Below are 72,089 nucleotides of genomic sequence, written 5' to 3'. Positions count from 1 at the left end.
ATTATAAGGCCACTGTACTCAAAACAGCATGGTACTGGCATAAGAACAGGCACATAGATCAATGGAACAGAACAGAGAACCCAGAAATAAACCCACAGTTCTATGGACAACTGATATTTGACAAAGGAGGTAAGGAAATACAATGGAGTAAAGACAGCCTCTTCAACAAATGGTGTTGGGAAAATTGGACAGCTACCTGCAAAAAAATAAAACTAGACCACCAACTTACACCACTCAAAAAAATAAACTCAAAAGGATAAAATACTTAAATGTAAGGTGTGAAACCATAAGCATCTTAGAAGAAAACATAGGCAGTAAGCTCTCTGACATCTGTCGCAGCAATATATTTGCTGATTTGTCTCCACAGGCAAGTGAAATAAAAGACAGGATAAACAAATGGGACTTTATCAAACTAAAAAACTTCTGCACAGCCAAAGACAATAAGAACAGAATAAAAAGAGAAACTACACAATGGGAGAATATATTTGACATTGCGTCTGATAAGGGGTTAATAACCAAAATTTATAAAGTACTTGTAAAACTTAATACTAGGAAGACAAACAATCCAATCAAAAAATGGGCAAAAGAAATGAATAGACACTTCTCCAAAGAGGACACACAGATGGCCAATAGGCATATGAAAAAATGTTCAACATCACTAATGATTAGAGAAATGGAAATTAAAACCACAATGAGATATCACCTCACACCAGTCAGAATGGCGCTCATCAATAAAACAACACAGAATAAGTGCTGGCGAGGATGTGGAGAAAAGGGAACCCTCCTGCACTGCTGGTGGGAATGCAGACTGGTGCAGCCACTGTGGAAAACAGTATGGAGATTCCTCAAGAAATTAAAAATTGAACTGCCTTTTGACCCAGCTATACCACTGTTAGGAATATACCCCAAGAACATCATAGCACTGTTTGAAAAGAAGAAATGCACCCCCATGTTTATGGCAGCATTGTTCACAATAACAAAGATCTGGAAACAGCCCAAGTGTCCATCAGAGGACGAGTGGATTAAAAAGCTTTGGTATATATATACTATGGAATACTACTCAGCCATAAGAAATGATGACATCGGATCTTTTACAACATGGATGGGACTTGATAACATTATACTGAGCGAAAGAAGTAAATCAGAAAAAACTAAGAACTATATGATTCCATACATAGATGGGACATAAAGATGAGACTCAGAGACATGGACAACAGTGTTGGGGGTACAGGGTGTGGGGAGGACAGGGAGGGGTTGGGGGAGGGGAGGGGCACAAAGAGCATGGCTTTTCAGCATTTGCCATATTCCCCCTTTAATCTATAGACAGACAGCAAATATTTACTTAAGGTGTTTCCACTATAAAGACTGCTGTCTTAGGGACAAATGCTGATGAACTATTTCAGCAGTTCCTCCTTCTTCAAAGACTTATATGTCAACATGGAGCTCCATGTTTCATAGGACATACTCAAGCTCACTCCATGCTCCCTGGAGCTTTAACACAAGGGAATGCCCTTTTTTTGGTTGTATTTTTTCTTTTATTTATTTATTTTTTTGTATTTTTCTGAGGATGGAAATGGGGAGGCAGTCAGACAGACTCCCGCATGTACCTGACCGGGATCCACCTGGCATGCCTACCGGGGGGGAATGCTCTGCCCATCTGGGGTGTTGCTCTGTTGCAACCAGAGCCATTCTAGTGACTGGGGCGGAGGCCATGAGGCCATCCTTAGTGCCTGGGGTGGCTTTGCTCCGGTGGAGCCTTGGCTGCAGGAGGGGAAGTGAGAGACGGAGAGGAGGGAGAGGGGGAGGGGTGGAGAGGTAGATGGGCGCTTCTCCTGTGTGCTCTGGCCAGGAATCGAACCCGGGAATCCTGCACACCAGGCCAATGACTCCTACGGTTCTACCATTTCATGCTTTTTACTTAAAAAAAAAAATTACATTTCTTTTGAAGGCTGATGAACAGGAGACACCAAATCTTTTTCACCTGCAAACTACTACCTTCTTTATTAGATCCAGCTAATAACACTGTTTTGTCTTTTTCCAAATAGCTCCAGATATATGGAAAAGATTTATATAGGCGGATGGGGATCCTCAAACCCCTCAACGAGATCTGCTGAGCATGGCTTTTAAGATACCTAGAGGCAGAAAAAGCCCAATAGAGATCAGGGGAATTACTAGCTTTTAGGATACACCCTTAAAGGCTCCAACGCCCCAAAGGGGTCTCATAAAATGCCATCTGGGTCCTGCTTCAATAGTGGAAAGGAAGGTCATTGAGCTAAAGCCTGCCAGGCTTACATGCCTCTGCTGTGAGGAAACAGGCAGACTGGAAGGTAGGCTTCCCCCTCGCTCCTCTAAGGGAGGATTCAGTCTCTTCCAGCCCTGATCCAGCCACCTATGACCTAACCTTGCCCAGAAAGCTGGGGTTTGCCACTGAAGGCTGAAGGTGCCCAGGGCCGTCGGCCCCATCTATGACACAGTGGACAAGCCTAGGGAATTTCTTCCAAGAAGCAGGTAAACTGATCTCATTTGCACAAGGGCCACTTAACTATGTTTTGCCTGAATAGTCAGGTTTTTTATTCTTTCCTCAAAGATCTCTGTTGTGGGTGTTGATAGTCCTATTTTCTGCTGCTTTGCTTAATATATAGTGTTTCCTTTATCCCTCCTACCTCAATGTCCCACTCATATTTCAGGCTGGGACCTACTCCTAATTTAGAGCTCTCTTTCCCCCTTTTGCCAACTTGTATTATGAATTTACCTTTGCCATCCAGCTTAGTGTATCCTAAGGTTCTCTTTACCATGCCACAGTCGCAGAGCTCCAGGGAAAAGCAACCTGGTCTCAACTCTCCAGGCAAAGAACAGAAGCTCCATATCCACGCATGCTGCAAATGGCTTTTCCAGTCTACCTGAATCATTACCAGCTAGAAGCAGCGGTCATTGGGACTTGGACATGAGCTGCAAAGTATAGAATGGTGACAACAATTCCAGTGCCATGCGGACTTTTCCTGTGTGGACTTTTCCTGGAATCCTGCTCCCTGTGACAGCTCCTAACAGACTGAACTGTGGTTGGGTGGCATTTTTCAGGGATTTGGCATGGTGATGGGGCCAATTTGAACTTGGTGAACATGTTAAGGACAGTACTCTTTTATGGATTCTTGCTGTATTGGCCAAGAGTTTGCTTAAAGGCTTTTAATCAGTGTAAAAAAAAATAGAAGACTGGATAAAGAATATGGGGCACAAATACACCATGGTATGCTATTCAACTAGAAGAAATGATGACATCGGATCACTTACAGCAGAATGGTGGAACCTTGATAACATTATGCGGAGTGAAATAAGCAAATCAGAAAAAAACAAGAACTGCAGGAGTCCATACATTGGTGGGAAATAAAAGTGAGACTAAGAGACATGGTCAGGAGTGTGGTGGTTACGGGGGATGGGGGGAGGGAAGGGGAGAGAGGGGGAAGGGCAGGGGGAGGGGTATAAAAAAATGGTTAGAGGGTAATGGAGGACGATCTCTCTTTGGGTGATGGGCATGCAACAGAACTAAATGACAAGATAACCTGGAAATGTTTTCTTTGAATATATGTACCCTGATTTATTGATGCCACCCGATTAAAATAAAAAATAATAATAATATAAAAAAATACTAATGGCATACTTCACAGATTTAGAACAAATAATACAAAATGAATATGGAACCAAAAAAGAACCTGAATGGGCTCAGAAATCTTGAAAATAAAGAACACGGTGGGGGGTATCACACTTCCTGATATCAGTTATACTTCAAGGATACTGTAATCAAAACAGCTTGGTGGGATGACATCAGAGTAATGGCGGGGTTGGAAGTGATACCGATAAATCTCCTTCAAAACTCAACAAGATCTTCAACCAGAAACAGAAAAACCTATCCTTGGAGCCTCCAGATGTTTTGCAATACACCGAAGGTATGGTCGAGCGAAAAATCGGCTAAATATATAATCAAACCCCAAAGGAAATAGGGAATAAGAAATGCTCCGCCTTCCTCACTAACCTAAACAGGGCGGCTTTCACTGGGAACTGAGACTATAGAAACTAAGGCGGGCAAAGGGGGTGAATAGATCCAGGCCGCGGCACAAACGGCCGAATCAGGCTGTGGCACGGAGATCCAAGCCGAGAAAAAATTGTTCCTGTGGCAACCTGGGCAATAAAGCTAACACTCGCGCCAAACCAAGACAAAGAAAGACAAGTGGGGCAGACATTTTCCCTGATCCCCTGGTCGGCGCACGCAGATAGTGGGAGATTCCTTCCAAAGCCCCAGGAGTGGGTGCCCGTGTTATCCCACAGAGAGGCAGAGCCAGAGGTCTTTGAGTGGGCAGAAGCCCTGCCTGATTATGCTAGCAGCTCTGACTGACTGAGCCTTACCCACAGCCCTGTGCTGAGTGGGAATAGAGTGGGGAGTTGCCAGCTCTTTGAGCCTCTTACTATCCAGGCAGAGGCAGCAGCAACCCCATAGCTGGATTATCAGGCTACTAATTGAGGAAGGAAAGACTAGGAGAAAGGCTCCAGGAACACGGACTCTCTCACTGGCGGAGCCTATAAATGCTAATGAGCCTCGACTGCCAACAAGACTAAAGCACAATACATGACATCGCCATAGAGACTTATCAACTGCAAACCTGTACCTGAGCATGCCAAAGGGGCAGAACCCAGGGTACAGAATCACCGACCAGGAAGAGGGAGAGAAAAGAAAAAGCAAGAAGATAACCTCTCAAAATCAAGAATAATCCGCAGACTTTACATCCTATCCCATTTTATTATATTTGTTCGTGTCTTTCTCTTATCTTCATTCTTGATATATATTTTTTTCCTCCTCCAATTTGGTCGATTAACTCTCTGCTGGTCTTACTCTCTCCTCTCTTTGAATTACACTACCCATAAGTGTTACATCTCCCATTATCTTTTCTTTCCTCTTCCTTTCTCTCTATGAGGGTTGCACCCCAAAACCCTTAACTTTTTTCTTCTTTTATTGGTTTCTTTTCTCTCTCTCTCTCTTCTCCCTCTATATTAGTTTCTTCCTTTCTCCTTTATGTCTCCTCTCATTCAAACCTCAATAACGAACAAATTTTCTTATCTGGGACTCAAACTTATGTTTGTGGCATTTTGGGGGATTTACTTCACTTTTATAACTCACTAGCAGTGCCCCCATCCCTGGCTCTCCATTTTATCTAGTTTTTGTTCCACTAAATACAATAGTAATTTTTTAATTTGTCCCCCATTTTCCTGTCTCCCTCTTACTCCTCTCCCATAACTCTTAGTCAACCAACACCTAAAATCAAATCATTTTATTCTTGACCCAAATTTTTTCCTTATTTGCTTTTTGAGGGTCCATACCCCCTTCTTTTTTCTTTTTTTTTTGTCCCTTTATTACTTTTCCCCAATTCAGGCCCTCCATTACAGGCATTGTTTGTTCTATTTAATACAATATAATTCACAGTACACCACAGGATTTTCTCAAGAAAGAGGGGAGAGGAGAGGAGGAAAAAAGGAGGGAGAGAATAATTTCTTTTTTTTTAATTTTTATTTTATTTTTCTTTATTTCATTACACATTTTTTTTAAAAAAAACTTTTTGATTTTTTATTTTAACTTTTTATTCTTTATTAAATCTCATTAATACTATCAACAAAACCACCCTCTGATGCCATTAAGGAAGAGAAAATTGAATATCATGGATACAAAAGACAGGTAACATAGCTAGATGAGGAAAAATCTATTGAGAAAAAATTTAATATATTGGAAACCTTGGAGCTGAAAGACAGAGAATTCAAGATAGAAATCCTAAAAATCCTCCGATATATACAAGAAAACACAGAAAGGCAATTTAGGGAGCTCAGAAAACTCGACAAACACAAAGAATGTATTTCAAAGGAAATTTGAAACTATAAAAACAAATCAAACAGAGATGAAAAACTCAATTCACGAGCTGAAAATTGAGGTAACAAGCTTAGCTAATATAACAGGCCAGATAGAAGAGAGGATTAGTGAACTAGAAGACAAGCAACTTCAGGCACAACATAGAGAAGAAGAAAGAGACTCAAAAATAAAAAAAAATGAGATAGCCCTACAAGAATGATCTGACTCCATCAAAAAGAATAACATAAGAATAATAGGTATATCAGAGGGAGAAGAGAGAGAAAATGGAATGGAGAACATACTCAAACAAATAATAGATGAGAACTTCCCAAGCCTGTGGAAAGAACTAAAGCCTCAAATTCAAGAAGCAAACAGAACTCCAAGTTTTCTTAACCCCAACAAACCTACTCCAAGGCACATCATAATGAAATTGGCACAAACCAGTGGCAAAGAAAAAATTCTCAAGGTAGCCAGGGAAAAGAATACAACATATAAAGGAAGGCCAATTAGATTATCATCAGATTTCTCAGCAAAAACTTTACAAGCTAGAAAGGAGTGGACCCCAATATTTAAAGTCCTGAAAGAGAGAAAATTTCAGCCACGAATACTATACGCATCAAAGCCATCCTTCAAATACGAAGGAGAAATAAAAACATTCACAGATACAGAAAAGATGAGGGAATTTATCATCAGAAAACCTCCACTCCAGGAATTACTTAAGGGGGTTCACCAATCAGATACAAAGAACAAGAACAACAAAAAAACAAAGCCACAAGTAAAAGCTCCAAGAAGAACACAATAAAACCAAATTTAAACTGTGATAACAACAAAAAGAAGGGGGGGGGGGAGAGGATGGAGATTAACAGTAGCAAAGGACGATGGAGTGCAAAAGTACTCACAAAATAGTGCGCTACAATGAACAGGGTAGGAACCATTTTCATTACTTAAAGGTAACCACCATTGAAAAAACCACCACAGAAGCACATGAGATAAAAAAGATAGCAACAGAGGAAAGATGTATGGAATACAACCAAATAAAAACAAAAGATAGAAAAACAAAAGAGAAGGATCAAACAAGACACAAAACTAACAGAAAGCAATACATAAAATGGCAATAGGGAACTCACAAGTGTCAATAATTATACTAAATGTAAACGGATTCAACTCACCAATAAAAAGGCACAGAGTAGCAGAATGGATTAAAAAAGAAAATCCAACTGTATGCTGTCTACAGGAAACTCATCTAAGTAACAGGGATAAAAACAAATTCAAAGTGAAAGGCTGGAAAACAATACTCCAAGCAAATAACATCCAAAAAAAAGCAGGCTTAGCAATACTCATATCTGATAATGCTGACTACAAGACAGCAAAAATACTCAGAGACAAAAATGGCCATTTCATAATGGCTAAGGGGACAATGAATCAAGAACACATAGCAATCCTTAATATATATACACCAAACCAAGGAGCAACAAAATATATAAGACAGCTACTTATTGACCTTAAAACAAAAACTGACAAAAATACAATCATACTTGGAGACCTCAATACACCGCTGACGGCTCTAGATCAGTCATCCAAACAGAGAATCAACAAAGATATAGTGGCTTTACGCAAAACACTAGAGCACCTGGATATGATAGACATGTACAGGACATTTCATCCCAAAGTGACTGAGTATACATTTTTCTCCAGTGTACATGGATCATTCTCAAGAATTGACCATATGTTGGGTCACAAACACAACATCAGCAAATTCAGAACAATCGAAGTTGTACCAAGCATATTTTCTTATCATAAAGCCGTGAAACTAGAATTCAACTGCAAAAAAGAGGAAAAACATCCCACAAAAATGTGGAAACTAAATAACATACTTTTAAAAAATGAATGGGTCAAAGAAGAAATAAGTGCAGAGATCAAAAGATATATACAGACTAATGAAAATGACAATATGACATCAGAATCTATGGGATGCAGCAAAAGCAGTGATAAGAGGAAAGTTCATATCACTTCAGGTAGGGGTCCCCAAACTACTGCCCGTGGGCCGCATGTGGCCCCCTGAGGCCATTTATCCGGCCCCCGCTGCACTTCTGGAAGGAGCACCTCTTTCATTGGTGGTCAGCGAGAGCATAGTTTCCATTGAAATACTGGTCAGTTTGTTGATTTAAATTTACTTGTTCTTTATTTTAAATATTGTATTTGTTCCCTTTTTGTTTTTTTACTTTAAAATAAGATATGTGCAGTGTGCATAGGGATTTGTTCATAGTTTTTTTTTATAGTACAGCCCTCCAACAGTCTGAGGGACAGTGAACTGGCCCCCTGTGTAAAAAGTTTGGGGACCCCTGACTTCAGGCATATATGAACAAACAAGAGAGAGCACAAGTGAAGCACTTAACTTCACACCTTAAGGAACTAGAAAAAGAAGAACAAAGACAACCCAAAACCAGATGAAGAAAGGAGATAATAAAAATCAGAGCAAAAATAAATGAAATAGAGAAGAGAAAAACTATAGAAAACACTAATAGAACAAGGAGCTGGTTCTTTGAAAAGATCAACCAGATTGACAAACCCTTGGCAACACTTACCAAGGAAAAAAGAGAAAGAACTCATATAAACAAAATCCAAAATGAAAGAGGAAAAATCACCATGGACACCGTAGATATACAAAAAATTATTGTAGAATACTATGAAAAAATTTATGCCACTAAATTCAACAAACTAGAAGAAATAGATAAATTCCTAAGAACAACACAACCTTCCTAGACTGAGTCAAGAAGAAGCAGAAAGCCTAAACAGACCTATTAGTAGAGAAGAAATAAAAAAAAACATTAAAAACCTCCCCAAAAATAAAAGTTCAAGCCCTTGATGGCTATACCAGCGAATTTTATCAAACATTCAAAGAAGACTTGGTTCCTATTCTACTGAAAGTCTTCCAAAAAATTGAAGAAGCAGCAATACTTCCAAACACATTTTATGAGGCCAACATAACCCTCATACCAAAACCAGGCAAGGATGGCACAAAAAAAGAAAACTACAGACCAATATCTCTAATGAATACAGATGCTAAAATACTAAACAAAATACTAGCAAATCGAATACAACAACATATTAAAAAAATAATACATCATGATCAAGTGGGATTCATCCCAGAATCTCAAGCATGGTTCAACATATGTAAAACGGTTAACGTAATACACCATATCAACAAAACAAAGAACAAAAACCACATGATCTTATCAATAGACGCAGGAAAGGCTTTCGATAAAATACAACACAATTTTTTGTTTAAGACTCTCAACAAAATGGGTATAGAAGGAAAATATCTCAACAAGATAAAGGCCATATATGATAAACCATCAGCTAACATCATATTAAATGGCACTAAACTGAAGGCTTTCCCCCTTAAATCAGGAACAAGACAGGGTTGTCCACTCTCTCCACTCTTATTTAATGTGATACTAGAGGTTCTAGCCAGAGAAATCAGACAAAACAAAGAAATAAAAGGCATCCATATCAGAAAAGAAGAAGTAAAGGTATCACTTTTTGCAGATGATATGATCCTATACATCGAAAACCCCAAAGAATCCACAAAAAGACTACTAGAAACAATAAGCCAATACAGTAAGGTCGCAGGATACAAAATTAACATACAGAAGTCAATAGCCTTTCTATATGCCAACAATGAAACAACTGAGAACGAACTCAAAAGAATAATCCCCTTCACGATTGCAACAACAACAACAAAAAAATACTTAGGAATAAACATAATAAAGAATGTAAAGGACTTATATAATGAAAACTATAAACCATTGTTAAGGGAATTCGGAAAAGATATAATGAGATGGAAGAATGTACCTTGTTCTTGGTTAGGAAGAATAGATATAATCAAGATGGCCATATTACCCAAAGCAATATACAAATTTAATGCAATTCCCATCAAAATTCCAATGACATTTTTTAAAGAAATAGAGCAAAAAATCATCAGATTTATATGGAACTATAAAAAACCCCGAATAGCCAAAGTAATCCTAAAGAAAAAGAATGAAGCTGGGGGCACTACAATACCTGACTTCAAACTATATTATAGGGCCATGACAATCAAAACAGCATGGTATTGGCCGAAATAATAGACACTCAGACCAATGGAACAGAATAGAAAGTCCAGAAATAAAACCACATATATATGGTCAAATAATTTTTGATAAAGGGCCCAACAACACACAATGGAGAAAAGAAAGCCTCTTCAATAAATGGTGCTGGGAAAACTGGAAAGCCACAGGCAAAAGAATGAAAGTGGACTACAGTTTGTCCCCCTGTACTAAAATTAACTCAAAATGGATCAAAGATCTAAACATAAGACCTGAAACAATTAAGTACATAGAAGAAGACATAGATACTCAGCTCATGTACCTGGGTTTTAAAGAGCATTTTATGAATTTGACTCCAAACGCAAGAGAAGTGAAGGCAAAAATTAATGAATGGGACTACATCAGACTAAGATGTTTTTGCTGAGCAAGAGAAACTGATAACAAAATAAACAGAAAGCCAACTAAATGGGAAATGATATTTTCAAACAACAGCTCAGATAAGGGCCTAATATCCAAAATATACAAAGAACTCATAAAACTCAACAACAAACAAACAAACAATCCAATAAAAAAATGGGAAGAGGACATGAACAGACACTTCTCCCAGGAGGAAGTACAAATGGCCAACAGATATATGAAAAGATGCTCATCTTCTTTAGTTATTAGAGAAATGCAAATCAAAACTGCAATGAGATACCACCTCACACCTGTTAGATTAGCTATTATTAACAAGACAGGTAATAGCAAATGTTGGAGAGGCTGTGGAGAAAAAGGAACCCTCATACACTGTTGGTGGGAATGTAAAGTAGTACAACCATTATGGAAGAAAGTATGGTGGTTCCTCAAAAAACTGAAAATAGAACTACCTTATGACCCAGCAATCCCTCTACTGGGTATATACCCCCAAAACTCAGAAACATTGATATGTAAAGACACATGCAGCCCCATGTTCATTGCAGCATTGTTCACAGTGGCCAGGACATGGAAACAACCAAAAAGCCCATCAATAGATGACTGGATAAAGACGATGTGGCACATATACACTATGAAATATTACTCAGCCATAAGAAATGATGACATCGGATCATTTACAGCAAAATGGTGGGATCTTGATAACATGATACGAAGTGAAATAAGTAAATCAGAAAAAACCAGGAACTGCATTATTCCATATGTAGGTGGGACATAAAAGTGAAACTAAGAGACATTGATAAGAGTGTGGTGGTTATGGGGGGAGGGGGGAAAGGAAGAGGGAAAGGGGGAGGGGGAGGGGCACAAAGAAAACTAGATAGAAGGTGACAGAGGACAATCTGACTTTGGGTGATGGGTATGGAACACAATTGAACGACAAGATAACCTGGACTTGTTATCTTTGAATATATGTATCCTGATTTATTGATGTCGCCCCATTAAAAAAATAAAATTATTTTAAAAACAAACAAACAAAAAAAACAGCTTGGTATTGGCAGAAGAGCAGGTATACAGATCAATGGAACAGAACAGAGAACCCAGAATTATACCTACACCCTACTGTCAATTGATATTTGACAGAAGAGGCAAGAGTATACAATGGAGTAAAGACAGTCTCTTTAATAAATAGTGTTGGGAATATTGGACAGGTACATGCAGAAAAATGAAACTAGATTACAAATTTATACCACTCACAAGAACAAATTCAAAATGAATAAAAGACTTAAATGTAAGTTGTGAAACTATAAAATCCTTGGAAGAAAACATGGGCAGTAAACTCTCCGATGTCTCTCGTAGCAATATTTTTGCCGATATATCTCTGTGGACAAGTGAAATAAAGGACAAAATAAACAAATGGGACTATATCAAACTAAAAAGCTTTTGCACAGCAAAAGACATCATTAACAAAATAAAAAGATAGTCCACACAATGGGAGAACATATTTGCTGATATGTCTGATAAGGAGTTAATAACCAAAACTTATAAAGAACTTCAAATGTCAACACCGGGAAGGTAAATAGTCCAATTAAAAAATGGGCAAAGGATCTGAAGAGACACTTCTCCAAAGAGGACATACAGATGATCAATAGATATATGAAAAAAATGTTTGTCACTAATCAGCAGAGAAATGCAAATTAAAACCACAATGAGATACTACCTCACACCTGTCAGAATGGCTCTCTTTAACAAATAAACACACAAGTGCTGGGGAGGATGTGGAGAAAAGGGAACCCTCCTGCACTGCTGGTGCAGCCACTGTGGAAAAACAGTATGGCGTTTCCTCAAACAATTAAAAATGGAACTGCCTTTTGACCAGCTATACTACTTTTAGGAATATATCCTAAGAATTCCAAAACACTAATTCAAAAGAAGATATGCACTCCCATGTTTATTGCAGCATTGTTTACAATAGCCAAGATCTGGAAACAGCCCAAGTGTCCATCAGTAGATGAATGGATAAAAAAGCAGTGGTACATAAACACAATGGAATACTATGTGGCTGTGAAGAAGAAAGAAACCTTACCTTTCGTCACGGCATGGATGGACCTAAAGATTATTATGTTAAGTTAAATAAGCCAGGCAGAGAAAGAAAAATATCATTTGATCTCACTTATATCTGCAATCTAATAAACACGGTGAACTGAGGAATGGAAGAGGCAGAAGCGGGGTCACGTGGAGTCAAGGGACAGCTGTCAGAGGGAAGGGGGATGGAGGGATGGGATCAGAGAAGGTGAAGGGATTATTGAAATTATATATACGTAACACATAGATACAGATAACAGGACAGCAATTCCCAGAGGGAAGGGGGGATGTGTCTTCCCTCAGCCAATTTTGCTACCACACCAATAAATACATTTAAAGAAAATAACTTTACAACTTCAACTATTTTAGTGCCACTTTATGCTACAGAGCTTTATTTATAGTTCAGAATGTATTTCACTTGTCCACCACTGTTCCAAACGTGAAATGATATCCAATAGGCTAGATTTATTACAAAGAGAAAACAATTCTATAATTTAATATATATGGTGCCATTAGTGGTTATTACTTTTACTTTTCTTTTGAAGATAATCCACTGAATTTTTCTACCAATGACATTTCAGAGTGAAGTTGTCATCAAGAGTAGATTTTCACAGAATCAAAAGTGGACAGTCCAATATATTTTACAGGTGATATTTGACAGTGTCTGAGTATCTGCAAATCATTTCTTTTCCCATTTCTTCCCAAAAGTCTTGGATGATGAAGAGGAATCATGACTTTCACCACTATTATAGTGCTCATATAAAGTCTGAAATTAAAAACACACATGCTTTATAATTTAAATTCATTGTGATAGTGATAACTACATATTTTAATATATAATAAATTTCTCTCTTGTTCTTATAGTTAGGAAGTTATTTAACAGTTGAAAATACTTAAGAACTTTTAACACCTAGCTTGACCTAAGAATCAGCTATCATCTTGTAGCTCAATTTTTTTATAAGAGAAATGTAACATGCTATTAATACACTGCTCACAAAAATTAGGGGATATTTTATAGCTTTGTATTCATTTTGGAATATCCCCTAATTTTTGTGAGCAGTGTATATACTTATTATATATGTGTCTTCAAGGCCTTCTTGATCTTCTTTACTTTTTCTCAAATAAAGCCAGTCTTAGATAAATTCCTAAGAATATACTCATCAGGAAATACACTTCCCATTGATATATAAACTAATGAACAGAAGACATCAAATTATCTTAGTAAATGTAATTGGCCATATTAAAATTTATATTTTAAAAAAGGTTTAAGACTAAGCCAACATCTACTTTATGAAGATGACATGTTTGCCATCAAGGAACACATAACCTTGGTACAATCCACCTCAATTTCATTTATAAAAAACTTTAAACAAAATGGTAGAAATTTAAAATAGGGACATGAAATATAGAGCAAAATTATTTAAAAATTTTTGTCCAATTTTAATTTCTAAAGCCATTGATTGATTTAGTCATCAACATTTGAGAAAATGTAAGCAAAAATTTACCTTTTATCATATAAATGAAAAATAGTGAATAGTTCATTCCTCCAGTAATGTGTCCGACTTATTGCCATCTTAGATTGGCTTTACTCATACTCAGAGAGGTAAAAGCTTCCATAATTTTATAATAATGTTATGACTGAAATATATAATTAGTAACTGCTTGGTAACTGAACTGGTCAATAACTAAGTTGGTCAGTAAGCATACATAAGGTTAGGTGTTTGATGGCAGTGAGATGCAAAAATTACAAGATAGATATAAATAGGCACCGGGAAGCTGAAAAGTTTGAGACATTTACTTTGAGAAATGTACTGATTGCTACATTCAGCTTCACAGAAGTCGCAGTACATGTCTAATACTGTGATTTCTCTAAGATGGTTTAAGAAAAAAGTTGGTTAGAATTCAAAAGCTTTGTTAAGAATGGTGTTGATTTGCCTGGCCTGTGGTGGTGCAGTGGATAAACCTTTGGCCTGGAATGCCAAGGTTGCCGGTTTGAGACCCTGGGCTTCCCCGGTCAGGGCACATACAGCAAGCAAGCAGTGAACAACTAACATGAAGCAACTATGAGTTGTTACTTCCCATTCCATGCTCCCATTTCTCTCCTGTCTGTAAAATCGATAAAGTATTTAAAAAAAAAAATTAAAAAAAAAAATGGTGCTGATTTAAAAGACAGATTCCTCTTTAAATTTATCCCAGTTGAGACTTAATAGCAATCATTTGAATGCCCTTTATATGACAATCCACTTTCAATTATGCTATCTGCACAATAAGAATGTAAACCAGGGTGATGGGTATGTAACATAAGTGAACAACAAGATAACCTGGAGTTGTTATCTTTGAATATATGTATCCTGATTTATTGATGTTGCCCCATTAAAAATAAAATTATTAAAAAAAAAACAACCCCCCCCAAAAAACAAAAAGAATGTAAATCAAATAAATTTATGTGCAAAAAGCATATGTTAAGTATCTAAATGTATATAAATACTGCATAGGTAATCTGATGATTGGACTAACTTTTCTTTGAAATACCCAGTTAAGTGTGTAACCCACTAATCTATATAAAACAATTAAAATAATGTAGATAGACAATAGAAATATTTACTTTAGCAGCTTTCAAAATAGAGTTAGGAGAATTCAGACCAACAAGTTGGCCCAGAACATGTTTCATTTCTTCAGATGTTCCCTTACGGCTACCTGTAAAAAAATATAAAAAACACACTGGTACAAATAAGAAAATTAGAACTTCATTCTTTTAATTTATCACTGATCACAGCCCCTTACTTAGGACATGTAGAAATATATGCTAGCAAGTAAATAAAGGTGGTTTCATTTATTTTAGTATTTAGCATAAAAAAGGAACTTGGTTAAAGGAGGAGGCAGTCTAGAAAAGAGAAACCAATTCAGATAGTTTTTTGTAATAGTTAAAAGTCTACTTATATTAGTAATCTGGTAATAAACTGATTTGTAAAGAAGTACCTAAGCCCTGGCCGGTTGGCAAAGTGGAAAGAGCATTGGCCAGGCGTAGGGACATCCCAGGTTTGATTCCCAGTTGGGGCACACAGAAGAAGCAACCATCTGTTTCTCTCCCCACCTTCCCCTCTTCCCCTCCCACAGCCAGTGGCTCGATTGGGAGCCTTGCCCCGCTGCTGAGGATAGCTTGGTTGATTTGAGCATTGGCCCAAGACGGCGGTTGCTGGGTGGATCCCAGTCCAGGTGCATGTGGAAAACTGTATCACTATCTCCCCTCCTCTTTCTTAAAGAAAAAAGTACCTGGATGAGTTTGGATATGAACATACGGATGCTCCAGAAGCTCAGCAATGGATATCCTCTCTTTAGGATCCCTTATTAAACAACACTACAAAAACAAAGGTTATTACTTTTTTAAAAACAAAACAAATTTTCTTACATAATATTGATAAAATATTTCTTCAGATTGCATCTTATTATAGCAGTTGTGTTCTAGATAGTCTACTCAGAAATGAGATTTCATGTTATATTCTGCAAAATTCCCAAGTGTTTACTGTAAAAGTGGTATCTGCACAGTGAACTTAACATGTTTTATAAAGCTAATTCGGTCAGCAATTTCTTTCAATAGACCAGTTATAGCTTAGCCATTTAGATAATGCCAATCATTTCAGCAAACAATTAAATATAGTTGACTCCTGAACACAGATTTAAACTGTGTGGTCTACTTTTTCAATAAAAACTATAAATGTATTTTCTATTCTTTATGATTTAATAACATTCTATTTTCTCTAATTTACTTTATTATAAGAATTTATTATATAGTGAATATAATATACAAAAGGTGTTAACTGACTGTTTATGTTATCATTAAGTGGCTATTATTGTTAATTTTGGAGGATTTTCAAAACTTATATGCAGATTTTCAACTAGGAGGGGGATAGGCACTCCTAATTTCCAGCTTGTTTAAGGGTCAACTATATATAATATATTGTTATTCTAGATCCATATATTATTAATATTACCTTTAATACATCTTGAAGATCTTTCTCTGGAATATCAGGAAATTCAATTTCATGATCAAGGTCAATTATTGCATGTAACTTAGAAATCTGATTAATTATATGCTGAAATGGTGTTTTCCCATAAGTCATGTAGTACAAAATGCATCCTAAGGACCAAACATCACTTTTGGGGCTTATCTAAGGAAAATAAACAAAAAAATTAGGAATAAATTATCATTATTTTAATGTAAAATTAAATGTAAGAATATTATACAAAAAAACATACACACACACATACCCTATTTAAAATCGTAATTAAACCGCAATTAATGTGTACATACTAATGTTTACATGACAAAATGTCTTTTTCTAGTTTTTACTATAATTGGTTATCTTACTGAATTGAGCTTCACTTTAAATCTTTCAACAAACTCAAAGTATTTCAACCTAAAACAAAATTATTACATTCTGGTCAGCTTAAGAAAATAGAAAACTGATAAATATTATCACAAAATTTAAATTACTGTTTTTCCCAGTTATTAGATTATAAATTTTTATATAATTTTTCAATATATAAGTATGTATAGATTTTTAAGATTAAAAGTACCTTGTTGGACATTAAATGATAAAACTATGAGGTATGAGTAAGAACAGAGAAGATTGTCTGCTTATCAGTATTCAGTAACTATTACTTATTAAATGTGCTTTGTATTAAATCTCATTAGAAATAATGTGATATAATAATATAATTATTCTTTTTACTTTAATAAAAAATACAAATAAGACCAAACATAGCAGTGGACATAATAAATGAAAATGGCTAAATTCCTGTTTTAAAATATATATTGATATATAATATATATATGATATATTCAAATATATGATACATTAAAATAAAATGTAATCACATGCCCTCCACAAAGGATTAATCCAGACCAAATGCCCCAGAAAGGTAAAAGAAGAAAATGAAATCGACATACATAACCAAACATAAAAAAAGGAGAAAATAAAGAAAGCAGACAGTAATGTTAATATTAGAAAAAGAAAAAAGACAAAATGCCTTTAACATAAGAAACACATTTAATAGTCCCAAAAGGTACAATCAACTAAGAAGAGAAGATAGTTATGAACTTCTATGCACTGATACTACATTTAGAACCAAATTAAGCAGAAACTATTAAATTATATTTTGAGGCGGGGTAGATTTTAAGATGCCTTTCAAAAGATGACAGATAAATCAGATCCTATTATCTGAACAAACATTCTGAAAACTAAAAATTAATTTACATTTAACCACTTGAAAATTAAGTCAATTTCTAATTAAGTCATGGATTAAAAAGGATATCAGATCATGGGGAAATGACGGTGCCTGTGGCAGCAGAGTTTTTCAATCTCGCCAAATCCCCAGATAAGATAAAGCAGCCTACTAGCGAAACCAAACATGTAAGATATTTATAACAAAACCAGGTGAAAAACTGTCTCCAGGAATGCCAGAGTACAGGTGAGAGGAGACAAAAACCAAGAGCACAGTAGAGGCATCTGAAGCAGAGGGCAGTAATCAATGCACGTGACAGACATCGGAACAAAAGCCCCCACACACCCAACAGATGTTTGCTGGAAAGCAGTGTGAGACAGAGCTAGATTGGGAAGAGTTTTGAGCTCTTCAATAGCAGGAATAAACTCACATATTGGGATAAAAAATTATCTTTTATATAGAATCACTAAGGTCGCTGGATAACAGCAGGCGATTCACCTGAATTGAGATTTATCAATATATTATATATTAAAGCACTGAGCTGACAACTGAAAAATTCTAAATTTTAAATGTAACTCAAAACAAATTTTATTCTGAAGTAAAAATAAGACAAATTGAAAACGGAAATGACAAATTTTGAGAATGAAAGTAAGAAACACTAAGTAAAACTCAGGAAAATTCAGTTTTAAATATTTTAATTATAAGAATAGTAAAATTAAATGAGCAATTATTTAAATCCAGAAGAAAAAAAAATAAACCTAAAAAGGCCCTGGCCGGTTGGCTCAGCGGTAGAGCGTCGGCCTGGCATGCGGGGGACCTGGGTTCGATTCCTGGCCAGGGCACATAGGAGAAGCGCCCATTTGCTTCTCCACCCTCCCCCCTCCTTCCTCTCTGTCTCTCTCTTCCCCTCCCGCAGCCAAGGCTCCGTTGGAGCAAAAATGGCTCGGGCACTGAGGATGGCTCCTTGGCCTCTGCCCCAGGCGCTAGAGTGGCTCTGGTTGCGACGGAGCGATGCCCTGGAGGAGCAGAGCGTCTCCCCTGGTGGGCGTGCCGGGTGGATCCCGGTCGGGTGCATGCGGGAGTCTGTCTGACTGTCTCTCCCCGTTTCCAGCTTCAGAAAAATACAAAAAAAACAAAAACAAACAAACAAAAAGACCTAAAGGGATACAAATAAAGATAAAAACAGAAATGAATTAGAGAGCACATGAAAACAGAATGAAATGAAGACCTGTTTATTTAAAAATAACAAAACCAGGGCAAGCTTACTCAGGAAAAAGAAGAAAGAGCCTGACCAGGTGGTGGCAGAGCATCAGACTGGGACGCAGAGGGCCCAGGTTCAAAACCCTGAGGTCACAGGCTTGAGCACGGGCTCATCTGGTTTGAGCACAGCTCACCAGCTTGAATCCAAGGTTGCTGGCTTGAGCAAGGCTCACTCGGTCTGCTGTAGCCCCGCGGTCAAGGCACATATGAGAAAGCAATCAATGAACAACTAAGGAACTGCAACAAAGAATTGATGCTTCTCATCTCTCTCCTTTCCTGTCTGTCCGTTATCTGTCTCTCTGACTTTGTCACAAAAAAGAAAAAGAAGAGAAAGACCACAAATCTGAGTAAAGAAAAAGAGAAGCTAAACAAATATAAGAAAGATTTTTATAAGACAGACTATTTGGCATAATTTTATGCCAGTTATTTAGAAACTACAATTTTCTAGGAAGGAAAATAAAAACACATTTATTAATTATTTTGAACTGGATAATGTACTAAGTAGTTTATATTCTTTTTCATTTAACCTTCAATTATTTTTAAAACAAGTACTGTGTGTAAGCCTACTTTACAGATGAAGAAACTCAGCAATTTAAATCTCAAAGACAGTTAATGAGGAGGCAGAGGTAAGACTTCAATGCAGTCCCTAGACAACGTGCACTTCCATTCATTTGGTTACACCATTACGGAGAAAGGATTAGCCTAGGAGCAGGAGGCATCATGGCACACAAAATGGGCCCAATAAGGGAACTAGTGAGGCTAACACAAAGCTCACCGAGGTGGTCGAATAAGTTAAGTGGGAAAGTAGGCAGTGGCAAATCAGGAAAAAAATGTATACTAGACTTGTATTTGAAACTGCAGAATTCACAACACTGGGGAACAATTTTTTTTTCATTTTCTGTTGCATGAGGTTTTAGAACTGTTTTTATATATTTCTGCATCGCTGATTCCAAATCTGAAACCTGTTTTTTTGGTGCACGCTCTAGTTTTTATGCAATTTTAATTCTTTTTGTTACAGTTAAGGACATGCATTGGTTTTTAAATTGGAGTTAAAGGGCAACGACACTTGGGTTGAACGTAACTACAAGGCAATTAATGTTTTACAAACATCACTTTTACAAAATTGTAGTTGTTTTTAAATGTAAAAAAATATTATCTGATAAAAACACCCTCTTGTTTTGTTTTAAGATTGAATCATGGCTTCTTGGAGTAGGCGTAAATGTAAGAATAGTCCTGACACCTTCTGTTATATATGTGGCTGTTACACACTTCAACGTCAAAGGTGCAATATTTCATCATTTGTGACACGTGCATATATTGCCTATTTTCAAGTTTCCCTTGGTGATCAAGACAAGAATTGGGCTCCTCATATTGTGTGTCATAATTGTGAGGAAATGCTTCGTGACTGGACAAAAGGAAAACGCAAAGAAATGCCTTTTGGTATTCCCATGGTTTGGCATGAACCTAAGGACCACAGCAGTGACTGTTATTTCTGTTTGATCCATACAAAGGGCATCAGCAAGAAAAAATGGCCTGTGATCACATATCTTAATATTCCTTCAGCAATACGACCTATCCCACACTCTGAGACAGTCCCGGGTCCAGTTTTCAATGGTTTTATTTCTTCTAAGGACAAAGAAAGTGAACATGGTGATCAAGTATATTTTGATAAGATGCATGAGGAAATGGTTGTAGAATCTGAAGGGTCTTCTTCTGATGCCAAGCAGTCATTAACCCCTCAGCAGTTTAGCCAACCCGAATTGAATGACTTAGTAAGAGATTTGGGCCTATCAAAGAAAGTAGCTGAATTATTAGCCTCCAGGCTTCAAGAAAAGAATGTACTTCACTAGTCAGCTAAAGTATCCCATTTCAGGAAGCATGAACAAATTTTTGTGGACTTTTTTTCCCAAAGACAAACACTTTGTTTACTGTCATGACATCAGTAGTCTTCTCAGCCAGCTAGGTGTTACCACTTACAGTCCAACAGAATGGCGGCTATTTCTTGAGAGCTCTAAACAGAGTCTGAAATGTGTTCTACACAACGGTCATGTTTATGCAGCAGTTCCAATTGGTTATTCAACTCATCTGTGAGAAGATTATAATGACATAAAAATTGTCTTTGACTTTCTGAAGTATGAGGAGCATAACAGGATCATTTGTGTGGATCTTAAAATGGTAAGTTTCCTGCTACGACAACAGAAAGGTTTCACAAAGTATCCTTGCTTTCTGTGTTTGTGGGACAGCCGAGCTTGGGAGAAACACTGGACACAGAAGGAGTGGCCTAAACGTGAAGCTCTGGAAGTAGGGATGCAAAATATTGTGAATGAACCTGTAGTTAATTGAGACAGGATCATTTTCCCCCCACTTCACATCAAACTTGGCTTAATGAAGCAGTTTGTTCAGGCTTTGAATAGAGAAAGTGAATGCCTTCAACATATTATTTCTGCTTTTCCTGCCTTGTCTTTCGAGAAGATAAAAGCAGGTATATTCGATGGACCTCAAATTTGAACCCTCTTACATGACGAAGAATTTGCCAGGAAGATGAATAAGGAGGAGAAAGCAGCATGCCAGTCTTTTGTGGCAGTTATAAAGAACTTCCTTGGCAACAAAAAAGCAGAAAACTATGAACTTCTGGTTAAAAGGATGCTGTTGGCTTTCTGCGACATTGGATGTAACATGAGCGTTAAGATTCACTTCCTGAACAGTCACCTTGATAAGTTTCCCAAAAATCTTGAAGCCGTTAGTGATGAGCAGACTACTGCTGGAGCATCAAACGAGATTGTCCTCAACAAATACACAAACACAAGAGCTACAAACGCAAATTTTTGCGTGAATAGAATTTAAATAACTTTTGCGCAAATTTTATGATTAAAATAAGTGTTTTAATATGTTCTATTTAGAAATTGTAGACAAATTGTGATGCAGTCATATCTTTTAGTGTATTTACTGCATTATATAAATTATTCTATTTTCACAAAGATGATGCCCAAGAAGACATTCTACTTCATTATGTTAAACTAAATGTTGAAAATTTTACAATAAGACGAAAACCTAAAATCTTGAATTGCAAAAAGCCTGTAGCTTACAGAGAAAAACTAATGTCAGATTTGTGATCAGCACACTCGAATTAGTTAAGAACATGTGTTTTTGTGGATGCAACAAAAATTTTGATCCCCAGTGACTGGTAAAAAATAAATTTAAGAATCAGAGAGGAAACAAGAAAGACTTCAAAGTTATCAATTCACTGGTATTTCTAAGTTGTCCAAACCAGAGTTAATTTACTTTTATTTTCTTTAATTTTAAAACTTAAAAACATCCTAGGTGCATTTCTTATAGAAGCACTGTGAGGCATCACCATATCAAAAGCACAATATTAAACAACAATCTCAAACCAGTAAAGAATGGTAAAATTAAATCCCACGACAATGTACTTAAGAAGGCAAGGTCACTGTAATGGCTTAAAAAGTTTTAGAACTTAAAGAAATAACTTTCAGTCATCTGTTAATTTAGAGAATAGATCATTCTTTATTAATGTCAGATAAAGGGCAGATAACCTTTACAACAGTACCTTAGATTTGGACTTCCCATTCTCTCTTGAGGAAGACATATCTTTGATTGCTTCTGGTGGCATATAATTAACTGTACCAACCTATTTGCAAAATCCCAGAAAACACAAATCAATGAAAATAGTACATTCTGCTTTAGATTTTTATAAACACAAATGCCAGATTCTTGGAAACTTGGGTCATTAAAAATTTCAGTAATATATAACATATCTGAACAACTCAAACAACTGACAACATTAAGACATAAATTTCTTCACAACTCCAGCAAAATAAATTGGGTTCATAACCAGCAAATTGACTATTTTCAGAATGCTGAGCTTTTTCCATGCTTATGGTGGGCAACTACCATAAAACTGCCCACACTAAAATTATATTAATGGCTATAATATTTTGAAGGAATTGATCAATCACTCATTTCTGTGCTGGAATAAACTCAAAACGCTTTTTTTCCCCTTAAAATCAACCAACCAAATAACCAAGAATCTAGCTTTTCTCCAAGTACTCCTGGGCCCACATCCAAATTGAGATGGAATGGGTATCTAGGTCATGCAAGAGTTTTCACGGTAAGATTGTGCCAACCTTACATGGCATTCATTTTATTCTAAAGTAAATGGTTCTGCTTTCAAATACCAACTATTGTATTTTAGGGCCATGGCACAGACAGTATCTTCAAGGTGATTTACAAAATTCAGTCATATTTTTAATATAAGGAGACATGATTTGTTACATAAAATTGTTTGAAGGGCACCTTCCTCATCTACTCTTCCTATAAAAATCTAGTTTTAGTCCTATAATTAAAGCAGATCCACATCAGAAATCTGTGCACATACACATCATGTTGGCTCCTAGCAGGACTGTTTCTAGTTCTTTGGTGTCATCAACTCAGTTTTTATGGGATGACTTTATTGTTTGCTACTGCATATCCTATTATAAAAATGCAGTTAAGTACAATATTTATGATGGTGTTTCCAATATAAAGGCCCTGCTAAGAATTTTTTTTCCAAATGTAAGTGGTAAGAAAAGCTTTACTTTTCTGGAAGAATGAAATTACCTTACAGACAATAATAAATGTGTTATTACAATCCCTCTTTGGTTGCTACCAGAAAATCTGAGACCAAGTTTAGGTGAATTTTAGATCATAACCAAGATGATTTCCAAGACAAGCATTATTGCCTCTCTCCCTCAACTATAGGAAAATCACTCAAAATTGATGAATATATTTCTAATAGATCTTGTCTTTCTATACAAAACTATATTAATCATGGTTTTGATTTGTTTTTTATTATTATAGTATCTATTCTTTAAAAAAGGCTTCAAATCTTTTGAAGCACGAGTTGGGTAAGAATAAAATCCCCATTAGCAAAAGAATATTTCACATGGGAATTGAACTCTACTGGGTGGTAACCAACCATTCGTTAAGTCTTACCTGAGAGTCTTTAACAATACTTGTTGTATCTGGCTGCATTTGGTTTGCAATCCCAAAATCAATTAGCTTTAGCATTCCGTCAACAATCAGAAAATTAGCGGGTTTCAGATCACTATGAACAATGCCTTCAAAATAAAAATCCTTTGTAATGTTAGACTAAGTAAAACAGTCTACGTACAAAAAAATTCACAATTTACTGGTGGAGTTGATTCCTTTAATTAGTTATAGGTGTTTATCTCTGAGATGACACTATTAATGGATATTTTAACTTTACATAATAAGAGATTTTAAAATACCATGTTGATGAATTGTGTGAACTGCCTCCAACATATTTTTCCAGTAACTCTTGCGTTCCCACGGATCAATGGACTTTTTCTTTTTAAGCCAACTATTAAGATCAATATTTCCACATTCCATTACCATGTAAATGTACTGGTCTGTGATTTCACTGCCATTAAAAACAAACAAAATAACAAAACAATAAATGGTTAGGTTATACTATTAAGATCTATTAGGTATTTATCTCAAGAATTATAACAAAAAAACTTTTCTTTTTAAATTAAAAAAATTCTTACTAATCATAAAGTCGAATGATCTTATCACTGTGTTGTTGTAGTTTATTCAAGTAAGCGATTTCATTCCGATAACTATCAACTGTTTGTTTATCTGCTTCTTCTAAGTTAACATACTTTATCGCATATATCTGTTTCTTTTCACTCAACACCTGAAATACCTATATAGTAGAACAAAGGAAAAAGTTTAGAATGCACTAACACAATACTAACTTTATTAAACAGGTTAAGGAATAACAATGTGAACAATTAAAATTGTCTAGGCTTATTCTGAGTTTAGAAGAAAAAAACCTGTCAGGAGAGGAATATAATAGTCCATTCTCAACGACATATGACAACGGGCATTCCGTGACTCAAAGGTGAACTCTTAGAAGTTTTTATATCAACATATAGGAAAGGTAATTTAAGTTTACTATGTCAAAACACTCTATTGAATGCCTTAACTAGAAAAATAACCTAAAAAAATAAAACATTCAGAAATCTTATGGAAGACTAAGGGCTATATTAAGAGTCAATTCATTTCACACATGGTATTTTTTCCATTGTGCCTGGAGTTGACAATTTCATTCATGTGGTAGAGAATATTTAAAAGTATGAGGAGAAAGAAAATATGTATGCATACAGAAAAAGAAATTAATATTGAACAATTGATACTTATGGTACTAATTGTAAGCTATCAGTGTATTCAGTTGTAAAAAGTACAATAGGTCTAATTTTCAAAGTCCAGTTTACAGACACAAGACCCTGTAAACATGTTTTCAGGATCACTGAGGTCCAGGTGCTCCAGCTATAATGACACTGAATTCTAAGCAATACTGACAGGGCACATGATACATTTTGAAAAGTAGAAATCATTGCTAACGTGTCTAAACTTCAGCAAACATGCAATAAGAATGGGGCTTCTAAAATGTAATAATTCAAATATAAAGTGCCAGTGTAAGCAAGGAAAACTATATTCATTTATCCTTTTTGACATGTAGAAGTAAACATTTATTAAAAGCCACTTAACCTTGAAAAAAATAAAATAAAAACCATTTAACCTTGACTATCCAGCACACACTGGCAAGAAATAAGAGCCAAAGTGTATCAGACTATCAGATACAGCTCAAAACTTAAAAATTTTACACACAAAATTCTAACAAAGTATATATTACTGGGTTTACTTGCACACAGAGCAAATTAGATAGAGAGGGGCAAAACAATGATAGGGCAAGAGGCAGCAAAAAATAGGAAGGAAAAAGATAAAAGAAAATTTAAAATATCATAAAGCTATCTTATATAAGGTAAACAGCCTTACAAATTTCAGAGAATTGAGTTTTCTACTGTTCTGTTTGTCCACAATAATTATGTTTTTAGTAGTACCTACCACACAGGGTGGAAGGATGTTTGCGATGATGTGTTTGGGGTGTACCAAATGTTAGCTACTATGATTAAATATATACAATTAGGACAGAATAAAGTGCATATTTTAAAACATTAAAGTTGTCAGGTATATTAGAAAAAAGATTTGCAGGATATTAAAACTATACAAGATCTCAAAAATTTTGAGCAAATGGCCTGACCAGGAGGTAGTACAATGGATAGAGCATCAGAGTGGGACATGGAGGACCCAGGTTCAAAACCCCGCAGTCGCCGGCTTGAGCACAAGCTCATCTGGTTTGAGCAAAGCTCACCAGCTTGAGCCCAAGGTCGCTGGCTTGAGCAAGGGATTACTCGGTCTGTTGTAGCCCCCCTTTTCCATCCCCCCCCCCATCAAGGCACATGAGAAAGCAATCAATGAACAACATAAGCACCGTAACAAAGAATTGATGCTTCTTATCTCTCTCCCTTCCTGTCTGTGCATCTCTCTCTCTCTCTCTCTCTTTCTGTCACAAAATAAAAAAAGGTGTTTTCCTTGAGCAAATTAAAACTTTTAAACCAAATCTGTGCTTGTCTATTCTTTCACTCCCCCTGTTGTCCCTGCTTTGGCAAAATTCTTGCCATACAGACGAGCTGTGCTAGATAGCCCTTATTCTCATTTCATAGAGACAGTGTCATAATTGTCAGTTTTATGGAAACCTAATAAAGAACTAAAAAGGCCAGTGTCTTGACCTTTCCTATTAGCCCCATGACTTTTCTAAATGTCTTTAATGCAATTTAGGTTAGTCACTGTCTAAATCTAGAATAAAAAGAGCATAAATGCTATTAGTGTCACAAAGTATGTTTTTTCCCTGAGGCATGTTGATTTAGCAAACTCCAACATAAAAATTAAATAACAATATTTAATTGCACTAAGAAAATATGGGTCAGTCATGGCTTTATCTTGCCTTTAACTTAAGTAAGCTTATATCTTCATTATACTCTAGGGAAAAACTGTTTAAACACTGAAGATTATTTTACATACTCTGAAAACATGCCACTAAATAAATACTTCACTTTGGCACTATTAAAATATAGCTTAGTAATAAATATTAACTACAGAATGTCTATTAAAGCAAGTAAATCAGGTAACTTAAATATATTGATAAAAGCCAACTGCATTATCCCTTTAGTACCATGCCTGAAATTTGAGGCAAGGGAAAGAACAAAGAAAATGTACAAAGAAAAAGAAACTAATACTACTGAACTGTTTGACAGACAAGAAAGGAGAGGGTGAGGGGAACCAACTCTGTAGTTGCTTTCACTGCAGTTATGCATTGATTGCTTCTCATTTGTGACTTGAGCAGGTGGAGTCAGTATCACCTTGCTTAAGCCAGTGACCTTGGGCTTTTCATACCAGAGGCTTCTGGGATCACGTGGATGACCCCACCACCCCAAAACAATGACCCCTATATGATGTGCCTGTGGTCAGAGCCCGTGACCTCAATGCTTCTAACTGGTGACCTCAGCATTCCAGGTCTATGCTTTATCCACTCTTCAGGTCAAGCTGAACAATTGCATTTTTTTTTTTTTTTTTTTGTATTTTTCTGAAGCTAGAAACCGGGAGAGACAGTCAGACAGACTCCCGCATGCGCCCGACTGGGGATCCACCCGGCACGCCCACCAGGGGCAATGCTCTGCACCTCCGGGGCGTCGCTCTGCCACGACCAGAGCTACTCTAGCACCTGGGGCAGAGGCCAAGGAGCCATCCCCAGCGCCCGGGCCATCTTTGCTCCAATGGAGCCTCGGCTGCGGGAGGGGAAGAGCGAGACAGAGAGGAAGGAGAGGGGGAGGGGTGGAGAAGCAAATGGGCGCTTCTCCTGTGTGCCCTGGCCGGGAATCTAACCTGGAACTTCTACACGGCAGGCCGACGCTCTACCACTGAGCCAACCGGCCAGGGCCTTGAACAATTGCTTTTTATGGTAATGTACTCACAGCCTTAAGCAAGACTAGTTAATATTAGCTGGTTTAGAAAATTAGAGTAAAGCTTAATTTAAAAAACCCAGGCTTTGTTTCACATATAATCCTTAACAACTTAGAACAGCAAAACAGCTGAGAGACAGTTCATTCAACAAATATATACTTCAGTCTCTGTTATATTCTGGGTAACAGAGAAAACATCACTGATACACAAACAAACAGCCCTATGTTGATGGAAGCCACAATCAAGTGATGGAGACACCAACAGCAAACCAAGTGAATCACAGAGCATGCTAGACAAGCTACAGAAAAAAATAAAGCACAAAAGAGGAACAGAGCTCACCAGTGATTAGAAGTGGTAACTGTTTTCAAGGGTATGACCAAGGGAAGTCCTGACTGAGAAGACACATGAGCAAAGACTTAAAAGTATCTGGAGGAAAACTGACTTTACATTAAAACAGACCAGGAGAGCCTGACCTGTGGTGGTGCAGTGGATAGAGCGTCAACTTGGAATGCTAAGGTTGCCGGTTCGAATACCTGGGCTTGCTGGGTCAAGGCACATATGAGAAGCAACTACTACGAGATGATACTTCCTGCTCCCTCCCCTTCCATGTCTCTCTCTCTCTAAAATCAATAAATAAAATCTTTAAAATAGACCAGGAGAGCAAGACTGAATCAATGAGACCAGTTAATCCAAGTCAAAAGGATCAAAGTTGCTTGGACCAAGGTGATAATAGTGGATGTAGTGAGAAATAGATTCTAGATATACTATGGGGAAAAGCCAAAAAGATTTGTGTTTTGTTTACAGAGACAGATAGAGAGAGTCAGAGAGAGGGACAGACAAACAGGAACGGAGAGAGATAAGAAGCATCAATTTTTCGTTGCGGCACCTTAGTTTCTCATTGATTACTTTCTCATATGTGCCTTGACCGTGGGACTACAGCAGAGTGAGTGACCCCTTGCTCAAGCCAGTGACCTTGGGTCCAAAGTGGTGAGCTTTGCTCAAACCAGATGAACCTGCGCTCAAGCTGGTGACCTCGGGGTTTCAAACTGGGTCCTCCGCATCCCAGTCCGACGCTCTATCCATTGCGCCACCGCCTGGTCAGGCCAAAAAGATCTGTTGATTGGCTAGAGGTATGTGGCCTAGCAATTGGAAGAATGGAGCTGACATTTACTGAAATGGGAAAGACTCTGGAGCAAGGGTTAACTTCGGAACATACTGAGTTTTAAATATCAAGTAGATGCCCAAGAAGAGATGTTGAGCAGATTGGATATACAAATGTGGAATTCAAGGGAGAGGACTGAGCTAGAAATAGAAATCTGGGAATTGTCAGTATATGCTTTGTCTTTAAAACCACAAGACGAGGATGACGTCAGAGTAATGGCGGGATAGGAAGTGATACCGATAAATCTCCCCCAAAACTCAACAAGATCTTAAACCAGAAACAGAAAAATCTATCCTTGGAGCCTCCAGATGTTTCACAATACACCCGAAGGTATGGTCGAGCGAAAAATTGGCTAAATATATAACCAAACCCTGAAGGAAATAGGGAGTAAGAAATGCTCCGCCTTCCTCACTAACCTAAACAGGGCGGTTTTCTCTGGGAACTGTGAATATAGAAACTGAGGCGGGCAAAGGGGGTGAATAGATCCAGGCCGCGGCACAAACGGCCGAACCAGGCTGTGACATGGAGATCCAAGCCGAGGAAAAACTGTTCCTGTGGCAACCCGGGCAATACAAGCTAACACTCGTGCCAAACCCAGACAAAGAAAGACAAGCGGGGCAGCCATTTTACCTGATCTCCTGGTCGGCGCGCGCAGATAGTGGGCGAGAGACTTCTTCCAAAGCCCCGGGAGTGGGTGCCCGTGTTACCCGACAGAGAGGCAGAGTCAGAGGACTTTGTGTGGGCCGAAAGTGGAATCTCTGGGCAGCCCCAGCGCTCTGGGAAAGCCACGCACGGGAGGGAGCGAGAATTAATTCCAACGGCGGAACTTTTCCGTGCTGTTGGGGATTTCACTCAGCGGCCGGGAAACGCGGCCAGCCTGATATCCTGGTCTGTGCACACAGATAGCAAGAGATTCCTCCGAGTGCCTTGGCGGTGCGCGCCCGTGTTATCGCACAGAGGGGCAGAGTCAGGGGCCTTTGTGTGGGCCAAAGCGGAATCTCAGGCTGCCCCAGCGCCTTGCAAAAACCGCGCACAGGGACGGAGCGAGAGCCAATTCCAACGCTAGAACTTTTCCATGCGGTTGGGGGTTTCACTCAGAGCGTGAGACTGCTGGCCGGATATCCTGGTCTGCGCGCGCAGATAGTGAGCGAGAGTTTCCTCCAAGCGCCCCAGAAGTGGACGCCCGCCTGTGTTACCGGACAGAGTGGCAGAGCCAGAGGTCTTTGAGTGGGCGGAAACCCCGCCTGATTATGCTAGCAGCTCTGACTGACTGAGCCTTACCCAGAACCCTGTGCTGAGTGGAAATAGAGTGGGGAGTTGCCAGCTCTTTGAGCCTCTTACTATCCAGGCAGAGGCAGCAGCAACCCATAGCTGGATTATCAGGCTACTAATTGAGGAAGGAAAGACTAGGAGAAAGGCTCCAGGAACACAGACTCTCTCACTGTCGGAGCCTATAAATGGTAATGAGCCTCAACTGCCAACGAGACTAAAGCGCAATACATGACATCGCCATAGAGACTTATCAACTGCAAACCTGTACATGAGCGTGCCAAAGGGGCAGAACCCGGGGTACAGAGTCACCGACCAGGAAGAGGGAGAGAAAAGAAAAAGCAAGAAGATAACCTCTCAAAATCAACAATAATCTGCAGACTTTATAACCTATCCCATTTTATTATATTTGTTCGTTTGTTTCTGTTATCTTCATTCTTGATATTTTTTTTCCTCCTCCAATTTGGACGATTAACTCTCTGCCGGTCTTACTCTCTCCTCTCCTTGAACTACACTACCCATAAGTGTTACATCTCCCATTATCTTTTCTTTCCTCTTCCTTTCTCTCTATGAGGGTTGCACTCCAAAACCCTTAACTCTCTCTCTCTCTCCTCTTTTTTCTTTTTTTAGTGGTTCCCTCTTTTTTTTCTCTCTCTCTTTCTTTTCTCCCTCTATATTAATTTCTTCCTTTCTCCTTTACATCTCCTCTCATTCAAACCTCAATAACAAACAAATTATCATATCTTGGACTCAAACTTATGTTTGTGGCATTTTGGGGGGTTTTTACTTCACCTTTTTAACTCACTAGCAGTGCTCCCATCCCTGGCTCTCCATTTTATCTAGTTCTTGTTCAACTAAATACAATAGTAATTTTTTAATTTGTCCCTCCATTTTTCTGTTTCCCTCTTATTCCTCTCATCATAACTCTTAGTCAACCAACACCTAAAAGCAAATCATTTTATTCTTGACCCAAATTTTTTCCTTATTTGCTTTTTGTGGGTCCATACCCCCTTCTTTTTTCTTTCTTTTTTTTTTTTTTGCCCCTTTATTACTTTTCCCTAATTCAGGCCCTCCATTACAGGCATTGTTTGTTATAATTCACAGTTCACCACAAGATTTTCTCAAAAAAGAGGGGAGAGGAGAGCAGAGGAAAAATGGAGGGGGGGGGGAATAATTTCCTTTTTTTAAAATTTTTATTTTATTTTATTTTTTGATATTACATTATTAATTTTTTTTAACAAAACCAACTCTTTGATTTTTTATTTTTTTAACTTTTTATTCTTTATTAAATCTCATTAATACTATCAACAAAACCACCCTCAGATGCCATTAAGGAAGAGAAAATCGAATATCATGGATACAAAAGAAAGAGAGGTAACACAGATAGATGAGGAAAAATCTATGGAGAAAAAATTTAATATATTGGAAACCTTGGAGCTAAATGAGAGAGAATTCAAGATAGAAATCCTAAAAATCCTCCGAGATATACAAGAAAACACAGAAAGGCAATTTAGGAAGCTCAGAAAACAACTCAATGAACACAAAGAATATATGTCCAAAGAAATTGAAACTATAAAAACGAATCAAATAGAGATGAAAAACTCAATTCACGAACTGAAAAACGAAGTAACAAGCTTAGCTAATAGAACAGGTCAGATAGAAGAGAGGATTAGTGAAATAGAAGACAAGCAACTTGAGGCACAACAGAGAGAAGAAGAGACTCAAAAATTAAAAGAAATGAGATAGCCCTACAAGAATGATCTGACTCCATCAAAAAGAATAATATAAGAATAATAGGTATATCAGAGGGAGAAGAGAGAGAAAATAGAATGGAGAACATACTCAAACAAATAATAGATGAGAACTTCCCAAGCCTGTGGAAAGAACTAAAGCCTCAAGTTCAAGAAGCAAACAGAACTCCGAGTTTTCTTAACCCCAACAAACCTACTCCAAGGCACATCATAATGAAATTGGCACAAACCAACGGCAAAGAAAAAATTCTCAAGGCAGCCAGGGAAAAGAAGAATACAACATATAAAGGAAGGCCCATTAGATTATCATCAGATTTCTCAGCAGAAACTCTACAAGCTAGAAGAGAGTGGACCCCAATATTTAAAGTCCTGAAAGAGAGGAACTTTTCAGCCACGAATACTATACGCATCAAAGCCATCCTTCAAATATGAAGGAGAAATAAAAACATTCACAGATACAAAAAAAGATGAGGGAATTTATCATGAGAAAACCCCCACTCCAGGAATTACTAAAGGGGGTTCTCCAATCAGATACAAAGAACAAAAAAAAAGGAGAGCCACAAGTAAAAGCTCCAAGAAGAACACAATAAAACCAAATTTAAACTGTGACAACAACAAAAAGAAAGAGGGGTAGAAGATGGAGATTAACAATAGCAAAGGACAATGGAGTGCAAAAGTACTCACAAAATAGTTCGCAACAATGAACAGGGTAGGAACCCTTTTCATTACTTAAAGGTAACCACCATTAAAAAACCGCCACAGAAGCACATGAGATAAAAAAGATAGCAACAGAGGAAAGATTTATGCAATACAACCAAATAAAAACAAAAGATAGAAAAACAAAAGAGAAGGAGCAAACAAGACACAAAACTAACAGAAAACAAGATATAAAATGGCAATAGGGAACTCACAAGTGTCAATAATTACACTAAATGTAAATGGATTAAACTCACCAATAAAAAGGCACAGAGTAGCAGAATGGATTAAAAAAGAAAATCCAACCATATGCTGCCTACAGGAAACTCATCTAATAACAAGGATAAAAACAAATTCAAAGTGAAAGGCTGGAAAACAATACTCCAAGCAAATAACATCCAAAAAAAAAGCAGGCGTAGCAATACTCATATCTGATAATGCTGACTACAAGACAGCAAAAGTACTCAGAGACAAAAATGGCCATTTCATAATGGTTAAGGGGACACTGAATCAAGAAGACATAACAATTCTTAATATATATGCATCAAACCAAGGAGCACCAAAATATATAAGACAGCTACTTATTGACCTTAAAACAAAAAGTGACAAAAATACAATCATACTTGGAGACCTCAATACACCTCTGACAGCTCTAGATCGGTCATCCAAACAGAGAATCAATAAAGATATAGTGGCCTTAAACAAAACACTAGAGCACCTGGATGGGGATAGACATCTACGGGACATTTCATCCCAAAGTGACTGAGTATACATTTTTCTCCAGTGTACATGGATCATTCTCAAGAATTGACCATATGTTGGGCCACAAAAACAACATTAGCAAATTCAGAAAAATCGAAGTTGTACCAAGCATATTTTCTGATCATAAAGACTTGAAACTAGAATTCAACTGCAAAAAAGAGGAAAAAAATCCCACAAAAATGTGGAAACTAAACAACATATTTTTAATAAATGAATGGGTCAAAGAAGAAATAAGTGCAGAGATCAAAAGATATATACAGACTAATGAAAATGACAATACGACATACCAGAATCTATGGGATGCAGCAAAAGCAGTGATAAGAGGGAAGTTCATATCACTTCAGGCCTATATGAACAAACAAGAGAGAGCCCAAGTGAACCACTTAACTTCACACCTTAAGGAACTAGAAAAAGAAGAACAAAGACAAACCAAAACCAGCCAAAGATAGGAGATAATAAAAATCAGAGCAGAAATAAATGAATTAGAGAACAGAAAAACTATAGAAAAAATTAATAGAACAAGGAGCTGGTTCTTTGAAAAGATCAATAAAATTGACAAACCCTTGACAAGACTTACCAAGGAAAAAAGAGAAAGAACTCATATAAACAAAATCCAAAATTAAAGGAGAGAAATCACCACGGACACCGTATAATATACAAAGAATTATTGTAGAATACTATGAAAAACTTTATGCCAGTAAACTCAACAACCTAGAAGAAATGGATAAATTCCTAGAACAATACAACCTTCCTAGGCTGATTCAAGAAGAAGCAGAAAGCCTAAACAGACCTATTAGTAGAGAAGAAATAGAAAAAACCATTAAAAACCTCCCCAAAAATAAAAGTCCAGGCCCTGATGGCTATACCAGCGAATTTTATCAAACATTCAAAGAAGACTTGGTTCCTATTCTACTCAAAGTCTTCCAAAAAATTGAAGAAGAAGAAATACTTCCAAACACATTTTATGAGGCCAACATAACCCTCATACCAAAACCAGGCAAGGATGGCACAAAAAAAGAAAACTACAGACCAATATCTCTAATGAATACAGATGCTAAAATACTAAACAAAATACTAGCAAATCGAATACAACAACATATTAAAAAAATAATACATCATGATCAAGTGGGATTCATCCCAGAATCTCAAGCATGGTTCAACATACGTAAAACGGTTAACCTAATACACCATATCAACAAAACAAAGAACAAAAACCACATGATCTTATCAATAGACGCAGGAAAGGCTTTCGATAAAATACAACACAATTTTATGTTTAAGACTCTCAACAAAATGGGTATAGAAGGAAAATATCTCAACATGATAAAGGCCATATACGATAAACCATCAGCTAACATCATATTAAATGGCACTAAACTGAAGGCTTTCCCCCTTAAATCAGGAACAAGACAGGGTTGTCCACTCTCTCCACTCTTATTTAATGTGGTACTAGAGGTTCTAGCCAGAGCAATTAGACAAGACAAAGAAATAAAATGCATCCATATCGGAAAAGAAGAAGTAAAGATATCACTTTTTGCAGATGATATGATCCTATACATCGAAAACCCCAAAGAATCCACAAAAAGACTACTAGAAACAATAAGCCAATACAGTAAGGTCGCAGGATACAAAATTAACATTCAGAAGTCAATAGCCTTTCTATATGCCAACAATGAAACAATTGAGAACGAACTCAAAAGAATAATCCCCTTCACGATTGCAACAACAACAACAAAAAAATACTTAGGAATAAACATAACAAAGAATGTAAAGGACTTATATAATGAAAACTATAAACCATTGTTAAGGGAAATAGAAAAAGATATAATGAGATGGAAGAATATACCTTGCTCTTGGTTAGGAAGAATATAATCAAGATGGCTATATTACCCAAAGCAATATACAAATTTAATGCAATTCCCATCAACTTCCAATGACATTTTTTAAAGAAATAGAGCAAAAAATCATCAGATTTATATGGAACTATAAAAAACCCCAAATAGCCAAAGCAATCCTAAAGAAAAAGAATGAAGCTGGGGGCATTACACTACCTGACTTCAAACTCTATTATAGGGTCACGACAATCAAAACAGCATGGTATTGGCAGAAAAATAGACACTCAGACCAATGGAACAGAATAGAAAGTCCAGAAATAAAACCACATATATATAGTCAAATAATTTTTGATAAAGGGGCAACAACATACAATGGAGAAAAGAAAGCCTCTTCAATAAATGGTGCTGGGAAAACTGGAAAGCCACATGCAAAAGAATGAAAGTGGACTACAGTTTGTCCCCCTGTAATAAAATTAACTCAAAATGGATCAAAGATCTAAACATAAGACCTGAAACAATTAAGTACATAGAAGAAGACATAGGTACTCAACTCATGGACCTGGGTTTTAAAGAGCATTTTATGAACTTGACTCCAATGGCAAGAGAAGTGAAGGCAAAAATTAATGAATGGGACTACATCAGACTAAGAAGTTTTTGCTCAGCAAGAGAAACTGATAACAAAATAAACAGAAAGCCAACTAAATGGGAAATGATATTTTCCAACAACAGCTCAGATAAGGGTCTAATATCCAAAATATACAAAGAACTCATAAAACTCAACAACAAACAAACAAACAATCCAATAAAAAAATGGGAAGAGGATATGAACAGACACGTCTCCCAGGAAGAAATACAAATGGCCAACAGATATATGAAAAGATGCTCATCTTCTTTAGTTATTAGAGAAATGCAAATCAAAACTGCAATGAGATACCACCTCACACCTGTTCGATTAGCTATTATTAGCAAGACAGGTAATAGCAAATGTTGGAGAGGCTGTGGAGAAAAAGGAACCCTCATCCACTGTTGGTGGGAATGTAAAGTAGTACAACCATTATGGAAGAAAGTATGGTGGTTCCTCAAAAAACTGAAAATAGAACTACCTTATGACCCAGCAATCCCTCTACTGGGTATATACCCCAAAAACTCAGAAACATTGATACGTAAAGACACATGCAGCCCCATGTTTATTGCAGCATTGTTCACAGTGGCCAGGACATGGAAACAACCAAAAAGCCCATCAATAGATGACTGGATAAAGAAGATGTGGCACATATACACTATGGAATACTACTCAGCCATAAGAAATGATGACATCGGATCATTTACAGCAAAATGGTAGGATCTTGATAACATGATACGAAGCGAAATATGTAAATCAGAAAAAACCAGGAACTGCATTATTCCATAGGTAGGTGGGACATAAAAGTGAAACTAAGAGACATTGATAAGAGTATGGGGGGGGGGAGGGAAAGGGGTAGGGGGAGGGGCACAAAGAAAACAAGATAGAAGGTGACAGAGGACAATCTGACTTTGGGTGATGGGTATGGAACATAATTGAACGACAAGATAACCTTGGACTTGTTATCTTTGAATATATGTATCCTGATTTATTGATGTCGCCACATTAAAAAATATATATATTTAAAAAAAAATAAAAATAAAAAAATAAAACCACAAGACGAGATGAGAATCCCATGGGAGTGGGTTTAGAGAGAGAAGAGAAAAGGTCGGGACTGAGCCCTGCAACACTGCTCCACTGAGGGCCAGGGACAGGAAAAGAGTGAAAAGGAACAGCCACTGGAGAGGAAGAAAACTGAGAAGCCAAGTGAAAAAAAAAGTTTCAATGAGTGAAGAAAAATCAACAAATCAACTATTCCAAATGTCAAGTAACCCAAAATCAAAGCCCAGAATTAGATTTGGCAAAAATATGGAGCTCACCAGTAATTTGGATAACAATTATTTTGGTGAATAAAGGTAAAAATCTGACTTATGTAGATTTAAGAAAACAATGAAAAAAACTAAAGATGGTAAGTTTAGACAACTCTTGAGATGCCCTCCATCCAGAGAATGAGAACCATTAAAAGTCACAACTCAGATAAGTTTAGGAAATGATCTATCCAATTCTAGAAATTCACTAGTTACATAACTCTGCTTTTGAAATGAAAAACTCAAAACAAAGCAAACCCCATTAGTCAAAAACCTTGCTGGATCATCCTAAGCATATTAGTCATCTATGTCAAGGTCTTGACTGACTTGGAAACATTCTTTGGTAATAATACTTAGCTGCCATTTGCCACCACTAAATAAATGTTAATGTTGGGTAGAGAAGAAATCTGAAGAGTAGAGAATTGGAGTTAAGAGATGGGACTAAAGAGATGTGTCATTTGTTGGGAGGAGGAAATGGGAGTCTAGCATAAAAAGGAATTTTTGGCCTGACCTGGCAGTGGAGCAGCAAATAGAGCATTGGACTGGGATGCGGAGGACCCAGGTTCGAGACCCCTAGGTCGCCAGCTTAAGCACGGGCTCATCTGGTTTGAGCAAAAAGCTCACCAGCTTGGACCCAAGGTCGTTGGCTCGAGCAAGGAGTTACTAGGTCTGCTGAAGGCCTGCGGTCAAGGCACATATGAGAAAGCAATCAATGAACAACTAAGGTATCGCAACGAAAAACTGATGATTGATGCTTCTCATCTTTCTCTCCGTTCCTGTCTGTCTGTCCCTATCTATCCCTCTCTCTGTCCCTGTAAAAGAAAAAAAAAGGAATTTTTGGTCAATGGCAATATGGGCCCTAGAAGAGATAGAGACCAAAACCATAAAAAGACAAAGAAAGGAAAGTTTAAAATATTTTTGTTCACTTCTCAAATATTTAAGCTACATATACTTTGCAAATAAATGTTTTGGATAGATACTTACCTTACTTGAACCTCCACTTCCTATCTGCTTCAAAATGGAATAAATCCTTCCTTTAACTGAAATGCATTCATTTGTTGAAGAGGATGCTGAAATCTAAATTAAAATAAAGATTCAAAGGTTCAAAGAATATGCCTGCAAAACAAGCTTGCATTTAATATGGTAAACTGCTTCTAATTTTGAAATTACCTTAAATCTTAAGTAATTAATCAGTAACAATTATTTTAAAGAGGAAATTTACAAACTTCAGCCAAAGAAATAAACATATTAACTTCCAAAGTCTCCCTCCTAACTTGCCTGCCCATCTGAACATAAATACATATATAGAAGAATTAAAAAGGCAGTGGGAAACCACTTAATGTTTAGTATACAAACTCATAAGCTATCGCTTTTCATCTTTCTCATCTTATTCTTTTTCATTAGACAAAACTCTTTATACACACATATAAATGCCTTAATTCTCATTTAGCATTGCACTGTAAAGGAAGCAGTGTGCTAATGTGCAGAGAGCTCCAGAGTCAGTCTGACAAATTTGAGCAGTACTCCCTTTTTGCTGAAGTATGTTCAAGTTACTTAATTTAACTTCAGCACCTTCCTCAGCAAATTTTCAAGTTACTTACTGTACAACTTGGCCCTTCTTCCCTTCACTTATGCCAGAGCTCTCTGGGGACCTATAAATGCTTTGAACAGATGGAGTGGTGTGAGAGGACTTATTCTGAGCTGACAAGGAAGCTGAAGACACAAACAGCACCAATTAGCTGATTAACCAAATTGAAACAAGGTCTAAATAAATCTCAATTTAACTAAGTCCTGCTTTAGATCCCAAATAGTAGAATCTCTCTCTTACAGTCTCCTTCTACATTAATAAAAAAAGATAAGGATTCTAACTTCTTTTACTTCTAGGGCTGAAAGACACTAGTGAGTGATTATTTATATGTAAGAAAGCATATTTGAAATATTATATATTCCTGTCACCTTTTATTAAGTTCTGATTTTATCAAGATTCTTCACTGTCTTTCCCACCGCTCTATTTTTGAAGCTTCTCAAAATGAAAATTTCTGAGGGAAGAAAGTAGTTCAATTTCATTTTCCCCTAATTGCTGACAGGTTTGTTTGTTTATTTTTAAATAAAGTAATTCTGACTTATTTTTAATTCAAAACTTATGTGAAGTTCCGTTTCCTACACAGGACATCCCACAGTACCTTTAGTCTAGCCTCCTCACTGACACCAGAGTAATTGTTTCAAAATGCAAGTAAATTCACTTTCCTGCTCCAACTAATTCCGACAGCTGCCAATCTCTCTTGCGGTAAAACTTAAAGAGCCCAGCAGGACACTAATGACCACCTCTGTCCCTTTCTGAGTTCCAGCCATACTCCGGCCTCTTTTCAGTTTCTTCCTGACAATGACCTCTTCTAGAAGACTCCTAGCCCCTTCAATTGGTCATGTTAGATCTCAAGTCAACAGGGCCTGACATAAATAACAGCTCAATGAATGTGACTTGAATCAATATAAAAGCAAAGCTGATCATCTTTCTTTCTCCTTTGTAATTTATCATACTGCTTCAATCCATAAAACACTATCACCCCTTTCCATAGTTAGTATGTCAGCTAATTTTTGTTCCATTATTTTTATAACTGTCATAAAATATACATAACATAAAATTTACCATTTTAATCATTTTTAAGTATGCAATTCAGTGGCATTAAGTACATTCACATTGTTATACAATCATTACCACCATGCATCATGAAAACTTTTCCTTATCTTATACTGAAACTCAACATTCATTAAACAATAACCCCCATTTCTCCTTCCTTTTTAGTCTCTGGTAACCATTGTTCTACTTTCCATCAGCTAATTTTCTTTAAAAAAAAAATTGTTTTTTGTTTTTTTTTTGGCGAGAGAGACTGTGAGGCAGACTCCTGGATGCGCCTCAACCAGGATCTACCCGACAACCCCATCAGGGTCTGATGCTAGAGTGCCAAGCTACTTTTAGTGCCTGAGGCTGATGTGCTCCAAAAGAAGTTGTCTTCAGTGCCCAGAGCCACATTTGAACCAATCAAGCCACTAGCTATGGGAAAGAAAGAGGGAGAAAAGTGGGAAAGAACCAGATGGTCACTTCTCTTGTGTGCCCTGACTGGGAATCAAACCTAGGATGTCCATATGCCAGGCCAACACTCTATCCACTGAGCTACTGTCCAGGGCCAAATTTTCTTATCTCTTGATTTGTATAATTAATTAGTTGTAGCTTGTTTATTTATTCATTTTTTTGCTGTTGAATTGTTTAAATAACAATTATTGCTAACTTTTATTATTTAATAAGTACCAGGCTCTGTTGTAAGAATTATAGCTATATTAACTAATTTAATCCTCACAATCATCCTATGGCATAAGTAGCTTTATTACTCTTATTTTACAGATGATGAAATGGGTACAGAGAGTTTAAGTAACCTGCAAAAGGTCACACAGCTGGTAAGTAGTGAGGCCAAGATTCATGGCCAGCAGCCTTCTTTCAAAGCCTATACTTTTTTACCAGTATTAAGCTGCTTCTCAAATAGTTATTAGAAACTAATTTTAGTATTGATGTCAGGAGAGTGTCTAAAGAAATTTTTCTCCACATGGCAATGCTATTTCCTCACCAGCAAATATTTTTTTATTTTATAAAAATTACTTTATAATATAGTCTAGTAACATATTGCTATTCTGATACTCTTGAAAATCTACTTGTATATTACTGTATTTTTCGCTCCGTAAGACACGCTTTTCCCCCCCCAAAAGTGGAGGGGAAAATACCCATGCGTCTTATGGAGTGAAAAATACAGTATTTTATTCAATATTTTAACACACCATTTGGTTCAGTTTTTTTTCTTATTTTCCTCCTTAAAACCCTAGGTGTGTCTTATGGTCAGGTGCGTCTTATGGAGTGAAAAATATGGTAATCAGGCCAATAAAAATGAGGCTATTCACTAACGCTGGCTTAGTTAATTAAATGGAAGAAAAGGTAACTTAGATTACAAGAGAAATTTTATCTAGCTATCAAATTGGACCCTTGGGCCTTGTTAAAACAAACAAACAAAACCTTCATTAGCTTCATTAACTAACTTCTTTGAAGTCTGGAGATTATTACAAATGAATTTTGCTCAATGTGACTAAGAATTGGCAAGTCCGGCCCTGGCTGGTTGGCTCAGTGGTAGAGCGTCGGCCTGGCGTGCAGGAGTCCCGGGTTCGATTCCCGGCCAGGGCACACAGGAGAAGCCACCCCTCCCCCTCTCCTTCCTCTCTGTCTCTCTCTTCCCTTCCCGCAGCCAAGGCTCCATTGGAGCAAAGATGGCCCGGACACTGAAGATGGCTCTGTGGCCTCTGTCTCAGGTGCTAGAATGGCTCTGATTGCGGCAGAGCAACACCCCAGATGGGCAGAGCATCGCCCCCTGGTGGGCATGCTGGGTGGATCCTGGTCTGGCGCATGCGGGAGTCTGTCTGACTGCCTCCTCGTTTCCAACTTCGTAAAAATACAAAAAAAAAAAAATACAAAAAAAAAAAAAAAAAAGAATAAAATAAAATTAAAAAAAAAAAAGAATTGATAAGTCCTTAAGACTTTCCCTACAACTAGATGCTGTAAAAATAAACTCTTTGAAACTGATGATACTTTAATATATACCATAACTGACAGAGCTTATCAAACCTGTAGATTCTGAAGTGGAGTAACAGGCACTGGCTGCTGCTTCTGCGGGAAATAGGCAGGTTGTTGGCTGTAAGGTGTGGACAACTGACCAGCAGGTGGAAAGCCATTCTTTACAACTGGAGTCCTAAAACTAAAAAAGATATTTTTAAAATTTAAAACATTAAAAATTTAAAAACAAGATTCTGATTCAGTTTTTTGTATGACTTTAAAAGGTGGATATAAATTTAAATGTGTTACATCAAACAGAATCAAAGTTGGTTTTCATAACATAGCTAAATTATTTATTTTAGATAGAACATGAGAAATTTTATTTTAAGGGAATTCTTTCCCCAACAAAAAATCCTTATTGTAAAATAAATGACATTTAAAATAGAGAGTTGAGGTTATTTTATAAGAATCTAGCCAAGGCAAAGGCCAGCATATGGCTGACCACATTTTATGAGTGCTTTTTCACAGTAATGTTCTACAACAGCTTTCTATAAATATCTGAAAGCCAATACATCAGAGGAGTTTGGCCTTTAAACTTAAAGCCATTCCGTTCGCATTTGTGCTTCACTTATCTTATTCACTATTTTATCGAGCACCTAAAATGGTGGTTGGCACAAAAATGGTCTACAAATATTTTTTTGATGATAAACAATCTAATTTCACAAAAATAACTGCATCACTATTATAGTTAACAATCAGTCTTAAAAATATACTGAGTATAATAAAATGAGGTAATACATAGTATAATTGTATTAAATAGGTAGAAGACTAGGTTATAAATCCTCTAAGGCCGGTTCTAATTAACATCAAAGACTTATTAAGCACATAAAAAACAAAAGCGGACTTAAGTTATTCTATAAGACATTAAAATATAGCCACTAATTTAAGAATATGATGTGTCACATCCCTTTATTTCCTTTCTTTGAATATCATTAATTTGCTTTCATAATACCCCTCATGTTTCTTATCAATTCACACTGACATCCAATTTCTTCACTCAGCCCTTGTTCCCATCCACTCAAGTCTTATACCTTTGAACACCCCCAGAACTATGTGACCTATACAACCAACCTCTTCCAGAAACTATCACATTCCAATTACCACCTCCTTTGCTATAAAATGTATCCTCCCTTTATCTGCTGTAAGAATGTAACCTTTAAATATCTCTCTCCATTAGAGCAATATCCATGTGGCAATGATTATCAAGTTTTGCATACTTAAGAGTAGTTATAGGTTGTAGGTACAGATTATAATACCACAGAGACTTTCATAACAACCCTTAAAAATTTCCTGTAGCCACTTCCCCCCACTTTTATAGATAAAACAACTAATGCTGAAAGAAATAATTTGAATTTTAAGTCTTTAGAGTAGGAAAGTAGGATTCAACTCCTAATCCATTTGGCCGCAAAGCCCATGTTATCTCTACTGTACCAAGCTAAGAGCCAAAAGTAATTACCAGCTCATGTAATCTTCCAAGGCCCGGCTACTGGGTGTCTCACAAACAGATTTTCGGTCAGTCCATATTGGTACTGGTATCGGCGGTGACTGCTTTGAAACTAAAGAGGAAGGTTTCTCAAAAGTGGTTTGTTTCTGCTAAACCAAAATTAAAACAAAAGAATCACTTCTAAAATAATAAAAACATGAAATACAAAAAAAAAGTTAAAGTAGGTAGACATGTATTATAGACTTTCAATAACATTTTTAAAATATTGTATTTATTGATTTTACAGAAAGGAAAGAGAGGGGAGAGGAAGCTAGAAGTATCAACTCATAGTTGCCTCTCTTTAGTTGTTCATTGCTTGTCATATGTGCCTTGACCAGGCAAGCTCACAGCTTCAAATCAGTAACCTCAGTGTTCCAGGTCAACGCTCTATCTATTGCACCACCACAGGTCAGGTGCAACAACTTTATAATGTAGCTCTTTCGCTAAATTCTGAAGCCAGTTATAGTTTGCTTAAAGGGATTATATTAGAGGGAAGGCACACAGTATTGTTTAATAAAATAGGATTTAATATCCTCTCCTGGCAGGCCTACTATAACCAATATAAATTTTTATAATCTAAATAAGTACTCTGCTGTTCTTCTAAAAATTAGTCTTTACTCAATAAAACCACACTCCCACTTTCTGACTGGGGGCAGAATGGCCAAATACTATTTACTTTACAAACTTTGAAATAGCAAATTTCAAATTTTCCTAAGAAAATTGCAAGAGACATGTAGAATTTATTTCATACAAATCCCAAAGCAATGATGAATGAACATTCTCTACAGCAGAGATCAGCAAATTATAGTCTGCAGGCTGAATCTGGGCTGCCACCACTTTTTGTAAATAAGTTTTATTGGAACACAACTATACTCACTTGTTACATATTGCCTAAGGCTGTTTTCATGCTAAAGTGGCAGAGTTGAGTAATTACAAAAGTGACTCTGGCCTACAAAGCCTACTAACATTTTATAGACGTTTGCCAACCCCTGTTCTACAGTAACTCAACCAGGAAACCACATTTTGTTTGAGCACTATTAATAACTGTGTACTCACTACTGTCTAGGGAGGTTCACTTGAATTTGGGACAGCTTTTATTATTAGAAAGCTTTACAGATGTTTAGATATCAGTTTCTCTATTTTAATTTTTAACCTCCAGGTCCACATTATGCTCTTGAGAGGCTCAACACATATATTTCTTCTATTTTCTACATTTCTGTCCTTTTTTTTGAAGATAGCTAGCATGACCACTGTACTCTTTTCCTGGATAAATTTTCCATTTCATTAAAAATTTCTTCATATATACATTTGGATTACTGGTCAGGATGGTATTGAGAAACTGTTGTAGTAAGATTATTAGGTAATGAAATTGCAAATATACATTATAATCATAAAGTGGGATGTTTGCATTTGATATTTTAGAGATCAGAATTAAGGATAGAGGAATGGGTAGCTAAGGTATAATTAAGAAAATGGTCACGAGGAGAAGAAGTTATGAATCTGGAAGCCAGGTGTATGACTAGTGATATATAGGGCTATAGAAACCAATAAAAAAAGGATGACAGCTGCTGGTTTGAAGTAGACAGAAGTGATCCACAGCCTAATACATTTAAAGAATGACAGGGAATCCCTAGGATGTTCAGAGATGACAGCAAGGAGCAAGAAACAGGATGGTATGTCCAGAAGGCAGAGCCTCAAAAGGGTAGGACAAGAAATGATCTGGACATAGCAACAAGGACTTTGTAGCCATAGGTAAATGGGATGTGAGGCAAAACCACCTCCACTTGAGAGGACTGTTATAATGGTGACCTAAGAAAACTGCCTAATTTTTTCTAAGTGGCTCAGTGGTTTTCAATATATTCATGAGAGTGCAATCATCACCATATCTATTAGCAGTCATCACTATTCTCCACTCCTCCCAGTCTAAGTGGCAACCACTAATCTACTTTCTGTCTCTGGATTTGTCTATTCTAATCATATCTTATAAATGGAACCACACAATATATGGCGTTTTCCAAGAGGCTTATTTCTTAGACTTAGCATGTTTTCAAGGTTCATCCATGTTATAGCATTTATCAGTACTTCATTATGTTTTATTGTTGAACACTTAAAAATAATAAAATTAGAGTGCCACATTTTGTTTATTTACTCTCTACTTGATGGATAGTTGGGTTATTACACTTTTTGGTAATTATGAATAAAGCTGCTATGAACATTCATATACAAGTTTTTCTGTGGATATACATTTTTAGTTTTCTTGAGTATATACAGTGTGTCCGTAAAGTCATGGTGCACTTTTGACCAGTCACAGGAAAACAACAAAAGATGATAGAAATGTGAAATCTGCATAAAATAAAAGGAAAACTCTCCCAGTTTCATACCTATTCAGTGCATTTTGATGTGGGCTCACGCACAGATTTTTTAGGGCTCCTTATGTAGCTATCCCGTATAGCCTCTACAGGCTCATCACTGACTGATGGCCTACCAGAACGGGGTTTCTCCACCAAACTGCCCGTTTCCTTCAACTGCTTATCTCACTGAGTAATGTTATTCCTATGTGGTGGCACTTCCTTATAAACGCGCAGATATTCATGTTGCACTTTGGTCACGGATTTGAATTTAGTGAGCCACAGAACACACTGAACTTTCCTCTGTACCGTCCACATCTCGACTGGCATGGCCGTGGGCTGCTCTGCTGTATACGTGGTGTTACATCATCATCTGCACATGCGCACATGCTGCCACATCATCCTACAGAAACTGGGAGGGTTTTCCTTTTATTTGGTGCAGATTTCACATTTCTATCATCTTTTGTTGCTTTCCTGTGACCAGTCAAGAGTGCACCATGACTTTACGGACACACTGTACTTAGGAGTGGAACTGCTGGATCACATTGTAAGTCTATGTTTAACCTTTTGAGGAACTGCTATAACATTTTCCAAGTGCCTGCACCATTTTACATTCTCACCAACAGTGTATGAGGGTTCCACATCTTCATCAACACACATTATTGTCTCTTTTTAGTTATAGCCATCTTCAAAGGTAGGGAGTGGTATCTCATTGTGGTTTTGATTTGCATTTCCCTAATGACAAATAGATAGTTTTGAGTTCCTTTACCATGCTATTGATTTACAGGTTTCAAAAAGAAAGAAAAAAGAGATATTGTTTTATATGATCCATGACTTGACCTATCAGGATTCCTTTCATCATTTATTATCCACTTCATTACTTAGACGGGGTTTCTCAAAGGGTAATCCAGGAAAAGCTGTGAGAGGGTGGTTCTAAGATCCTTTCAGGGAGTCTGAGGTTAAAACTATCTTCCTCATCATACTAAGATATTATTTGCCTTTTTCACTTTCATTCTTTCATGAGTATATACTGGAGTTTTCCCAAGGCTATATAAGACACAATTGTAATAAAATAGATTGACTGTAAAAGCAAATACAAGAAATCCAATCTACAGTTAAGCCAACCATTACAGAAATTGTAAAATGTCACTCTTTGCACTATAATTATTTTGTCTCAAAAAATACTTACATTTTCAGAGGAAATGTAAGTTCACATTATAAAGGCCATATATGACAAGCCCACAGACATCACACTTGATGTGAAAGCTGAAAGCTTCTCTTCTAAGATCAGTAAGACAAGCATTCCCACTCTTGCCACTTTTATTTAATATAATATTGGAAGTCATAGCCAGAGCATTAAGCAACAAATAAAATGCATCAAATTGAACAGGAAAAAATAAAACTGTCATTACTTGGAGATGACATGATATATATAGAAAATCCTAAAGACTCTACCAAAGGACTGTTAGAACTATCAAATTCAGTCAAGTTTCAAGATCCGAAATTTATACACAAAAATCTGGTGCATTTCTACACACTACTAATGACCTATCAGAAAATATTTAAAATAATTCTATTTATAATTGTATCAAAAGGAATAAAACATCTAGGAATAAATTTAACAAAGGAGGTAAAAGACCTGTATACTGAAAAACTATGACACTGATGAAAACAGTGAAGACCAATAAATTCAAAGATAGTCTGTGCTCGTGGACTGAAAAAATTAGTATCGTTAAAATGTCCATAATACCCAAAGCAATCTACACATTTACTGCAACCCCTATCAAAATTCCAGGGGAATTTTTTATGGAAATAGAACACTCCTAGAATTTGTGTTAGCTACAAAAGACCCCAAATAGCCAAAATAATCTTGAGAAAGAAGAATAAATCTGGAGGCATCACATCCCTAATTTTAAACTATATTACAAAGCTATAGTAATCAATACAGTATAGTACTGCCATAAAAACAGATACACAGATCACTGGAACACAACAGAGAGTAACCCACAAACATATGCTCAATTAATTTTTGAGAAAGGAACCAAGAATGTACACTAGCGAAAGGACAGTGTCTTTAATAAGCGGTGCTGGGAAAACTGGATAGCCACATGGAAACAAAGGAAACTGGATCCCTATCATACACCATATTCAAAAATTAGCTCAAAACGGAGTAAGGACTTGTATGTAGAATCTAAAACCATATAACTCCTAAAACACAGGCAGTAAGCTCTTTGACATGGGTCTTAGTTATAATTTTTTTGGATCTGACACCAAAAGCAAAGACAACAATAATAAAAATAAACAAATGAGACCACATCAAACTAAAATGCCTTTGCACAGAAAAGAAAACCAGCAACAAAATGAAAAGGCAATCTAATGGGAAAAAACATTTGCAAATCATATATGAATAAGGGGTTAATCTGTAAAATTTATAAAGAACACATACAACTCAATAGTAAGAAAATCTGATTTTTAAATGAACAGAGAATCTGAAAAGACAGAGAAGACATACAGATGGCCAAGAGATATGAAAAGATGCTCAACATCATTAATCATCAGGAAAAAGCAAATAAAACCACAATAAGATATCACCTCACATGTGTTAGAATGGCTATTATAAAAAAGACAATACAAGTTTTAGCAAGGATGTGGAGAAAAGGTAACCCTTGTATGCTGTTGATGGGAATGTAAATTGGTGCAGCCACTAAGGAATATAGAAAAATTACAAAACAGAACTATGGTATGTCTCAAAATTTCCACTTCTGAGTATTTATCTGAAGAAAATAACAGCACTAACCCAAAGAAGTAATATGTACCCCCATGCACATTGCAGCATTATTTATAATAGTCAAGTTATGGAAACAACGTAAGTATCCATTGATGAATGAGTGAATAAAAAATGTGATATATATAGACAATGGAATATTATTAAACCTAAAGAATGAAATCTTGCCATCTGTGACAACAGGGATAGACCTGTGGATGTTATTCTAAGTACAATATGTCAGAGAGAGAAAGACTGCATAGTACCACTGATATGTAACACCTTAAAAGAAGTTAAAGATTGGTGTTTGCCAGAGGCAGGGTAGAGGGGTGGGGTGACCATGGTCAAAAAGGGTGAAGGCTGTCAAAAGGGACAAACTTTCAGTTATAAAATAAACAAGTCATGGGGATGCAATGGAAAGCATTATTAATATTGTTTTGCATATTTAAAAGTTGTTTAGTGAGTAAATCTTAAAGTTCTCATCACAAGACCAAAAACAATTTAAAACTATGTATGGTGACAGATGTTAACAAGATTTATTATAGTGATTATGATATATACAAATATCAAATCATTATGTTGTACACCTGAAACTAATATAATGTTAGTCAATTATACCTCAATAAAACAAAATACTTATTTTTCATAAAAGTGCATCTACATTCAAACGTAATGGGTATATTGTTGTCATTAATATACAATATATTATTAAATATTTAAAAAATTTCTTGGTTTTACTTTCTAATACAGTAAATCCAGATAAATATAACCTACGGAAATAGAATCTCTTGGAGTGTCTCGATAATTAAGAGGGTAAAAAACCAAAATACGGAGGACCCGGGTTCGATTCCCGACCAGGGCACACAGGAGAAGCGCGCATTTGCTTCTCCACCCCTCCGCCGCGCTTTCCTCTCTGTCTCTCTCTTCCCCTCCCGCAGCCGAGGCTCCATTGGAGCAAAAATGGCCCGAGCGCTGGGGAAGGCTCTGTGGCCTCTGCCTCAGGCGCTAGAGTGGCTCTGGTCGCAACATGGCGACGCCCAGGATGGGCAGAGCATCGCCCCCTGGTGGGCAGAGCGTCGCCCCTGGTGGGCGTGCCGGGTGGATCCCGGTCGGGCGCATGCGGGAGTCTGTCTGACTGTCTCTCCCTGTTTCCAGCTTCAGAAAAATAAAAAAAAAACAAACAAAAAAAAACACCAAAATATTGCCTGATCAGGCGGTGGCGCAGTGGATAGAGCGTCGGACTGGGATGTGGAGGACCCAGGTTCAAGACCCTGAGGTCACCAGTTTGAGTGCGGGCTCATCTGGCTTGAGCAAAAGCTCACCAGCTTGGACCCAAGGTCGCTGGCTTGAGCAAGGGGTTACTCGGTCTGCTGTAACCCCACGGTCAAGGCACATATGAGAAAGCAATCAATGAACAGCTAAGGCAGGGGTCTCAAACTCGGGGCCCGTGGGCCGCATGAACTAAGGTGTCAAAACGAAAAACTGATGATTGATGTTTCTCATCTCTCCATTCTTGTCTATCTCTCTCTTTGACTCTCTGTCTCTGTATAAAAACAAACAAACAAACAAAACCCCAAAATATTTGAGAACCAGTAGTTGGAACATAACTTAAAGAAATAGTGAGAAAAGTATGGCCGTAGGCTAAAATAGATATGGCTTTCCAGATCATTCCTTCTGAACTGGTCAATGGCTGCTGTTATACATCACACACATTGTCCAGTCTATATTTTCTATCTCATCCAGATGATGACAACTGAAAACTGTCAAATGCTTTGGTATACTTTAGACTAGTTTAAGGATCATTGTATTATTTTCTGTAAAGAGCAAGACAGTAAACATTTTAGGCTTTATAGATCAGATGATCTCTGTTGCAACTACACAGTTCTGCTATTATAGTTTGAAAGTACACTGCTCACAAAAATCAGGGGATATTTTATTGCTTATATTCATTTTTTAAATACCCCTAATTTTTTTTTAAAATTTTTTTCTTTATTTATTTTTACAGAGGAGAGAGAAAGAGAGGGAGAGGGAGAAGAGAGAGACAGAGAGAGAAAAGGGGTGAGGAGCTGGAAGCATCAACTCCCATATGTGCCTTGACCAGGCAAACCCAGGGTTTCGAACCAGCGACCTCAGCATTTCCAGGTCGATGCTTTATCCACTGCGCCACCACAGGTCAGGCTCCCCTAATTTTTCTTTCTTTTTTTTTTTTTTTTTGTATTTTTCTGAAGCTGGAAACCGGGAGAGACAGTCAGACAGACTCCCGCAAGCGCCCGACCGGGATCCACCCGGCACGCCCACCAGAGGTGACGCTCTGCCCACCAGGGGGCGATGCTCTGCCCCTCCGGGGCGTCGCTCTGCCGCACCAGAGCCACTCTAGCGCCTGGGGCAGCGGCCAAGGAGCCATCCCCAGCGCTCGGGCCATCTTTGCTCCAATGGAGCCTCGGCTGCGGGAGGGGAAGAGAGAGACAGAGAAGAAGGGGGGGGGGTGGAGAAGCAAATGGGCGCTTCTCCTATGTGCCCTGGACGGGAATCGAACCCGGATCCCCCGCATGCCAGGCCGAAGCTCTACTGCTGAGCCAACTGGCCAGGGCCTCCCCTAATTTTTGATAGCAGTATAAGTGTTGATAGTAAGCAAATGAGAGGGCCTGACTGTGTTCCAATAAAATATTATTTATGCACACAGGCTAGGAAACAGATTTGACCAATAGGCTATAGTTTGTTCATCCCTCCACCAGTCTACCAGCAATCTAGAAACATTACTGACAATAGAGAAGAATTCATGTGGTCATGTACTTTTACTAAACCTATGATTGTGACTGATCATTGTTTTATAAATAAAAACACCCTTTAAGTAAACTATTCTACTAAATATGGTGCATGAGGAGTTAATAAGAAAATATTTAACATGATCTTCACATTTGGAACAATGCATGTTAAACTAAGGAAAAGGAAGTTACCTCTGTATCAACTTTTTGGGTGATCTCTGGAATCTGCCATTGATTTGAAGATGCAGTAGGATTCTGGTTCACACATTTTGACTTTTTCTTAGATTGCCATTGTTTCTGTTTACTTTCTGGAACCTTTGGTTCTTGATCTTCTTTAGGTTCTGAAATTGTTTTTGTTATTATTGTCATTAATGCAAGAATACTTTATAATAACAAAATTAAATGTAAACACTAAAACATGCTATCAATTGTATTAGCATTTTGCACTTAAAAACAAAGAGAAATTTAAAAACTTTAAGCCAGTTATTGACAATTTGCTTTTAGTAAGTCAATTTTACAAACTTGAAACATAGCCATCTTCTTCAGTAGTTACCAAGGGTTTTATTATCAGAAACCATTCTGAATTTAAAGTCTGGTCTTTACCAGAAAGCAAGAAAATAAATAAATAAAAATTAAAAAACATATATATGTCATAAAGACTTTCTAATAAAAAGAAGGTAATTCACCATTTTTAACAAAAATTTGACCTTAAACTGGCCTGCAATTTACTTTGTCTCTAAACAAGAGCCTAAACAATATATTTACTATTCTATGAATATCAGTACTCCATTTCTATCATAGTAGTTGCAAAAATCCTAATCAAATTATTTACAACTGATATACAAAAGGTAACAAATTATAACCAAGTTGTGCTTACTCCTAAATGTAAATTTACTTAACATTTGAAAATCACTTTAATTTATCATAATAGAATAGAGAAAAAAATATGATCAACTCAATAAACACAGAAGAGCTTGATAGAATTCAATACCCAGTCACTTAAAAAAAATAATGATAATCTAGGTATAAAACAAAACTCAGTTTTGATACTTGAAAAACAGTAGCTAGCTACAAAAATCAATAGCAATTACCATACAAGAGTAACGTACTGAAAGCTTCCCTCTAATGTAGAGTAGACAAGAATGCCACCTACCACCCCTTCTGTTCATCACTAGACTGAAGGTGTTAAGTACACTACAGTAAAGAAATGAAAGTTAAAACACTTGAAAGGCAAAAAATGTATTATTTTCAACATGAAAGAATTCATAAGAAAATATAAATTATTCAGTGAATTTACAAAGTCACTGTCCCTAAGATCAATAACTAAAAATCAGTCGTATTTTATGTCAGCAACAATGAAAGAATATGAATTTTTAAAGAACCCACTTATTACAGCAACAAAAAGTATCAAGTAATGTATTTTCCCATGTATAAGAAGCAACCTTTCTTGAAAAATTTGGGGCCTAAAAACTGTGCATCTTATATAGTGGTTATAGATCTTTTTACTTGCATTTAAGAAGTGTGGCATTTCAAATGCCATAGATGGAACTGAGGACGAGGCAATATATATAAAGACAGTGATTCATCATCAGACACAGATGAGGACAAGCTAATGAATGGGAGTTTCTGGCAGTAATGAGGAGTTGTATAAATTATATGATGAATAAAACTTGAGTTCAGTAACTTTATGTAATTTTTTTTCCTAAATTTCGGGCCCCAAAATTTAGGTGCATCTTATACATGGGGAATACAGTATTTAGGAATAACTAGCAAAAGATAAGAAAAACCTCTACACAGAAAATGATGCTCTCAATGTCTTAAAGACCACTCGAATGAATGCCAGGTTAGTAGATTAGAAAATTTATCTGTTAAGATGTGAGCTTGTTCCCTTAGATCTCAATCAAAATCCCATTAAAAAAAAATGTAGTCTGATATAGATTCCAGGTTTCATGTGGAAATCCTAAAGGCTAAAATAGCTAAATAACCTAGAAGAACAAAGCTGAAAGATTTATAGATATGAAGAAACAAATTGGAAGATTTTCTGACAGGTAATGAAGACTTATTGCAGTAATTAAGACAGTACTTTATTAGCACAAAGATTTAAAAAAAAAAATGAACTATGGAAGAGAGAAGAATCTAAAGCCATACATCACTCCATAGGATCACCTACTTTACAACCACTTAGTAAGAGAAAAGAGGGTCTCATCAATAAACACTAATGGATCAAGTGGATATAATATACACATGGGAAAAAAGGATCTTGATACTGATCTCACCTAAAATATATAGAAATATATTTATAATTTTAGAGTAGGAAGACTTTTTTAAAGACAGAAAACACCACAAAAGATTAATAAATTAAAATGCATGATAATTAAGAACTTCTCTCTTTTTTTTTAGCGCGTGCAAGAGAGAAACAGGTGCAGAGATGAGAAGCATCAGTTCTTCATTGTGGCACTTTAGGTGTTCATGGGTTGCTTTCTCATGTGTCTTGACTGGGGAGAGGGACAGCCTCCAGCCAAGACAGTGACCCCTTGCTCAACCTGGTGACCTTGGGCTCAAGCCAGCAACCGTGTGGTCATGTCTGATTTCAACTCAAGCCAGCGATCCTGTGCTCAAGTTGGTGAGCCTGCAACTCAAGCCTGTGACCTTCAGGTTTTGAACCTGGGTCATCTGTATCCCAGGCCAATATTCTATTCACTGCACCACTGCCTGGTCAGGCAAGAACTTCTTCTCATCAAGTTTTCACAAATGGGAGAAGTCACTTGTAATACATATATCCAACAAAAGGATCTGTATCTAGATGATATATCTTCTAAAAATCAACGAGAAAAAGAAAGAAAATTCAACCGAGAACTGTCAAGAGATCCCAACAAGTACTTCACAGGAGGATATACAAATAGCCAATAAATACAAAAAGATGTTCAACATAAGCAGACATGAAGGAAATGCAAACTAAAATCACAATGAGCTATCACTTAGCAGCATCAGAATGTCTAAAACTAAAACCCAACAATAAAATGCCTGAGAATACGTGGCAAGAGTAACATAACTGCTGGTCAAAGGTACAACCACTTTGGAAAATGGTTTTGCACTATCTACTAAAAATGAACATATGCACATCCTGGGAGCCAACAACTCCACCTCTGAAAACACTCCAAAGAAATATGTATGAATTAAATATTGCATTGGGCTATACACTTATGATGTGGGCAGTTTTTCTGATTAGAAGTTTTACACATAATAAAGTATCATTGTCACAAGTCTTCATTTAAAAATATTAAATTAGGTGTCTGATTAGTACTATTCATCATACCAGTTTATAATAGATGCCATGGAAGTATAAGATATAGCCATTTCCTCCAAATACTAAGATTAAGGATTTATTCCCAATCAAAATAATGGCAAAAAGACTATTCTAGGGTGATTAACCACCTAGTATGCTGGGAACGGAGGGCTTTCCTGAGACTTGGAACTTTCAGGGCTAAACAACAGAAGTCTAGAATAAACCCAAATGAGTCTGGGGCAAGCCTAGTTTTGTCCCCGTACCCTTCCTCAATCCAATGAAAAGAAAAAAATCATATCCAACCTAGCAACCTTTGCTTGGACAAAAATCAACAAATTCATGACCCTGTCATCTAAAAGAATAAAAATTTAAGCCAGCCATTCAAACTTTACCAAGTCTTATCTCCCATTTCTAAACCACCTGTGTTCAAGTTTGCAGTATAACTAGTCTTTTGTTCCGAGAATGTTTTATTCTTTTGCTTAAGCTATTCCCTCCATCTGAAATACTCACTATTCCTTCCTATTTATTAAATCCTATCAATTTTTCATATATCTTCTCTTCCACAAAGCATTACCTTATTTCCCCTAAATTAGTTCCTCAAATTTCTCCTCCCTCTGATTTCTTACAGCATTTTAGTTACGCAGTTCTCATGACACTCTCTACATTCTACCCAGCATTATATCTAGCAGTATTATCTGCCATATTGGATGGTAACCTCCTGGGACCCTGGCTCATTCATAATGTCTAGTGATATGTATAACCTTAGAACCTTTATCAAAGTACTAAAATATTGGAAAACCAAGTGATTAAAGAGAAAAAGGACATACACAGTTTCTGTACCCTTTCCAGAGAGTACTTATCAAGCCAATTGAGAAAAATGACTCAATTCCATGGTACTTTCCCTCCTCTCTTTCTTTTATGTACCTTTTAGTTAACTAAACTTCCTTTGCTACAGAATTCAATACTTTTTTTACACTCTTTAGAATTCAACTGAAATACAAGATAAAGGGACAGACAAGACAAGGTTTTATATTATAATTCTTAAGTGGCTGGTTAGCATTCACAAGCAACAGAGTGGTTTTCTTTCTTCTTCTTTTTTTTTTTTTTTTTTTTGTATTTTCCTTAAGTGAGAAGCGGGGATGCAGAGACACAGACTCCCACATGTGCCCAACCTGGATCCACTTGGCAAGCCCACTAGGGGGTGATGCTTTGCGCACTTGGGGCATGGCTCTGTTGCAACTGGAGCCATTCTAGTGCCTTAGAAGAGGCCATGGTGCCATCCTCAGCAGCTGAGCCAACTTGCTCCAATGGAGCCATGGCTGCAGGAAGGGAAGAGAGAGAGAGAGAAAAGGAAGAAGGGGAATGGTGGAGAAGCAGATGATCACTTCTCCTGTGTGTCCAACTGAAATCGAACCCGGGACATCCACATGCCAGGCTGATGCCTACCAGTGAGCCAACCAGCCAGGGCCCAGTGGTTTTCTTAACTAAAGAAGTCTTACCTTCTAATTTTCTTAGAAAATTTGGTTCAGTTTTATTCTTCATGGTTACTGAATCAGTAATAAGTTCAGAACTCTTCTCATCTGACACCAGCATTTCCTTGGATTGAGTATTTTGAACAGCCTATGTGAAAATAAGAAATCAAATAATAATCATCTCATAAACAGTTGTAGTACTGATTTACCTTATCATTCAATATACTAAAGTCTCATCTATGAAAATATTGCTAGGAAAATTATCTATGGTAATCAGTTGTGGACTCACAAACTCCAAGCAAAGAATAACTTCTTAAATTATAAACTAGAGAAATAGGAATAACTATGCCTATAAATTTGACCAATTTGCTTTGAATGGGCATATGAATCATTTGCTAAAATATATTCACTTAAAAGGTGAGGTTAGAAAGTTTGAATCAACATAAAACATGCCTCATTATTTTGTTACTATGATCGTATGTTATTACCAAAAACAGCATTGTTAGAAAAAACTAAGATGTGTGTGAGTCTAAGACAGTAGTTATTGTAAATCTAGAAAGTAAAATTTTAACAAAACTGACTTTTTCTCTAAGACAGTTGTGATTAGATAAAATCATTATTTTCAAGTATAGATCACGAGAGAGGAATTATAAAGAATGTACAATAGAAAAGACCCACATTGTGACATCACATGTCTAATTCAAGTACTGTAAGAATAGTTATTAATATAATAGTATAATATAATGGTTATTAATATTATCCCTAAAAATCAGTGGACCAAAGACTAAAACTTTCCTGTCTTTCAAGTTCACAGTTTCTCTGCCATATCAGCACATCAGATTAAGCACTCACCTCTGCCCATCACAATCTATTCTTGCATTTTTGTCTAAGATGTCCTGCCAGATCATATAACACCCCAAGAAAGTAAAGCTGGGGAGAATAGCTCCTCCCAGCTATTCCCAAACCCAGGCCATTGAATCCTCTTACACATGCATAAGAAGTGTTACTTCATTTATTAAGGAGATAGTTGGCCTCTACCACCTCAATCTTAGAGAAGGAGTTTAGGATTTCTGTACCCTTCCCATTAGTGGTCCTATATGTCTGGGGGCTTCAAAAACACTATTAAAGATGTCATATAAACTACGAGTTGCCTTTTTTAGGAAAAGCTCCATGAATCCTGGCTAGATACCCTTATTCCATATCAAAAGTCAAAAATGAAAATACCTTTAAATTTCTTAATTCGCAGGAATCATTTCCACTTGTTTTAGATCCAGGCACAATCACCTCTTGGCATTCTGTTCTAGAGATCTGTCTATTGCCCACAAAACAAAATAAATTTTAATGTTTAGTATGAAGTTAATTTTTTCAATATATAATTTTTCCATATTATAGTTGACTTTTTAAACTACATATATTTTTTAATTGAAAAACTCCCTTAAGATTTTTTAAAATAACATGATTCTAACACAAATGTGATTAAGTTAGGTATTGAGTAATGACAAAAGTGATGGAGCTTAGGTGATTGCATACTTCATTATGTACTTACTAAGTAACAACTGGAATTAGGGTGTGACTGTGGGAAAGGAGAAGGGAACAGCAATATGTAGGTGAAACTACACTTCAGACTGTAAATAGCTTAAGGATAAGAACTAGACCATAAACTTCTCCGTAGGCCTCCACAGTGCCAGGCATACAATCTATCACAATAAGCAAGAAAATGACTTGTTGGTTTTTATTTTTATTTTCTTGGAGTGTTAGAAACTTGCCTTTACTCTTCAGCTAGGTGACTGAAATGAAGATGACAAGATAATAGTCATAACATTCTGGATCTTAACCTGACAACTAAAATGGTCTTTCATTGTTAAATGTAGTTGAGCCCTAAGTATAATAGGAATTTAAGTATAGAATACACCAACTAAAAACAATCAGTTGTGTTTCTAAAGTTTACTTGACAAATGGTTCTCAAGAATCCAAGGAGACTTTTCTGGTAGAAATAATGTTATATAGTGATTAGAATGAATAATTTTTTAGACCAGAAAATACTCCCCTAGCTACACTAGAACACTAGATACCCGCTTCTTTAAAGGGAATAAACACCCAAGCTAAAGGAAGAAGAACACATTGGATGTAATAGACAACATTTATATCTACTATTCTGCCCCACTTCTTGACGCCCTCACCTCTGAAGCAACTGAATAAATTAGTCACCCTTCCCACTGATAGCTGGTCTTCTCCTTGAATTAGCTGGAGAAGAAATTATTCCCAGACTTCCTTCACCTGTGCTACGGAGACTTCTACATACACTTTAGGAAGAAACTCTTAAGTGAGAAATGTTCAGAAAACAAGAATTTGAGGATATTTACAGTCATTTAAGCTTCAGGTTATCTTCATGGTTTTTCCTATTTCTCATTTTGTAATAGTTCCTTTAATTATTATTTTTAATGAGTGAAAAAGCAAAATAAAGTCACATTTCCTACTTGTTCCTTTGTCCCTGACATTAAGAGACTCAGCAACATTTAATATTAAATAAAAATTTAATCATAATAATTATTATGCAGCAAAAGACTAAGATTATTCTGCCATCAATCCCAAAACATTGAAAAAAAGGAAAAATTTAAAAGCCAAACATACCTTTTTGTAAAACTTGGAACAACTGAGCCATCAGTCTCCTCATGATAATCCGGGCTATTCAGAAGGTTAACTGGGACTCTTCCAAAGGGGCATGACTAAAAATGTTTTGGAAAATTAAGTAACCAACTAGGAAATAAACAAGATCTCACCACTACCACCTAATCAAAGTAGATTAAAACTAACTTACCCGTTTAGCTTTGTTCGTTTGTTTTAAGGGTTTTCGATGACTTATGTCTGTATCCTGAGGGGGAATGTTCTCTCTAAAAAAAAGAAAATACCCGCAAGTTTTAAAAGAACAATATTAATATATGTATTTCCATTAAGTTCTAAACACTGTTATCACTCTCTTACGAAAATCTGTATTTAAACATATAAATCATACAAATGTATGATGAATATTTAAGAAGCTGAATCAATTTCCTCACCCATATAAAAATCTGGCTTTTGTAGTCTGTCCTCTGGATTCACAGCTGATGCTCCTATTCTGCAAATGCCCAACTGAATTGGGGAAGGATTCTTGGGCACTTAATACTGTAGAGGCTGTAAAAATTTTCAAACTGTGATTAAATTTGTAAAGACATAATACACAAAAAAATAATCTCACAAATAAGAATACTTAAAGTCAATTCATAGATCTGTCCCTACATAAGATACAGATAGGAAGATGTTCTCAAGATAACTGTCAAACGATATTTAATAACTGTTTCATAATTACATAATTATTTCTCCAGAGTTAAGAATAGGCTCTATTTCTAAAGCAAAAAATAATTCTCCTGTTTAGACTGACTTTGTAATATGTTACCAGTGAAAGTGTGAGCAATAAAATATCCAACATAATAGTAAAGACTATTACTTCTAAATGCCTCATTGCCTTTAAATCTGAAATTTAAACTTAGACTGTTACCATTCTATGTAAATGATATTTTTCTATAAAATATTACCTTTTTTTTATGGGAGAGAGAGTGACAGACAGAAAGAGAGAGAGATGAGAAGCATCAACTTGTTGTTGCAGAATTTTAATTGTTCATTGACTGTTTTCTTTGGGGGAGGGGGGGGGCTTCCAGCCGAGCCAGTGACTCCTTGCTCAAGCCAGTGACCCCGTGCTCTAGCTGGCGACCTTGGGGTTTCAAACCTGAGTTCTCTGCGTCCCAGACCAATTTTTTATCCACTGCACCTCCACCTGGTCAGGCTATCCTTAATTCTTTTTCACAGGTAGTCAACTCTGAAAAGTATTTGCACACATTAATACATTTTACCTGATAAACTCTTCTTTTCTTCTTCTGAAAGCAGCTGCTTTTTTTGGAGGTCTAAATTCTGAATGGCAAGTTTCAGCATTTGTACTGGTACTGCTCCACATTCTATAGCTTTATGAAGAAGTTGTTTACTTTTTTTGAAATTACCTAACAAAATAAGGAGAAAAAAAGAGAAAGATTGTTATTTTTAATGCAGCTGTCTTCTCTCCAGATTCTTATTCATTGGGATCTTGAAAAAAAAAAATTGAAAGCTTCAGGCAAAAATACTCATTCCAAGGCTCTTGAGCTTTATTTCATAAACAAATAAGGAATCTCACTTGATAAACAATACATTTCAAATAGTTTACTTTTGTAACATATAACTGATGTAACTATGTATTAGTGTTCAGAAGCAAAAGTATAACAAGCAGTTATAGGCCTTGGCCAGCTGGCTCAGTGGTAGGGCGTTGGCCTGGCATGTGGATGTCCTGGGTTCAATTCTCAATCAGCGCATATAGGAGAAGTATCCATCTGCTTTTCACACTTTTTCCTCTCTCTCTCTCTCTCTCTCTTTACCCCCTCCTGCAACCACGGCTAGATTGGAGCGAGTTGGCTCCAGACGCTGAGGATGGCTCCAAGGCTTCTGCCTCAGGCACTAAGACAAGCTGGATTGCTGAGCAACGGGGTAAAGCCCCAGATGGACAGGGCACCCCCCCCCACAGTGGGCTTGCTGGGTGGATCCTAGTCTGGGCCTATGCAGGACTCTGCCTCTGCCTCCCCTCCTCTCACTAAATAAAAAGAAAACCGAAGAAAAAACAAAGCAATTACCAAGTGGGGACCCCAAAGGCCAACGAGAATACTTAGGACCCTCAAGGAATTTAGTAAAAAGGAAAACTAAGCCCTCGATACTATAATAGTCCCAAAAGCATCAGTGTGTTACAATGCAGTAATAATATTCATAATGACATTTAGTATTAAGAAAAGGTTGACATCTTTTGCTGAAGGGTATTCTCCATGAAAAGGATTCTTGTAAAAAAAAATAAGTGATGATAAAATTTTCTCTTAGCTACACCACCCCCAAAAATGCAAAAATAACTACCACAATTGCCTTTGTGAATACAGATAAATTACCAAATTTTATTTCAACTGCAAATTTATCTAATCTGTTTAGTCTATTTTGTTTGTAAATACTAAAATGCATACATTACATATCTTATAGAATCTAATCAGTATTTATGGGAAACACTGAGCTATGCAATGAACTTTGCACTTGCAGTATAAAGATAATTAAGAAAAGTCCTCTAGCTTCAGACTGTTTATAAGTTTTAAGAATATAAATATTTGATAGTGGTTAAGTCCATATTTATTAAGAGTAGTGATAAAATTTCATACATTAAACATTTTAGGATATCAAAAAAAAAGGCTTAGGTAATCAGTAATTAGGAAGCTTACAGATCCCTATGACAATTTGATAAAAACTATGGAATGCCACCCAGTCCTATAAACATACACATACATACTGAACTGCATGTCAGATGTTACATATTTCCTGAAAGCCTAGTCATCAACCCTTCAAAGTAATTATAATTTTGGCCTTGAGGTTACTACTACATTGCAGTGGTACAAATAATGTACACTTTTTTTTCACACATCACAATTTGAGATTTTCAATATTTATGTGTTCTAAAGATGTAAAGTTTATAGTTGTTATTGATAGGCCATTATGCCTCAAAAAACTCTTAGGTAGAAGACAGAGAGTCTTAAAGGGCTGGCCAAACGTACTTTAACAAAAAAGGAGTTTGTACAATGCTTTTCTCCAGCCTCAATCCTAGAGAATACTCTTCAGTGACTGAGCCCTGCTTTGGGCACTATCATGGGGATTCGGGCTGAGCCAAACCAACAGGGACAATGTGTGTATCTGGTGGTAAATGGCATCAGGGATGGAGCAGAAGCAAGACTGAGGGAAAACAGAAACACTTGGTCAAGAGGATCGACTGCGAGGAGATTCAGAGGCCCCAGAAAATGAGAAAGAGGAAAGACTATCAATGGCCAGGCTAAAAATGTCTGAGAAAGAGATTGCCCTGGTCCTGTCCAAAAAGTCCTGAATATGAAGAGCCAGATGAGCAAGACATAAAAAATAGATTCTACAACAGTTTATTTTAAGGGGAACTACCAATGAGTGCTATAATTATAATTTAATCTATATTTCAGTGCTATGAAACCATGGCATAAGAAAAGCTTATTGAAGCTCTAGCTCAGGGGTCCCCAAACTGCGGCCCCCTGAGGCCATTTATCCGGCCCCCGCCGCACTTCTGGAAGGGGCACCTCTTTCATTGGTGGTCAGTGAGAGGAGCATAGTTCCCATTGAAATACTGGTCAGTTTGTTGATTTAAATTTACTTGTTCTTTATTTTAAATATTGTATTTGTTCCCGTTTTGTTTTTTTACTTTAAGATATGCGCACTGTGCGCAGGGATTTGTTCATAGTTTTTTTTATAGTCCAGCCCTCCAATGGTCTGAGGGACAGTGAACTGGCCCCCTGTGTAAAAAGTTTGGGGACCCCTGCTCTAGCTTAAATATCTTATATCCTTCATCCCACAAACACTCAGCAGAGAAGCCACTTTCTTTCAAACTTTTCCTGAACCCAACTAAGCACAAGCATGAAGTTCATGCTTCTCTCCCTGGACTACTCCATACAAGTAGAAGAGTTAACATAGCAAATATTCTCTGCATTTCCACTTAGGTGGGATTCTTCCCCCATAATCTCATCTGATCAACTTGCATGTCTTTTTCTTCCAATTCCTACTTCATATATATGATTTAATATTAGGATACGAGTTACAATGAAAGTTACCTTTTACTTAAAATTTGGACTTAACATTTCAAATTACCTTGTGATAGTTCAAACTGTGCAAAAGATATATGCACAAAAGCAAATTTCTTGCAGTTTGCTCTGGCCATCTGAAAGTAGTCACGTGCATCATCTGGCTCTTGAATACTGTAATAAAAATTTCAGAGTCAAATTTTAAGAAAAAGGGCAGTTGATAATTGTTCATTCTATTTTCCAAAAGACATAGGTATTGTTTTTCCTGTGTGTAAAATGAAATACTAGTAGGTTATTTTAAAAAATCTTTTAAGGCAGTCAAAAATATGAAACTTGTAGAAATAGGTACATATTAAAGAGAGTTTGGATTACTCACTTGTAAATTATAAACAAAAGCATTTGATCAAAAAATATTAATTTTCTTACATGTAATCCTGATAAGTTTTTATTTGACCTTTCTGTAATGTAGTTAGTTATCTGTAGTTAAAATACTAACACTTACGCTTTTAATTCAGCAAATCTCACTTGAATTCGAGCAAAACTCTCATTTTGGCCATATTTATCTGGAGGAAGTGCTTCAATTGCTTGACTGTAACGACCAATCAATTTATTTAAAAGGGCGTCATTAAGGGGGATGCTCTTTTTCTCTAGTTTGAGCAACAAATTCAACCAGTCCTCTGGGTTGTTCGCCATCAGCATAATTTGGTTAACAGTTCCTGAATTATCTGAATAAAGGAAAGAAAATATGCCACAACAAAAGAAAGATATAAAAACAAATGTCAAACTGCACATTTCCTTCAAATTAGTTATACTCTCGATATCAATCTACATAAACTCCTTAAAATATTTTTTAAAATACTTTAATAATTTGTGTTAATATAAGCAACTTATTTATTGCATAGATATCTTTTATGAGGCTATATTTTACTATAAAAGATTATTTTGAGGGAAGAAAAAGCTGGGTAATAAATGTTTTTTAAAAGTAGCCTTAGGTCCTGGCCGGTTGGCTCAGTGGTAGAGCTACAGCCTGGTGTGCAGGAGTCCAGGGTTCGATTCCCGGCCAGAGCACACAGGAGAAGCGCCCATCTGCTTCTCCACCCCTCCCCCTCTCCTTCTTTTCTGTCTCTCTTCCCCTCCCGCAGCCAAGGCTCCATTGGAGCAAAGTTGGCCCGGGCTCTGAGGATGGCTCTGTGGCCTCTGCCTCAGGCACTGGAATGGTTCTGGTTGCAAGAGCGACACCCCAGATGGGCAGAGCATTGCCCCCTGGTGGGTGTGCCGGGTGGATCCCGGTCGGGCGCATGCGGGAGTCTGTCTGACTGCCTCCCCATTTCCAACTTCAGAAAAATACAAAAAAAAAAAAAAAAAAAGTAGCTTTAAAAATCCATAAGTAGTCTTAAGAACATTTTATGCTGCAACAGTATTTTATTTTAGCATCCTAACTATTCAAAGAAAATCTAAGCCTCTCCCACCAGTACCTGTTTCCAACTTTTTAAGAAAATTCATTAATGACTTTTTAATTAAAAACTTGGAAACTTACTACCCCAGTCTTACTGTAATCTTGTTATCTAATATTATCTCCATATACTTAAAACTTACTTTTAAACAAACTAAATAAAACCAGTTTAGAAAAGATAAGCAACCGACATGGTCATTTTCTTTTCTTTCCAAGGCACCCATATATCTCCATAATTTTCAAGTTGTAATTTATTTTTTACTTTCTTTGTTGTTAAATGTTTTTGAAAAGATAGTTGAATGTCAGTCTCCTATTTATAATATTTTAGTCATTACTAAACATTAAAAAAAATTTTCTCAGAGAAACTGTCATTCTTTCCATTGGTTTCGGTTACCTTCAACAAGAGCTAAATCTTCACGTTTGCACACATGACTACGTATCTCTCTTTCCTACTAAAACATAGCACATTCATAATTTTGTTCTATTATTTTAAATTTAATCTGCTCTGATTTTAACTTCCAATTTTACCTTCCACTGCTTTCCCAACAAATAAGTCTGCAAGATGTTGTCAAAGCCGTCTTTGCAAATCTAGTCCGCATGCCTGAGTACCCCATTCTACCTCCATTCTACCCAAAGCATTGTTTATTGTGTTAGCATTCGTCTGCTGCCAAACATATATTACATGTAGCATAGTGGTTCATAAGTTTTTCTCATCTAGAAACCATGATTTTAAGCATCTTTGAGTCTTCCTCAATTTATGTCACGCATCCCAATGAGTAAATTTTGGATTTTAAATAAGGACTCATCTACCTTGGTGCACAAGCTTTAATAGTGCTTTATAAATACATATAAAAGGTACGATGGCATTCTATTAAGTTTGCTTAACATCAAAATAACTAGTTTCAAGGTTTCAAGTAAATATGAACTGTTATGACTAGATTACAGGTTCTTCCATTTATCTTTAATCTTCCATCCATTTAATAGTCAGTATACATATGATAAACTTTTCTAAAGGTCACTTTTAAAATGACCTCAACAATCCTAAATGTAGGCAATTAGACTTCTGAGCTGATACATTTCTAAAAGGTTGGGTATTAAAATTTAGGCACATTCCCTCACTCATCATTCAATAAATATTTAAGTGTCTACTACATTCCAGGCACCATTCTAAGGTGTGTAGATATAACAAAACAGATAAAAATCAAGCTCTCATGGAGCTCACATTCTAGTGGAGACAGACAATACATAAGTAAGTCAGATGAAGGTGACTACTGCTATGAATAAAACAATAATAGGAAAGAGAGATAGGGGCCAGACTCTCACACTCCAGGAAATTATTATTTTATTTATTTTATTAGAGAGAGACAGACAGACAGACAGACAGAAAGGGAGAGAGGGAGACAAGAAGCATCAACTTGTTAGGGCACTTTAGTTGTTCACTGATTGCTTTCTCTATGGGGGGGGGGCGAGGGGGATGCTGCTCCAGCTGAGCCAGTGACCCCTTGGTCAAACCAGCAACCTTGGGCTCAAGCCAGCGAACCCGCACTCAAGCTGGTGAGCCTATGCTCAAGGTGCAACCTTGGGTTTTGAACCTGGGTCCTCAGTGTCCCAGGCTGACGCTCTATCCACTGTGCCACCACCTGGTCAGGTAGGAGGTTACTATTTTAAATGTGTGCATCAGGAACAGCCTCGTTGAGATGATATTTGAACAATGACCTGAAGGAGGTAAGAATGAGATTGAGCAGATAGGCCCTGGCGGTTGGCTCAGCAGTAGAGCATTGGCCTGGCAAATAGAAGTCCTCGGTTCTATTCCCAGTCAGGGCACACAGGAGAAGCAACCATCTGCTTCTCCACTCCTCCCCCTTCTCTCTCTCTCTCTTTTCCCCTTCTGCAGCCATGGCTTGAATGGTGCGATCAAGTAGGCCGGGCCACTGAGGATGGCACCATGGCCTTGCCTCAGGTGCTAAAATATGAATGAAGCATCAGCCTCAGATGCACAGAGCATCGCCTGGTAGGAGGCTTGCCTGGTGGATTCTGGGTCAGGGCACATGCAGGAGTCTGTCTCTCTGCCTCCCCACCTCTCACTTAAAAAGGAAAAAAAAAAGAACGAGTAGGTATCTGGGGAGTGGTGTTCACAGCAGAGGGCAGGCAAGAGAAAAGGCACTGGGTAAGAGCTGGTCTAGCACATAAAGAGAAACAGAAGGGAAGCTGCTGTGGCTGGAACAGTGAGCAAGGAGAACAGGAAGAAAAAGGCAGCCTGACCTGTGGTGGCGCAGTGGTAAAGTGTCCACTGGACTGCTGAGGTCGCCGTTGGAAACCCGGGCTTGCCCGGTCAAGGCACATACAGGAAGCAACTTTGATGCTTCCTGCTACCTGCCCCCCAACCTCCTCTCTCTAAAATGAATAAAGAAAAAAAAGGCCAAAAAAAAAAAAGGCCAAGCCAATAACAAGAAGAGTCTCCAAATCAAAAATTGAGTATTTGATTCTAAATTTATACGTAATTTTATTAAAATCAGGGAAGCTTCCTCAATTTGCAGCTAAAAAGGAATGAAAAAAAGTAGCATATCTATTGAGAGCAAGCATATTAGTAGAAATAACAGCTGACAATAATGGAAGAGTTAAGAACACTACATCTGAGTACACTTTAATAAAGGATAAATTTCCTTTTTTTTCCCACAAAGCAGAAAACTGTGGAAATATTTCCACACAAAAGGGTCAAAATATAGAGCATGTGTACAATACTCTCATTAGTAAGTACCAATTACTGAGGAAATTACATTATGTGAACTACAAAGGGTAAGTAACACTTTATTCCTTTACCTTAGGGCACCCAAAGAAAGAAACTCACCTGTGCTATCAGAAGAGGCTTTATTCAAGCTTAGCTCATCAGTAAGGTCTTCATTTTTAAATTTATTTTTAAAATCTCTTACTTTGTTGATTATTGAATCAATTGTCAATTCTCTGCCACTTAAATCCTCGACCTCCATTTCTGAGGGGAAATAAAAATTGCACTAGTCATAATTCCTATATTTACTGGCATTAAAGAGAAAAACAAAACAAAAAATGTTGCAGTTAGCCTTTTAGATACAAATGACTAAAGCATTAGTTTTGTGAACACATCTTAACACTGATGTATTATGGTAGTATTTTGTAAAGCTATGTACATAAAAACAACTGCATATATTCAAAATTTATCCAGCAAGGTTCCCAATAGGCTAGTTACGTGTTTTCTTCCTAACAGAATTTCCACTGCACAACACAGAAACTGCTGTCCCCCTCCTCAAACTTTTTTCTTGTACACACTGAATGCCTTCCTTTCACTTTTTCCAGAACTATTTTCTCTGGGTCATCTGCAAATTATGTCATTTAAGAAAATGTAATGGAATGTTTGGATTCTGGTAGTGACGTAGAGACATAAAGAATACTTTGGTGGTGTGAGTAACCTTTTATTCACCTGCTTTATGTGAGCAAACCTGCACACTTCAAGTGCTTTCGGAGCAGAATACTAACATCTCAGCCCTTCATTGATAAACGGGCTATCAGCAGGCCTGTTCTTGTGCACTTCTGGCAGAACCCTGATTTGTTCGCTTAATCACTCTAATATCATGAATCTACCACATTCGTATGATACCGAACATGGTGTCATATTATGTTGGCTTAATAAGCATCTGCAGTCTTCCTCTCAATCTCACCTTTGTAATTCTCAAACATCAACCCAGTAACCCGGGATCGAGTTTCACAACGAAAAGGGGCGATAAAGTGGGCACCTAGATATCACCTCTTGAAGTCAGATTCGAAAGGTAACTGTCAGAACAAACCACCATCTCTCCCTATTCTAAAGCACCAGACAAGCGAGGAAGTGCCTTTTGGGAGACGATCTCGGGTCCCAAACTCTCCCCAAGAACCCCACCAGGCCCTCTTCCCGGCTAGGTCCACACCCACCTCTCGCTTCCGGGATCCTCAACACCATCCCCCGGCAACACCCTGCAGACTGGCGGAGGCCGCAAGACCTCCCCTCCCCCTTCAGCTCGTTTAGCCGCGCCCTCCGTCGTCTACTTGGCTGAGCCGCCTCCGCCTCGCCCACACCACTTACCGACCCGCGCGGCTAAAGCGGCTATACACCGGCTGCCGCCGTTCCCCCGTGCACTTGCAGGGCCGAACTCACCAACACCCGAGTTGGGAAGAAAAGATGAAATCCAAACTCCACAAACACGTTTGAATTTTCCCCGCCGCTATCGTCACGGTCTCTGATTGGTCGGTGCCGGTCACGTGGAAGCGTCTGCCGTGATTGGTCTGGTTACGAAAAAGCGTCTGCCGTGATTGGTTTGTGTGCGTCCCTGGCGACCCAGGAGTCCCGCCCAGGGAGGGTCCTCGTTTGGACTCCACCACTGCGGCGCCTGAGTCCGGAGTTAGTTGCCGGCTCTCGGTGTCCGTTTTTTGGGCTCCAGGAGGGCGGCTTTCCTGCACTTTCCAGTTGAACGGGGCTAATATTTGTCGAGGAGAGAACCACTCCCGGGCGGGGTTACCCGGTGAGAGTGAAACGGATAAGGACGCTGCTCCCAGCAGCTGAAATTTTTAGAGGTGTGCAGAACGTAGGTCCTTACCCCCCACCGCCCCGCCGCTGCTTCGTCCTCCACGCTCTTCTCTGCCCGGCTTAGGGAGGATGTGACTGGAAAGGATGGTTCACTACGCTGCATTCAGCTCTGCTGCCGGCTCAAGATTCTCAGGGTTTTGTGCACCGAGCTTCCACTTGTGCTCTTCCACTGCCCTTAAGTGACCCTGCGCTTGTCTTCAAGCCAAGGCCCTCTCCTTTGTCAAAATTCTGCGCAGAACTCACTTGCCCATCGGAATTGCTTATCCGCACCCCTCCCTTTGAGCCTGTCCCATTTAGGGGCTCAAGTATCCTCAGGGAAAGGTCTCTTAAGTAATCTATGCAGGTGTAGGGCGCTGCTAAGTAGCTTTGTGATCCAAGGCAAGGATATGTCTGTTGTACCAGCATCATGACATGCGATGTGGTAGGGCAGTTGTTTGGTTCTGTGTATGTGTAGAAATCTACCTGCAGCTGTCACTTGGTAACTCCAAAGCTGTTCTTAGAGCCCTACATTCCCAGCTCTGGCTAGCCATTCCGCCAGCATGAAAGCCCATCATTACTTAATGCATCTCTCCATATCGACTGGCTATGTATTGTTGCCTCAGTAGAACAAAATGACTGGCTAATCTCACCTTTGCACTCTTGGCGTTTAACATTGCCTTTAGTTAAAAGAAACTTACTATTCCATCAGTTCTTGAGGATCTCCTTTGGGGCCTGATTTCAAAACTTACATTTTCCTGAAAATACTCTTGCTGAATAACCTCACTCGAACTTACTTCTTTCTGAATATTCAGTCCTTTGGAGATCTCCTCTGGTCTTACATATTTTAAGTACCATCCAGGGGTGGGAACCAGACAGTTCGCACAGGTTCGGCAGAACCCATACCTAATTTTTTGTTGAGTTCTGTGAACCGGTTGTTAAAATGACACTTGTACTCAGGGTTCTCTCTACAGTGGGCGCTGGGGCAGTCGTCCAATGTGGGAATCACAAATTTACATTCCTTACTCTTTTAATGTTCATCTGCGCCACAGTGTATTCTAAGTGCTGGTAGTAATGTACATTCCATCCATAGTTAAAAAAAATTGCAAGTGAGGATGCCAATCAAGAAGCAATATGGAGCCTGACCTGTGGTGGCGCAGTGGATAAAGCGTCGGCCTGGAAATGCTGAGGTCGCCAGTTCGAAACCCTGGGCTTGCCTGGTCAAGGCACATATGGGAGTTGATGCTTCCAGCTTCTGTCTCTCCTCTCTCTCTCCCTCTGTCTCTCCCTCTCCTCTCTAAAATGAATAAATAAAAAAATTAAAAAAAAAAAAGAAGCAATATGGAAATATCTTTAATGGTTTTATTGTGTTTTTTTGGTCAGGTATTTAATATTTTTTCATTAATATTTTAAAACTCATAACAATCTAGTTTTGTGTATCTCTTTTATTGTTCTTATTTAAGTATTAAATGCATGAAATAATAAATTACCTTTCAGTATATCGATTTTTTATACTTAAAACAGTCATTAGGGCAGAGAACCGGTTGTTAAATTATTTGAATCCCACCACTGGTACAATCTATATGTTAATGACTCCCAAACTTAGGTCTCCAAGCTGAGTTCTTTCTCCTGAACTTTAGGCCCCTGTACCCATTACCAACTTAACATCTCTACTTAAATGTCTTATCCCCATCTTCAACTCTACTTACAAAATCGTTTCTGTAAAAGACAATTTCATTGTTCCACTTTTTTTTTTTTGTATTTTTCTGAAGCTGGAAACGGGGAGGCAGTCAGACAGACAGACTCTTGCATGCGCCGACCAGGATCCACCTGGCACGCCCACCAGAGGGCGATGCTCTGCCCATTTGGGGTGTCGCTCTGTTACAACCAGAGCCAGTCTAGCGCCTGAGGCAGAGGCCATGGAGCCATCCCCAGTGCCCGGGCCATCTTTGCTCCAATGGAGCCTTGGCTGCGGGAGGGGAAGAGAGAGACAGAGAGGAAGGAGATGGGGAGGGGTGGAGGAGCAGATGGACGCTTCTCCTGTGTGCCCTGGCCGGGAATCGAACTCAGGACTTCCGCATGCCAGGCCGACGCTCTACCACTGAGCCAACCGGCCAGGGCCTCATTGTTCCACTCTTAAGCCAGAAACCTTGGTGTCATTCCTGACCCCACATCTAATCGATGACCACATTGTGTCAAGTCTAACGAGATATTCATGGAATTTCACTACCTCCACTGCTACCACTCCCATCCCAGGCACCGTCATCACTCACCTGGATTCCTGCCACAGCCTTCTGGCTGGTCTCTTTGCTTCTGCCCTTGCCTCACCTCAATTTATTCTCCAGCACAGCTGAGGAATCTTAAATCAGATCGTGCTACTCTTCCATACAATACCCTTTAGAGCTGCCTGTCTCATTCAGAATAAAAGCCCAAAGTCCTTATAGTGGTCAAGAGCTACAACGTTCAACATCATAGCTATTAAACACTTGAAATGTGGCTAAAGCAGCCAAGGGAACTGAATTAATTGATTTTAATTAAAATTAATAACATACTCAATGCAATTATTGTAAGACTTTTAGGTATATTTGGAACAACCCTGGTGTGTGACTTTTCTTTTATCTACTTTTTAAAATGTAAATTTTGTAAATGTAGATTAAGTACTTCCTATGAAAATGTCTAAGCTTGATATATACTATAAATATAAATGCACACTGGATTTTGAAGACTAAGTACAAAAAAATAAGGTAAAATGTATTATTGATAATTTTATAAATATAGATGACAGTTGAAATTACATTTTTGATATATAGTATTAAAATATATAATATTGTTAAAACTAATATTTCCTGTCACAGACCAGAGGAGACTAAGGAAACATGAAAATTAAAGGTAATGTAACCTGATGTGTGGTGGCACAGTGGATAAAGCATCCACCTGGAATGCTCGAGTACTCAGTTTGAAACCACAGGCTTGTGGGGTCAAGGAACATACGAGAAGCAACTACTTCAAGTTGACACTTCCCACTCCTCCTCTTCATCCCCTTTTCTGTCTCTCTCTTCTCTGTCAAAAAATAAAATCTTTAAAAAATAATAGTCTAACCAGACAATGGCGCAGTGGATAGAGTCTCAGCTTGGGATGCAGAAAATCTAGGTTTGAAACCCCAAGATCACCGGTTTGAGCATGGAATTATAGACATGACTGCATGGTCGCTGGCTTGAGCAAGGGGTCACTGGCTTGGCTGGAGCCCTCCCGTCAAGGCACATATGAGAAAGAAATCAATGAACAACTAAGGTGCCGCAACGAAGAATTGATGCTTCTCATCTCTTTCCCTTCCCTGTCTGTCTGTCCTTCTCTTCTTCATCTCTCT

At 37.5% G+C, this 72,089-nt stretch overlaps 1 protein-coding gene across 4 annotated transcripts; it reads right to left on the bottom strand.

Moving 5' to 3' along the window:
* Nucleotides 1-12,842: 12,842 nt before the first annotated feature.
* On the bottom strand, nt 12,843-68,379 carry TTK (TTK protein kinase). Of its 4 annotated transcripts, none has more exons than XM_066253006.1 (22): nt 68,318-68,379; nt 67,001-67,141; nt 63,202-63,424; nt 62,767-62,873; nt 59,901-60,044; nt 59,070-59,184; nt 58,832-58,904; nt 58,645-58,739; nt 57,238-57,325; nt 56,041-56,161; nt 51,448-51,596; nt 43,352-43,488; nt 41,908-42,037; nt 38,229-38,321; nt 24,522-24,679; nt 24,243-24,394; nt 23,947-24,071; nt 22,523-22,603; nt 16,461-16,637; nt 15,742-15,826; nt 15,074-15,165; nt 12,843-13,234 (listed from the first exon to the last, which is right to left on the bottom strand). In XM_066253006.1, the coding sequence occupies exons 2-22, from the start codon at nt 67,137-67,139 to the stop codon at nt 13,148-13,150; spliced, it is 2,571 nt and encodes an 856-aa protein (XP_066109103.1). In that variant the 5' UTR covers nt 67,140-67,141; nt 68,318-68,379; the 3' UTR covers nt 12,843-13,147. The 4 variants fall into 4 exon arrangements, with proteins under 4 accessions (XP_066109103.1, XP_066109102.1, XP_066109101.1 ...); XM_066253005.1 differs by having other exon boundaries at nt 68,246-68,372; XM_066253004.1 differs by lacking the exon at nt 68,318-68,379 and adding an exon at nt 68,095-68,124 and having other exon boundaries at nt 43,352-43,485.
* Between the last annotated feature and the right edge of the window lie 3,710 nt (nt 68,380-72,089).

This window comes from Saccopteryx bilineata, chromosome 1, assembly GCF_036850765.1.
Source record: "Saccopteryx bilineata isolate mSacBil1 chromosome 1, mSacBil1_pri_phased_curated, whole genome shotgun sequence".
NCBI classification, from domain to species: domain Eukaryota; kingdom Metazoa; phylum Chordata; class Mammalia; order Chiroptera; family Emballonuridae; genus Saccopteryx; species Saccopteryx bilineata.
The sequence above is the reverse complement of the archived record's forward strand: the minus strand, read 5'-3'. Positions and strand labels throughout refer to the sequence as shown.

What these genes read in the sequence shown, in the direction of transcription:
- TTK (XM_066253003.1), bottom strand. Translation starts at nt 68,122, where the DNA reads ATGGTGTTGAGGATCCCGGAAGCGAGAG. An exon ending in AGAAAAGAAGAGTTTATCAG is followed by an intron (nt 59,185 to 59,900) that starts GTAAAATGTATT and finishes AAATTTTTACAG; the next exon opens with CCTCTACAGTATTAAGTGCC. An exon ending in TTGGAAGATTACATGAGCTG is followed by an intron (nt 42,038 to 43,351) that starts GTAATTACTTTT and finishes TATCTTTTTTAG; the next exon opens with TTTTAGGACTCCAGTTGTAA.